Source organism: Anolis carolinensis, chromosome 1 (genome assembly GCF_035594765.1).
Source record: "Anolis carolinensis isolate JA03-04 chromosome 1, rAnoCar3.1.pri, whole genome shotgun sequence".
Classification (NCBI taxonomy): domain Eukaryota; kingdom Metazoa; phylum Chordata; class Lepidosauria; order Squamata; family Dactyloidae; genus Anolis; species Anolis carolinensis.
The window spans coordinates 301,452,140-301,524,228 of NC_085841.1; the positions used below are offsets into that span (position 1 = coordinate 301,452,140).

Consider the following 72,089-nt stretch of genomic DNA (forward strand, 5'->3'; position numbering starts at 1 on the left):
GCTCACAGAGGAGGGAAAATTGGCAGTATGTTGTGTTCCTTTCTGTCTCATGCACTTTCTGGGGACCTTCCTTCCTTCTCTGTGTTGTGTGTGCCATGTGTTACTTTCCCTCCTCCTCCTCTTTCAGTTGACTCCAAGGGCCATCTAGTCCAACCCTCTTTCTGCCATGTAGTAAAAGCACAATCAAAGCACCCCCAACAGGTGGCCATCCTGCCTCTGAATAATAATAATAATAATGATGATGATGATGAAAATATATTCCTAGTTTGTGTTATATCCTGTTCAATGGTGTAGTCCTTACTTTGAAAGTAGTTGTGTCCCAGGAACTTTGAGGGTTTTTTGCCCACACACTATGTTAAATTGGTGGAGACTCTACTCAAGATATTCAATCATGGAGAAATTAGAGCAAAATGTGCTATAGTAGGATATCTCTTCTGCAAAGACAGTTTTTGCAGTTTAATAACTTTTCCCCATATGTTTATGACAGAACCAATTAGGAAATGACATGTATCACCCAGCAACAAAAATCATAGTCCACGAGAGGAGGTGTTTCTTTTCACAAAGATAACGGGGGAGGGACAGTGGGTGGGATCAACTCTCTACAATGTGATAGCAAATCAACAGAGAACTGGATAAAACTGATAGTTTGCTAATGTGTGATGGAAGTAGGAAAATCATCCATTAAATTTCAAAACAAAGAATGCCTGAGCTGTATGGTAATAATCTACTCTTCCAAACATTTAACATGTTCAGTGGGATGAAGTCTAAAGTCTAATGGGAATTGTATTCCAATAACATTTAGAGGGCCACAAGTTGCCCACCCCAATTTCAAAGAGACAAGAAAAGACTGGAAACTTTTTTTAATTGTTATGAGATCTATTTAACAGAAAAAATAATTTCATTTGTATAAAATAAGGATGCTCTGAACAGGGATCAACAACTATCCCATACTGGATGTTTTCTTTTTCCAAAAAATTAAGTTGTCCTCTAACTCACTGCTTCTTGAGTTATCCGATGTGGTGGGCTGGAAATATTTATTTCTAATGTAGCAGTGATCAGTACAATCCTGGTAGCTACAAATATTTATTTCTTACCTGAAATTTCATTGCAGACTACAGTCAGCTTGTGGATCAACAAAAGTCCCACAAGCCATAACTTCTGAATAGCATTGCTTTAAATGGATTCCTCAATCATATCTTCAAGCTAAATATATTCCTTAAATAGGGAAAGCTATTCTAATGGGAAAAATGTTTGTTTCCATTGCATATAACCATCGTTCAGGTTTAGTTAGATCTGGAAGTAGTGATGTTGTTTGAAAATCAGTTGAGCCTCATAGGATGTAGACAGAAGATTGCTTTGAGGAAATCTAATACCTGAAGGACAGGACTGCATAGCAAGTTCTCTTAATGCTCCACTATGGCTTGAATGGTATCCCTTTCTGCAGGGATCCCTTTTTAACAGGGCACTTATATTCTTTCGTTTGCAACAGGAATACAAAAATAATTCAATGGACTCTGAAAATTATGGTCTTATGTGTGAATCACAGTTAAGACTGACATTTGTGCCATAGTGTTTCAACCCCATGTTCACACTGAATTTTTTTGGCTCCAGAAACAATTGCATTAGGCACTGGAGGTTGCCCCAGGAAAGAATACTGAATGTGAATGTATGCATGTGCATAGCAGCCACTTAAGATGATATGTGTCTACATCAATGAACAGTCTACATCAGTCTCACCATGAACCCAGCACCCTCCAGTTACATATAGGTGTATGCTACCTATATGCAGATTACATCCAACTCTATTACTCCTTCCCACCTAAAGCAAAGGAAGTTGTCCTGACTCTAAACCAGTGTCTGTCATCAGTAATGAACTGGATGAGGGCAAACAAATTGAAGCTTAATCCAGGTAAGATAGAGGTACTCCTGATCACTTGGAAGGCAGATCTGAGAATAAGGATCTAGCCTGTGCTGGATGGGGTCACACTCCCACTTAATACACAGGTTCGCAATTTGGGAGTCATCCTGGACTCAGCATTGAACGTGGAAGCACAAGTACCTATAGTAGCCAGGAGGGCCTTTGCACAATTAAAACTTCTGTGCCAACTGTACCTATTCCTTGAGAAGCCAGATCTGGCCATGGTGGCACATGTCTAGTTACATGTAATGTGCTCTACATGGGTCTGCCTTTGAAGAGTGCTCAGAAACAAAGAGCTGCAGCCAGGTTGCTAAGTGGGGCTGGCTACAGAGAACTAACAACCCCCCTGTTGCAGCAGTTCCACTGGCTGCTAGTTTGTTTCTGGGCACAATTCAAAGTGCTGGTTATGACCCTTAAAGCCCTAAACGGCTCAGATCCAGGCTCTTTGGCTGACCGTATCTCCTTGTATGAACCTCGGTTCATGGGAATGAGAGAGGGACCTTCCTTCTCAGTGGCTGTTCCCTGACTCTGGAAATCCATTCCTCCCAGAGAAGCCAGAATGGCACCCTCCCTGCTATCCTTTGAGTGGCAGGCTAAAACCTTTTTATCCAGAAAGACTTTTAAAGAAGGAAGTTTTTAAGATCAAGTCAGGGGGTGCTGTGATTTTCAGTTTTGAATATGTCTGTATGGATTTTAACTGATTTTTTAAAATACCATTGATATTTAATTTTGGTTTAATGTTTGTATATTTGTAGATTTTTAATTGTATTGAAAGGCTTTTAATGTAAGCCACTTTGAGCTTCCTTGTGGTGAGAAAAAGCAGAGTATAAATAAAACAACAACAACAACAACCACGACAACAACCATTCTTATCATCCCCAGGCAGCATGACAATGGTTGAGTTTCATGAGGGTTGCAACAAAAGCATCTGAAAGGCACTCAATTGAAAAAGGCCAATTTATATCACCAGCAGCACCCATAGGCCTAATCTGATCCAATGAGGATCTGGTCCCAATTCACCAAAAATCCATATACACCTCTCCCAGCCAGGGAAAAGAATTTCTACTTTCATTGATACCACTTGGAGGTCTTTGGGGCTACTTTTTCCCATTCTCAGCCCAGCCTAAAAGGGGTTTCTAGGACCACAGGTTTATCTGTCAGTTTATAACCTTCAAAAATTAAAACCATGTTCTTGTTTAATCTGAGATTTATTTCTTCAGGTCAGCTGGATACCAGCATGCCACTGAAAGCCTGAAATCTGCCCAAAATGCCTCCGGCATCAAAAATAAATCTACCGAGAATGTTCACAATATCAAGGTAATAAATAAAAAGTGCTCTTTTCTCATACTGCTGAATCTACTCACAGTAGTCATGGTCCTAACAGTGGATGTGAACTTGCTCTCTCACTCCTTCCCTCACCCTCCCTGTCTTATGTACACACATCCCTGAAGTGTATCTTTATTGGTCCAATTAAACGCAGGTATAATAATAATAATAATAATAATAATAATAATAATAATAATAACAACAACAACAACAACAACAACAACAACAACAACAACATTTTTGTATCCCACCTCCATCTCCATGAAGGGACTCGGGGCAGCTTACATGGGGACAAGCCTGATCAGACACAAGGGCAGTTCAAGCCATACACAAAGTATGCAAGTGCAGAAGGCGTGCGGAAGGCGCGATCCTCTGGGGGGCACCCTCGCGTGGATATACTTAGTTTGTGTATAGCTCTTGAACCGCTCGGACAGTCGTTGCCCAAACTCCTTCCTTTCTGCAAGAAAGGAGTTTGGGGCTTTGGGGAGAGAAATGCTGCTTCCCTCCTCGCCAAAGCCCTTGCTGCAAGGAAGGAGTTTGGGGCTTTGTGGAGGGATACGCTGCTTCTTGCCAAAGCCCCAAACTCCTTCCTTTCTGCAAGGGAGGAGGCCGGGGGCTCGATGAGGAGAGAAGCAGCGAGTGATTGGTTTGGGGGGGGGGGGGCAGAAATACTGCTTGCTTACACTTGGAAATTACCTAGGGCCGGCTCTGATCAGACACAGATTAAAAATACAACTCAATAAAATTTAAAACAACTATGTGTGTGACCAGCATGTATTGAGTCCTATATTCTCTCTGTTCACTGGGATAAAAATGTATTGATCCCATAGTGTTTAGTGTTTTTATTCTTCTGTTCACTTTGTTCTTTTCTCATTTATTTCGGACTTTGGTACTGTTTCATTATCCGGGTGGAAGCCACTAGAGGATGCTAGAGAGAGAAGGATAGTTCATTTTACGGGGGGGGGGGGGGGGGGGGTGAAGGAGGAAAACCATTCCCCCCGTTTTTGCTGGTTTTCCCCCCTCCCTCTTCCCATATTGGACTGGATGGCCCATGAGGTCTCTTCCAACTCTACTATTCTATGATTCTATGATTCTATAAAACGAGGGTTGCTGCCACGATGGAGACATGGGTGGGGGAAATAACAAGAAAACAAGAGATTTTTATTCACACTGAAATTACTGCAAAGCTGCACTCAAACCTTTGCATTATTCTCAAAAAGTGCATCATGTATGGAACAACAACAACAAAGGGCTTCCACAAAGTTGCAGGAACTATGAAATTCCTGGGGTTTTTTTTCTACATACATTTCTTGAGGGACCAAGAATTCCAAATTTGACTTCAGTTAGGAAATTGTCAAATGTCTATTCCATTCCTATCCAAACCAGTAAAGCAATTGTTTAATTTGGCCTTGGGAATGGTCTATTCTTATTGTCTCTGATACAACACATCATTTTTCTTAGTTTTATCCATACCATGTGGAAATGAATGAGAATTTTAAATGCATTATTAGCAAGCTGATTCACACAAAAATATAGTAGCAAACAATTTTTCTAGCTAAATTTGCCAGTCATTTTTGGTCAAATAACATGACTGGTTTGCATTCTCGATCCCACCTTGGATGTGTGTGTTTTCCTTATGTAAAGAACTCTTGCCGGAAGAAAAGTATCCTACATTACTGCAACAATTTGCGAGCAGTGCTCCATGGTTCACTGGAGCTTAACAAGCACAGGATTCATGACATCCTAAGGTCTCTCTGCCAAGGAGGAAAGAGCAAGGCATAGGCTGTCTTGCTGCAATGGCATCCAAGTCACAGAATACTTGTGTGAATGAGGAAGTACATATCCAATTTCTTTGGTCGTGCTACCTACCCCTCTTCGGCCCACTGGATGATAGACTTGAGGAGATGAAAATAAGAAACAGAAAATAGAACAGAGAATTTTCCTTTGGGCACACAAAGAATTGTAAGCTCGTGATGACTCTTGGGAGTCCACTGGTAATTAGTCACATTTATCCTAAGGACCAAAATGAACTCAGAGAATCAATTTTTTGGCCAGCTTTGCTTCTCACACACACTAGCATTATTCCTACTGGAAAATTCAAGAAAAATATATTGTACTTCTATCTTCCACTGCACCACCAATAGGGCTTATATCAGCTTCTGGTGAGAGCTGGGAAGGCAATTTCATTTCAAAAAGCAACTTCAGAAGGAAGAAGATTCTTCTTCTCTCAGCAGTATTGCTCCAAGCCAATCCCAATTTCCTGTCCTCTGCCTGTAGTCAGTGTGTTTAAGGTTCAAAAAGATGTCTGCAGAATTACAGCCAAGTCTTTTCTGCATAAATGTCATTTCTCATGAAGAGTGCAGAAACATGAAGAATTTCAAGAGCTTTTCTCCAAACCCAAGCTTACCCCCGAATGCTGCCAGTAAGAAATTGTAGCTGAAAGTTTCAAGAGTAAAGTCCAGTAGTAATTAAATTAAGGAGAGATTAAAGGATGAGATATTTTGAAAATGGAGGTGACCTCACCAGTAGCTGGCATTTCTTTTCAAGTCGGCCCACTGCCATCTTGGGGCACAGTCTTTCCCCTCATGTGAGTAAATTAGGCTGGGTAAGGGCTATAGATCAAGAGAGTAGGGGAGTTTTCAAAACGGAGAAGTAGCACAGTGAATGCTTGGCTTTTGCCCCAAACATACAGCACTGGTACCTTCTGAGCTCAGGCCTGTGGGGAAGGTGGAAAATAGCAACGGAAGTCCAGACTCTCCAGTATGTTATGTTTGGGCACTCAGAATCTAAAGACCTCTTCACACGGAGCATTTTCCCCCATTTTGCCGCTTTTATGCATGGCTTGAACAAGGCCTGCCGTGCGCCATCACACGATGCATGGCAGGCCCCACCAACTTTCCTCCTAAAGTGAAGTGGAAGCACCAAAGAGCCCTCCCTGACAGAGCTACCCACATTTTCCTCCCCTTTTTGGCATGTGATGGCAGAAAGGGCTGCAGGGCAATGCATGTTGCTACCCTTTCTGCCATCTGATGGAAGAGGGAAAGAGTGCCAAAGCACCCTGTTCTGTCCCTACCGTGTGAGGAGAAGTGGAGGGGGGGGTGTGGGGTGCTTCAGGCCACCCCACGCGCTTTCCCTTTAGTAGCACAACGGCACAGCCCGAAAGGGACGTGTGAAGAAGTGGCAAGGCTGCGATCCTGCTCTAATAGATGTATATGTAGCACAAAACTATGCTTCCATGGCTGTGTCAACAAAAGCTGACCTCCCCCCCCCCCCTACAAAAGACCTTCTTACTTTGTGAGGAATATGGCTACCTTTCACTCATTCAAGGCTACGATCCTGCTCTAATAGATGTACATGTAGCACAAAACTATGCTTCCATGGCTGTGTCAACAAATGCTGACCTCCCCCCCACCCTCTACAAAAGACCTTCTTACTTTGTGAGGAATATGGCTACCTTTCACTCATTCAAATAACTTGGACCCATTACTATGATGCCATAATATTGGAAAGTTTCACTGTCCATTTGCCTAATTTATTCTTCCTTCATTCCAATTTTGCAGATTTTAAAGGCAATGCTCGAATGCTTTGTTAAGTGGTGTAAAGTACTTTATTCTGTTTAGCAATTTTCTTAAGGAACAAAAGAAAGAGACAGTCTTCCTTGACAATGCCTCCTTTGTTAGTTCCCATGACTTTTTAATAAATGTTGTTGTTTTTTACATCCAGAGACTCTATAATCAATGCATAAAATCCGTACAGGTGAGAAAGTGCATTTCATTTTCTGCTAACATTTTGCTTTCTCAGAATTAACAACACACAGATCTTGCAGTGTAAGAGATGTTCATTGGCACTTTTCCATGTCATCATGTGTGAAAGGATCCATAAACAAAGAGGCCCCAAACATGCAGCAAGGCAATGTGGACTCCTTTGGATATTAGAAATTGAAGGAAGAAATGAAGACAGAAACTGGTATTTAGTGCAGCAACATGTTTTATCGTTAGGAAGAAAATCCTCCACTCATTGCTCCACTTTAGCCAGCAAACAGCAACATATCTTGGGTTGGGAAAAGTTTTAAAGAACCCAGGGTTCCAGGAAAGATTGTCCTCCTCCGCTTTTCAGATAAATCCCTCCCACACTTTGCTTTCAGATATTGCCAGTTTGAAAATCATCACCCAACTGAAGCTGACCCAGATAATAAACCGTTTTTTTAACAGTGCCTTCCAGAAGACCCTTTTGAATTAGGAAACAGGGTGAGACAAACATCCCTGATTCACTGTTAAACCATAACCATTTCAGCCTAATTTTCTTATGGTTATTCCCCCTACCTACACACTTGGGGTGAAGGATTTGTGTTCCAGTATATTGTATTAACCTCTATTATTTTAAAGACCATAAACTTTAAAATGTAAACTGTTTGTTGTGCTTCATCCTTGTCTTCCACTGGATGAAATAAACATGAAAAAATTGTAGAGTGGGTAGCCTTGCTGTAAGGCGGAATGGGCGGGATGCAAAGGAATTGTTGCACCCCAAGGCAGCGTGAGCACTCGGAAACCAGACAAGAGCCAATATAACACACAATATCTTTATTAAAGCAATTATATATCCAAAGGAAATTAGGTATAGAGTAAGGAATAGTTCTTTTTAGAAAATCAATGGTAGTTCCAAATTGATAAAAGAAAAGGTACACTATTATAATCCACAATGAGAACTCAATAGTTCTCTCTAAGGAAGATAGATTGTCCAAAGATTAAGTCAGTATAACAGAGTTGCAATAAGCAAAGTTCAGGTCCACTAGAAATACTTTGTAGTAATCCAAGGTAGTAAGGTAACAAGGCTGAGACGAATCTTGAATCAGGAACAAGGAAACAACTGGATTGAAGTCCAGTCTACTCAAGAGTCGCAGCACAGCAACGGCCCGACTGGAACTGAAAACTCGGCATGGAAAGAAACAGGAGCTGGAGACCGGAATCCTCTCTCAAGGAAAAGCAAAGTTGACACTACAAGAAAACTACTGGGCGAAACACTTTTAACAGATTTCAGACGGTCCACAATTAGGGAGTACGAACTCTCAGAACTTTCTCATGGGAACACTAACCATTATCCCATCTGTTCGCTAATCTCTGGCTCTGGCAGACCCCCTGTTTTGCACTTTGCTCTCTGGTCACAAAATTTCTACGATTAAAACTCACATTCTCAGGTGTCTCAACAACATCTGGCTCTGTCAGCGAAGAAGGAGTAGAAGAATCCTCCCCAATTAGTGAGTCTCTAAAGTCAATTTCTCCGGGCACCTGCAGCTGCAGAGGCCCCTCCATAGAGGGGGAAATGTTAGTACAGTCCTCAAAATCATCTGTGTCAAAGTTCATGTTCTGAATCACTGCAGACCCTGGTGCCATGGCTGGCTGGGATCTAACAGGAATAGCTTATGGCTACTCTTCAATTATTAAACATAGACACTGTATACTTCAAAAACTAACAGGACTGAGACACAATACCACCACCACCCCATTGTCCTTGGTACTGGTATCCACGGTTTCATTTATCAATTTCTAACAAAATATCTCCCCTGCCCCCAGGCATTTTCTAGTCCTGCAGCATGAGTCCATGGTATTCTCGGTCCAGAGGTCCTTCGTTTCAATAGGATTTGCTGCTATCTGTCATTTAATGTATCCACATGAAGTCCAGGAACATATCCCTCACAGATACAGGCATTGTACTGTATTAAATAGTTTGGGAGGGAGGTCAAAAGCTACTAGTCCTCAGCTGCAAAAGCAAGGGAGGCCCCCCAGCTCTGGAACTCTCTCCCCATGGAGATTAGATTAGCTCCCACCCTAGCCACATTTCGCAAAAAAAATTGAAGACATGGATGTTCCAATGTGCCTTCGAATAATAAGTCAGTTTTTATCACCACCCAGTCTTAATTGTTTACTGCCCTAATCTCCAGCACTTTGTTCTTATTCCTAATTTTATTACCTTGCATTTTTGCACATCCCTGCCTTCCCTTGCAATTTTTAATAGTTTCACCTTTTCCACCTTTTGTTCTGACACCCGCTGATGTATTTCATAAATGTTTATTTTATTGTTTTAATTATATATATTGTTATTGTGTTCAGTTTTTATCTGTTGATTCTTGGGTCCCCATATGAACTGCTCTGAGTCCCCTCAGGGAGAAGGAGATGGGTTATAAATAAAGTATTATTATTATTATTATTATTATTATTATTATTATTATTATTATCTCTTCACTTATATGTCTCTTTTACAGAACATTTTCTATCCTTTCAGGCAGAGCTTGAAGAGGTTGCACTTTAAGACTACAGCTCCCAGCATTCCCAGATAGTATGGCTGATCACAGGCTAATGGACTCTTGAATTTATAATCCACAAGTAGCACCATTAGCTTAAACTAAGGAGTTTCCAGGCTTAAATTTATTTTAGCAATATAAATATACATGCATGTATACATGTAGATAAGATAAGGAGGATTATGCTCATTACAAGTGATACCATAACTCAGCCAGTGAAGTATTAGTGAATATGACAGCATTACAATATTACATAGAAATGCAGCTGGAGGACTTCACTGAATGTAAACAGGAATTCTGATCTAGCTACCTGAGAACATAATTGAAGATAAACAGTCTTTGGGAAATCTGTGTGTTTGTGTATGTGCACAAGAATATGTACAACTGCTAGCATTCCCAGCCTGTATGGCCATTAACTATGGGCCACTTAATGGCCACTGCCTATTTGGCATGGCTGGCAGGTTCAGAAAGTTGTAGTCCAAACTCTAACATTTCCAAGTTCCAAATTAGAACCATGAGTAACAGAGGATGCTACCTTATACTGAATTAGACCATTATTCCATCTAGCCCAGTATTTTTAACTGTCAGGATTGGCTCCTCAATATTTCAGGAAGATTAATTTCCTAGTCCTATCCAGGAAAGAATAATTTCAGAGCCCTGTCATTTTATGAGTTGGTGATCTTCCATCCATCAACCAATACTTGATCTTGCTTAGTTCTTTCAATCAGAGAAGATCAGGTGAATTTGTGGTAGTATGGTTGTATGAGGCACAGAAAGTCCTTTGGCTCTTGAATCATTTCTGTCCCTGCTCTGAATAAATGTTTGCTTCTTTCTAGAGGGATTTTTCCCAAGATTGCTAAAAGATTTTTTTCAAAGCTGACTCCATTTCTCATCAGCTATCCCTGTGACTGATAATAGACTTCAGTTGATTTTGTTATTCACTTAATCAATTATTCTCCAAGTTCCCAGTTTCTAGCAACATGTCACTGTGTTTATCACATGTTTCCACTCGTTAGGAGACACAGCCTGGCTCTGCCCATCTCCCATTTCTATCTTAGTATGAGAGCAAGGAGAAATCAAATTCTTTGAAATTAACCAAGGTGAAAATAGAATAAATTATAGTATAACTGCTGTATCCACAAGGGATACATGGACATGTGAAACTGTAGTAAATGACAAACCCTATTGAAATGAATGATATCTGGCCCAAGAATAGCAAAGAGTCACACTGAAGGACCTAGGAAATGCCTAAAGAGGACATATTTGTCAGATGAGGATAAATGAATCCACAGATACTAGTCCTGGGGATATGAGGTCATACTGTACACTATTAGGAGCAATTAGGACTGAAGCTAGATGGAATACCAATTTTTGCATTTCTATTGTCCAATGTGGCAATACATTTTGGGGGTAAAGAGCACGGCACTGTTCTCATTACAAGAGCCATCTAGAAAGTTTTCACGTAGTTAAAATTAATTGCAAGGGGAATTTTCTATGCAGCTTTTCTGTGTTTCTGCATTAAGTATGCCAATGCAGTCTATAAAAGTTTTCTAACCTTAATGTTTACCAAAAAAAAAAGTACCTGCTAAAGGATGAATTAGTTTGAATAAATAATTATGGGTCAAGCAACTTATGTCTTTACTGCAGGACAGAAACTACTACTCCTTTGCATTAGTAATCAGTGGTGCACTGAAGAGTTGGCAGGCTGGATCCAAACAATGCTGACTTAATTACAGAGAAACACATTACCTGGAACCAAAAAATATTAACTACTGTGGGCCCATAGTTAAAATTGCCTTCTTGATCCAGATAACAGTGCTGAACTACTCCAATCCAGTGTATCTAGATCCATTTCAATCAGATTTTGGACTTGGATTTGGCAGGTCCAAAAAAAAAAACTCTAGCGTAATGGGTTTTGTTGAGAGTGAGACAGTGTGTTTCTTTTGACCCTCTTGAACACTATTGAATATCCTTGGAAATGCAACCCTTCTGAATAGACTGCCTGGGTTAAATATGAAGGCATGTCATTCAAAATCTCACAGAGGAATACGAGGATACATCTGGCCAAGCAATGTAAGAGTGTAGTCAAAATGGCAAAAATTATTAATGTGTGAAAACACAAAATCTAAGAGAGGCTGGAGCTGTTTGCTTTTGCCTAAACTGACCAGGAAGAATCCACCCCTTTCCCCCCTCCTGAGATAATTGGGTGCAAACTATTTTGAACTTCAAAGCTGCAGCAATTGAATTAAGCTGAGGATATAGGAAGGAAAGTGGGAGGACATTATAAAAGCCACCAAAAAAAGGAGTAATAGAGGATTAATCAAGACTGTTCCTGCGAAATCAAGACAGTTAGAGGATATATGAGAGCCATAGCCTGTAAATTGATTCCACTCCTACTTGGGACCTCATCGGACAAAGGTTCCCAACAGTTTCTTTAAAAACAAAGCCAGTTATACAACGCAAGACCACTTCTGGCAATTCCACATGGGGCTCTGTCTTTAAACTGTTTTTAATGTGTGTAGAAACAGGTTTTGGAGTTGGACAACAATCGTCTTTAGAGCTCCTGATTCATGCAGAAATGGCTAAATGCACTTATTTTAATGTGGGAACTGTCAGATTCCTCCATTAGATCATTTTACGAGGTAGTGATGCCAAAGTTAGGGCGGTATTGAAATGTGCCTCAATTCTCCTTTTCTCACCATTAAAGTCCTCTTGTATTAAATATTTATAATATTTTTAAAAGTTATTCTGGAATTGCACAATTTTGATATATTATATATAGCTAAATTTCCTCATTTTTCAGACCTAGATTTCAGACTTCTGCAATTTTGAGGTTTCCCTTTTTTAAAATGAAAATGAAATAAGAAAGCAGTATAGGTAGGGACTACACTCACCCATGTGATGGTTCAGAATGCAAAGGATTACTGTAGAAATTGACAAAAGAACACAGTGGAACAAAATGCTATGGTAAAGAAGATGATTCCCTAGCTCTCTCCTCCTCGTGGGAAGACGTCCTTGGTTAAATGGTTCCCAAAAATGATACTGCAGGATTTCTGTCCTGTCTTTTAGCAGTCATGATTTGGAATTTGAACAATTCTGTTGTTTTGAATGTCTTAAATATCTAAAACTACAAAGAGTAGTTTGGTTTGACATAACCAAAATGCAAGTGACACCCAGCCGTTTCCTCCAGCCTTTCCTGCAACCTGTATTCCTCATGCCCACCAGGGCTTATTCAAAGAAAATTTGCATTTTGACTTTCCTGTAGAGGTTTAGAATCAAAGTTTGATAGATTGCCCCCCTTGCCAATACCCACACTCCACCCACAACATTGAAATTAATTATAGACCAGATCTTTTCCATGTGTAATTGAAGGCTTTCATGGCTGGAATCACTGGGTTGCTGTGAGTTTTCCAGGCTGTATGGCCATGTTCCAGAAGCATTCTCTCCTGATGTTTTGTCCCTAACTATGGCAGACAGAAAATTCACTGCAATCCAGATCTTTTCCCTTTTTGAGCGTGAGCAATATGAAGGGCTTCCCTGGATCAGATTGCATAGTGTGGGCCCCATACACAACTGTTTGCAGACAAGTCTGATCTACTGCAACTATGCTAATGTGGATTTTTACTTCACTGGCATTAAGTGCAATGGTTTGGGGGTTAGACTAGGACTTCAACAGACCAGTGTTTGAATCCCCACTCAGCCATGCAAATCACCCGATAATCTATGGATTAAAGAAGGCAAAGGTGAACCCCTCTGCATAAATCTTGCCAAGAAAACACTACGATTGTGTGGTCATAGGTCAGAGTAGCTAACAACAAGAAAACATTACACTGGCTTTAGACAGTGTTTTTAGGCCACGGCCAATTCCCTACTTGCCTGCATGTATGTCTGCTTGATTGGACAAAATAAGAAGTGTGAGAAATTCACCCTGAGAAAGGTTCAAGAGTGTGTTTTTGCACCATCAGTGCTAAGTGTTCCCTGGGCCTGCTGCACTGACCAGCAGGTGACTGGCACGCATTTTACAAAGTTGCCGCTGGAGGTTTGTAGGGCGTTCAGGAGCTTTAATAGAAACAAAACTTGCAAGTAACTTCTTTCTTCTCCAGTCTCCTGCATGGTTGCCTTCTCTTGACAACAGACATGATTTATAAGGCTCTACTCATTTTTCTGCAAGCCAAGAAAAGAGGCCACCAAACTCATTTTTCGGCTGACCTTTCACAGCCATTCCCACTTAAAATGGGTTTCCATCTTTCTGGCTGGAGGCGGGGGCACCTTGCAGAGCATCCCCATTGGGATGGGCACACTCTGCAGCAATTGTGGCCCCTGCCCTTTTAAAGGCCACTGAAGAATAAATTAATGGAACAGTGCTGTCTCCCTTCTCTTCATTTAGGCTTCCATTTGAGCAGCCAGTACTAAGCTCCAATGTTTTCTGCCTGCAAGTGCCTTTGCTCTCAGGCCCCAGCTCAATTCTGACTTTGTTGTTATGAGATTTGTCCAAATAGAAAGTGTTTCCTGTGACAGAAAGTGAGACCCAATGATAATCGCCTCTGGTACTTTATGGGACACAGGGAAACCTTCATTAAACTGCGCCCAAACAGTGAAGTCCTGGTTAGTTCCAATTTGTCTCCTAGCATTTGTCACTTTCTAACTACCCTTGCTTTGGATTGCAGTTTAAAGACAAACCTTCTTTTTTCCCCTCTTTTTTTAACCTTGGGAAATTGCAAGTCTTTTGTAAGTTTTCCAGCTCTATCACAGAGCGGAATTGACTGGATAGTGGCATTATTAGGGCTGGTGTCACCCAGTACAGTAACTCATAATGTCATCTCCATGGACCTCCTCCTGTAACAAACCAGACCACAATATTTTGCTAAAATACCAGGATTGACAAAATCAGCAGCTTTTTAAAAGCTGGTGCATGCTTGTGCAGATGAAACCACAGGACCTGAAGCTTCATTATAATTGGATAACAAGAGCTCTAACCAGAATGCATTCTTTAGAATCATAGAATCATAGAATCATAGAATAATAGAGTTGGAAGAGATCTCATGGGTGATCCAGTCCAACCCCCTGCCAAGTAGCAGGAAATTGCATTCAAAGCACCCCCCAACAGATGGCCATCCAGCTTCTGCTTAAAAGCCTCCAAAGAAGGAGCCTCCACCACAGTCCAGGAGAGAGAGTTCCACTGCTGAACAGCTCTCACAGTGAGGAAGTTCTTCCTAATGTTCAGATGGAATCTCCTTTCCTGTAGTTTAAAGCCATTGTTCCGCGTCCTAGTCTCCAGGGCAGCAGAAAACAAGCTTGCTCCATCATCCCTATGACTTCCCCTCACAAATTTATACATGGCTATCATGTCTCCTCTCAGCCTGCTCTTCTGCAAGCTAAACATGCCCAGCTCTTTAAGCTGCTCCTCATGGGGCTTGTTCTCCAGACTCTTGATCATTTAGACAGTTCAAAAAGATAATTAGCACAGAACTGTATCCTTGTTTGTGAACTGGGAGAGACCTCTAACAGTAGTCATCTGAAACTCTATGTTCCATGCCAAGAGTTTCATTCATGGGCAGTTTATGGTTGCAAAGATATAGTGATTTCAAACCAGGTCCACGCTTTTGAAACACCTGTAGATATTGTGGTACACTACATGTAATCTTACAAAAATGTTTTTGTGCCTTATCTAACTACAGGGATATTTTTATATAAAAATAATACACTTCTGCTGAAACACTGCATAAATTGTTTTAGACAGTCATGTTGGTGTCAGCCCTCTGATGGTGTCATCTGATGTAGTTTACCTCCGCCTCCACCCCTGGTGATACCACAGTGGCTGGACCTTATAAGGCCCTTCTACACATACAGTAAAACTCAAAAGTAACCAGGATAAAAGGGGGGTGCCTAAACAACTTTTAGGGAAAGTGTGAGCAGAATTGGGTTAACAGCTGAATAGCATGTGTCTAAAAGGTGAGCTTAAAACCTGATTCTGCCCAAGAAATGTGCACCTTCCTATGACTGTATATCCCTGCAGTCATAGAAAACATCCCTGTGTGAAGTGCTCCAGCACATGTATTTTAAAAGCCCAAAGCTGATTGGGCTGTCAAAAAATGGAGCCACTGACACACCGGTGGCTAAAGGGAAGCACAATTGGAAAGCAATTAGAATTCTCTGCAGCTGTAAACAGAACTGGAATTAACAGTTGGGTGAAGAGATAAGAAATCTGCTTGTGTGCACATTGGGATCTCTGCATGTGCGCATATGTCCAGCGCTTCTTGGAGAGAATACGGTTTTTATTCCGTCTGATGTCCCCCCTCCCCCCATCTTAATCAGCTTCAAAGGAAGGTGTGATTATGACAAAGGACCATTTCCCAAGACTGACAGGTCTGTGTGTGGACTTGCTGGTCTCGGGATTTTTTACCCATTTTTAAACCCACATTTTCTTGGTCTGGAAGCACCAATAGAATGATGTCTCCACAATCCATCAATGCTGTGATTTTAGCAGAAATCTATGGGTTCATGAACTACATCCCAATTATGAATTTTAAATTCACATTCTATGCGTGGTTATGTTAATTTTTGTTCCATGCATTTTAAGATGTGTATTTTATAGAAATATGTGTTAATATATGTGTTTTATTGAAAGTATTTTATTATGGTGATGTATTTTAACTGTGTTGTGCCCCATCTCAAGTCGTGAGGAGGGATGAGTAACAAAATATATCATCATCATCATCATCCCAGTTGGATGGAGCACTGGCAAATTTGCCACAATGAAGCCAGTCCCTGCAACTAAAGCAGAGCTTAGGAATCGACACTTCCTAGGGTCTTTCAGCATGGCTGATTGCCAAATGTACCTTAAAAAGTAATTTATCCAAGTTCTGGCTTTAAACTTAGTTGGAAGATGCTCTATTTCATTCTATCCAACATGATGCCTCCAGGAGTGTATCCCTCCAATTCTGATAATAGTGCAGACATATTAAAGCAACTTGATTTGTTATTTTGCACAGAGCAATGACTTTCTGATTTTACAAACATATTTTCTGTTCTTAAACTCTGCTAATGTCACAGCAACAGAAGCAAAACAAAAAGGCCAAAACCAAGCAAGTATTAGTGAGACAGGTATATTACACATAAACAGCAGGTAGTTCAGTAATAAGAACTATATCTTTGCAACCATAAACTAGGAGCCCCCGGTGGCCAAGGGGATAAAAGCCTCGTAACTTGAAGGTTGGGTTGCTAACCTGAAAGCTGCCAGGTTCGAATCCCACCCGGGGAGAGTGCGGATGAGCTCCCTCTATCAGCTCCAGCTCCACGCGGGGACATGAGAGAAGCCTCCCACAAGGATGGTAAAACATCAAAACATCCGGGCGTCCCCTGGGCAACGTCCTTGCAGACGGCCAATTCTCTCACTCCAGAAGCAACTCCGGTTGCTCCTGACACGAAAAAAACAAAACAAAAAACCATAAACTGCCCATGAAGTAATAATAACCATGTTGGTTAGCTTTTCTCCAACTTGTATATGTAGCTAGGTTTCTGAATGCAGAAATTACCTCACTATATGGACTCAGTGTGAAGGTGTGCTTGAACTACACAATTACATCCCTGTCATATCACTTTAACTGCCATGGCTCCAGGCAACAGAAACCTTTGGTTTGTAGTATATTGCTTAAACCTTTTCACTAAATCAAATATTTTAGTTGACTCTCCTTAACTATACTGCTAAAGCTCTACAGTAGAGAATACAAGTGCACAAACTACAAATCCCAAGATTCTATATGATGTCAATATGACAACTAAAATGATGTGAAAAATAATGGTGCAGTACAGGTACAGTCTGAATGAAGTATTTTTTGGTGTACAGTCAGTTGGCTGCTGAAATAGAGGTGTATTAATTCACACCACAGCAATATGATTTATATTACATTGCCTTAACCTGTGACCTGTGAAGATAAATGCTGTCTGTTCATTTATAAAAGTCCAACAGGAGCTTAATAAATCCCGTTTTTGCTATGTGACAAAGAAAATATTTTGTGTGCCACTTCAATGCAAAAACAAAGATTTCAAGGAAAGCTTAACTTAGGTCAAAACTGTGCAGTCTGATCTATAATCAGGATAGTTTTATGCACAGGTAGTGAGAGCCACTATGGTAGTGGTGTGAGAATTGGAGTAAGTCTCTGTAGAGCAATGTTCAAATCCCTGCTAAGTTGTGGAGACACGACCTTAGGATATTTTACAGTCTCTCAGGCTCAGAGGAAGGCAAACTGAACTATTCTTGCCAAGAAAACCCCACAATTAACCTTAGAGTCACCATATTTTTATTGTTGTTTTTATTGTTGTTTTATTGTTTTTATTGTTATTTTAAAGCTAAGTGTATTGTTTTAATCTATTTCTGTAAACCGCTCCAAGCCAAACTGGGAGTAGCGGTATACAAGTCTAATAAATAAATAAATAAATATGTGGGAAACGACTTGAAGGTACACAAAAAAAAAAAATCTGTCATTTCCTTTTTGATGGCATAAATTATCATGGGGTACCAGATAGCAGAAGTTAAAAGATTGTTTTCTGCAAGATTTTGTATAAGTTATAGAAATCTCCTTTTCCCCCTTTAAATAAAAAGCAACCAGTGTGATGTCTCATGGGCCTTGTAGTCCCGTTCCTAGTACTATTGTGGCAGACGAAGAGGAAAACATGGGATTTACACCATTTCAGCCAGAAACGGAGCCCCTGCACCTGCAGGATGTTTGCCCTCAAGAAGTTAGCCAAACAAGCCTTGGGCAGAATTCTCCCCCGTTTTCTCGAAAGGACAATTATAATAAAGATAGAGGCGCTAGGGAGGCGAATCGCCAAAGCGCCAGAATCGCAGCCAAACAATTAGCTGATTAGGTCTGCTTCCCTTGGGAAATTCTAAGGAGTCATGCATCTGGACAGAGATGAGTTTCACTTCTAGTTCTCCAGGGAAAGTGTTCTTCTGGCGGGAAACGAGACCCTATTTAGGTGTTTTGCCGCGAAGGAAACCTTGCGGAGTCAACTCGTCAGCTTGAGGAGTGAGATCGTGTGTGGACTTCGTAATCCCAGCTCCTTGTTCTCGGACCAAGTTTCAAGCCGCCTTGTTTCACGGACCTTGCCACGGACCTTGTTCTTGTTCCTTGTTGCCTCGTATCAAGCCTTGTTTAGCCAAGTATCTAGTTGTTTTCCAGCCTAGTTGTCAAGCCTCCATGGACTAAAAGACCTTGTCATCTCCCCACACTTTGCTTGGCAAAGTGTGTGTTTCGGTTATTGGATTATAACTTTGGACTCTAATATCACATATTGGACATTGTTTTCCTGGACTATATTTGACCTTTCCTGAAAGGTCTACTTCTGAACTATATTCTTCACTTGTTTTTATTGACTTTATAAATTTCCTTAATAAAGATATTAGATAGATTCTGGTCTCTATGCATGGTTATTGGTGTTCTGCAGCCTGGGTCCTGACAACCAGCTAGACTAGAAGTATCAAACGTTTGGGCCTCCAACTCCCAGAAGCCATAGCCAGCTTGTCCAATGGCCAGTAATTCTAAAAGCTGAAGTCCAAAACACCTAGAGGGCCACAAGTTTGATACCACTGAGCTAGTAGAATGGCAGACAACCACCATGGATAACATATCAACATTGGCTTTACCTTTTTGAGATGGGGTACTTCTACTGCTTAAACTTGACATTGGACAACAAAGGTACAGATGAGTTTCTTGTGAGAGTCAGTGTGCCACATGAGCTTCTCACTTTTGTGTCTCTTTTCCACTTTGGCAAATGGCCTCAGGGACTGAGGTGCTACATTATCACAAGTGCAACAGTAATGATTTTTATTGATACATGCCGAGGTCTTTTAAGCATACAAAATTAGGGCTGTCACTCGGGTAAAGAAATCAGTTGTTAAGCAGTTCTGTGAATTCTAACTGATTGATCAATCAATTAAATTTGCATAAATTTGCCTATGAATAAATAATTCAAAAGAAAGTAGTCCTGAGGGAGCATGTACACTGCACAATTAATACAATTTGACACCACTTCAATATCCATAGTTCAATGTTATGAAATACATGGATTTTAGTTTGATGAGGAACTAGCAGTCTTTGACAGAGAAGGCTAAAGATTTTGTAAAACTACAGTTCCCATGATTTCGTAACATTAAGCCATGGCAGTTAAAGTGGTGTCAAACTACATTGATTCTACAATGAAGATGCACTCTTAGGATAGCTCTAAAAATTGTACAGGATTGGGAAAAAACAGGTTTTTAAAAATCAAAACAACTGTGTATTTTTGTGGGATGTATGTATGTTTGTTGAATTAATGTTTTAATAAAACAATGAATTCTATTTATTATATTAATATTGTAAAACATCTATATATTAGAAAGCTTGATCAACTATGTTTTAAGGCTTTCTAACATTAACAATCGAAAGTTATTAGGCTTTGATATGATTTACATCTTTCAATAAAATACCACACTTTTATTGCTTATTATTCCTATTAAAACTTAATATATGTAGATTATACATGATAAAATGTACTCCCAGAGCTAGATGAAAATAAGAATAAGTTAATATTAATAATTTTCCCTAGTTATTACTTATAATTAAATCTGAATAAATACTAATATAAAAACACAAAACACTTTTCAGGGAACACAAGAAAAGTTAAGAATTAGCACTGGCATTAAACACTTTCAATAAAAGGACTAGTTTCGAGGTTTTTCAGTTTCTATTCTGTTTCGAAACTTTGAATGAATTACAAAATAACGTGATTAAAAAGAAACTACTGACATTGGATACTGGTTTTACAATGAACAACTGCCAGTAACTATTAAAGTTGAATTAAAGAGCTGTTGTTGTTCCAGACTGAAAATAATAATCATCATCATCATCATCTTTTTTTAAAAAAAACAACCAATTTGATAACATTTTAATTGCTCAATGTGATGGAATCTGAAATTTGTAGTCTGGTGAAGCACCAGCACTCTTTGGCACAGAAGGCTAAAACCTTGTAAAATTACAACTGCTAGGATTCCACAACACTGAGCCATGGCAGTTAAAGTGGCGTGAAGCTGCATTAATTCTAGAGTGTATATACATCCTTAGACTACAGTTTTTACACTCTTACCTGAGCATAAGTAGCTCCAATGGTCTTACTAGGATTTATTTCTGGGTGAACATTGCTAGGATTAGGCTATTGGCTGTAAACATGCTTACAGTAGGCATGATTTCTGGAGAGGTCTTTCTTCTTGTCTTGTGAAGGAAAAAATGTAGTGTCTAAGGAAGACACCTACACACACAAGGATGCATCAATCTTGTATAACCATGTACATTTTCATTTTAAAAAATACTAATCAAGGGCTGATTTTTAATTAGCCATCTGAGACCCTATGTGATATATTCTTCCGTGTTATCTTGATTTGCAAATGAGAAAACACAGTAGCCTTGATGAGCAAATTCACAAACCAAATCTTGATAACACCAACTGAAGACTTCCCAAAATGCACTTCCATATAGTCCCGTTGTCATGGAGAAATGTATGCCTCTGTCTCATAACTCAGAAGTCATTGCTATGAACACCATGAGTAAATGTGGGAAGAAACAAGGACAGTGGGTCCCTAATAGTCACTGGAATTGGTTCTGGGACACACACCCCTCCCCTCCCCGGCTGCATTGATACCAAAATCCATAGATGTCCCGTGGTATAAATTGGGGTACTAAATAGTGTCCTTTATATAAAATGACAAAATCAAGTTTTGCTTTTTGCAAAATTAATCTGGGGTGGGGGAGGGATAGCTAGTCAGAATGGTGTAGTGGTTTGAACTTGGAATGATGACCCTGGAGACTAGAGTGCAAATCCCACTTGTCTATGGAAATCCATTGGGTGACCTTGGGAGAACCAGACATTCTCAGCCCCATAATCACCCATGGTAGGATTTCCATCAGTTGGATACTACTTGAAGGCATGCAACTACAATATTTTTAAGTTGTGTGTGCTTGCACCTAGGGATACTGAATCCATGGATATGGAGGGCTAACTGTACATTTTCTGTTTACTAGAAAGCAAATCTCCTTGTGTTTCTCTGTGAATTACACAAAAATTGATCTATAAAATAAAATATGCAGAGCCTCTGCTGAATCTCTTTCAAATTATTTTGTGTATTCTGTGGAAACAGTACTGTTGAGTTGCAGAAGCTAAGAGAAGATTGTAGAGAAGAGTATGGAGGCCACATTAGTAGTGTCCAAATCCTAGGGTGGTAGGTAATCATGAAAAACCTAGGCAGTGGGGAACAAATTATTCCGAAATTATGACCCATATCTTTATGGATGAACAGGTGTAGACTGACATCCCCTCAGGAGCATCATTTGGATGCCCCACGTAAAGAAGTGGGAGCTCACACTTCTAAAGGGCTGTCTGGATGGTCCCTGTGACAGCTAAGCAAGTTAGAATCTGGTTTAAATTTCCAGTATCGATATGTCCCTAACATTTTGGCAGAAATGCTGAAAACACTTAGGCCCCTTCCACACAGCTGTATAAAAGCCTACATTACCTGCTTTGAACTGGGTTATATGGCAGTGTGGACTCATCTAAACCAGTTCAAAGCAGATATTGTGGATTATCTGCCTTGATATTCTGTGTTATATGGTTGTATGGAAGGAAGAACTAAGGCTATTGTTGGATGCAGGGGTGGATTTGCACTTTTAAGACTAACAATGGTCTAAAGGTAGTTAACGAATGAACATATGAATCTGTTTGCACTGAGTCAGATCATAGGGTCCCTGTGTTCCAACAAAGCCTTGTCTGGCTGGCAAGAGCTTTCTTAACATTTCAAACAGAAGTCTGCCAAATTTCCTACCTCAGATCTTTTAAACTGGATATGCTTGAGATTGGACCTGGGTCATTATACATATAGACATATGCTCTCCCACTGAGCTACAAATCCTCCCGATACACATGGGAGTTTGAGGCAAAAAAGGTAAAAAAATAACCTTTATGCAGAAAGAGAGAGAGCGAGAGAGAGAGAGATTGCTAAACAGGGTGAAAGAGTACTGGGCTGTTATATTGAATTAACTATTTCTAGTAAAAAATCATAAAAACTCTGGAGCTGCCATAGCTTATCCATGTTGTCACTTACAGTCCAGTAAGATTATCAGTTTGCACAATTTTTCCTTCTTTCTGCTATCTTTCTTGGATCTTCAACAGTGCAGCAGTTATATCTCTACCGTTCTACCCCATCACAAGACTTAACCATGTTCACATATGTCCTGAGAGGAAGTAAATGGTCTGATGATTAAGCCTGACCTGGTGAATTTCACCCTCCAGGAACAATTGATCTGATTGAATTCTTTATTTGCAGAAAACACAGAGATAAAGCATTAAGGTTTTGTTGTTGCTGTTCAGCAAATCATTTTCTTTCTTTTTTCTTTTTTTGGCACAAAGAAATGTCATAGGTGTTATTAAACAAACCATGGATCAGCGACCAGCCTGATAACATGACTCAGACATATCAAAACAAGATTAAAAACAAGGAGATTATTCCACATTCAGCTAACAGTAAAACCTGCTCATAATCAGGAGGAATTAGGTGGGAGATGACAACACTATTCATAAATTAGACATATATATTTATATATATTTATAATTACCTCTTACATTGTAAAAGTAAACAGTGCAAAAGTAGAACCCCTCACGTGTCCTTCAGCATGGACAACCTGAGGGTTACTTCTTTTCCTTTTTATACATTGTTATGTTGTGTAATTTGTAAACATTGCTACCTGTCCACAGTTTATTGTTTAGCTCTTGCTCTAAAAGAGACCCATTATCCATACCATGATCTGAGAGGGGGCACCTTCTTGATCTTAACTCATTTTTGGACCCCCATTCAAGAATTAGTGCAAATTTCAAAAAGTTAAGAGGGGAGGGGGAAAGTAAGGCAACAGTTACAAATGGCTCGTCTCAGCATAAGAATACGAGCTCCCTAATGTCTGTGTTACCAGAAAGGTGAGAAGTCCTTATCTTCCACAAGGCTAATAGAGAGGTTCTTTAATTCCTTCTCAGAGGACACCAGTTTGTAACCCAGCTGTACCAACACCTGCTGGCATGCATTCTGCGTAAATGCCACAATCTCATAGGAGAGACGGAACCGCCACTTCTCTGCAGTTGCTGCTGAGTTTCGGACAGTCCCATATTTGTGCTTGGCTGCAGATCTGTCCCCTCTTGTGTTGTTCTGTATCCATCGTTCCACATTGCTATCCATTGGGATACCCAGGAATTCATACATTTCTTCAGTCTTTTTTAAGGGATTTCTGGCCAAGTCTTCATATCTCACGAGCATGTACTTGCCCTTCAGCCAAGGTGGTCGGCTTAGTCCAGTGGAAACAGAGTTCAAAAAGTCCTCACAGACTGTGGTGAGTTGTGTCACATCCAGGTTATAGGGTTTCCTGCCTGTGCCATCCCAGATCCGCCAAAGTCTGTAGGTGTCTCTGAATGTCTCACTCCTGGAAGCCAGGATGCCCCTAGGGTCCCTTACCAGTTGTATAATTTTCAGATTGAGCCTGGGGTCATCTACCAAAGCTCGAAGATCATTGACCTCTGGCACCCTCACAGTTTTGATAGCAACATGCCCATGGTCTTTGCAAGACTCAGTAGCCAGTGTAAGGTTCAAAGTACCACACTTTTTCACACAGTCCCCTTCTTCCAAAGGAATATCAATGGGTGTCAAGGTTTCACAAACTGGTGGGGAACATAGAGCTTTGCTAGCCCCCCTCCGGAACAGCCTGTCTGTTGTATGGTTCACTGGCTGTGGTTTGATGTAGTTTTCCAAGAAGTAGAGATCACAGTCATATAGACTCCTCAGCAAATCTCTGCCAGCACCCAGCATGATCCGTCGGTCCGTGGAACCCTTGGTCTGTGTCAGCTTTGGGATCAAGGTGTACTGGACATGGTAGAGGGGCTCAAATAAATAGAAAACATCAAAGTGTTGATTAAAAAGCTGCCCGACAAAAGAGGAGCCACTTCTGGTGGTGGCCAAGATCAAAACATGTGTCTTCTTGGAAAGGTTGTAAGCAAAAGTGGGGCTTTCATCACACAATCTATCTGCTGATTCAGCCTCCTGATTCAGACTGCAGTTCATTGGGTTAGGTACAGGGCAACTGTGGAAGGACTTGGTTGTGAAGGTACGGATGGCTGTATACTGGATAGCAATGGAGGCCAAAGCAAGTAGGAGGACAGCCTTCCAAGAACATTGCATGGCTGGTCACCTTCATGAAGATTCTTCTTTACAGGTGGCTTTAGTATCTGCAATACAAGAGAATCAGCCTTGGTGAATATAAGACTCCCAGAATGCATATTCTCCAAAATAAAAAGGTCATAGTGTGTAATTTCAGACAGAGTGGAAAGTACTTCCCGGAGTATTGACTCCCTCAGCCATATCTTTAGCACAACAAATGAATAATTGTATATAACCATGGAATCTACATTTGGAAATGAAAAACAGCATTATTTTGCAACTTCAAGAATATTTAGAATGCATTATCCAAGACAGACCAAAGCTATATATATCAATTCATTTTTTCAAATAATGTTAACAGTCAAAGCCAGAAATCCAATGTGCTGCAGCAGTTGGAATATCATCTAGATCAGCTGTTCTCAACCTGTGGGTCCCCGGGTGTTTTGGCCTACAACTCCCAAAAATCCTAGCCAGTTTACCAGCTGTTAAGATTTCTCGAAGGCCGAAACATCTCGGGACCCACAGGTTGAAAACCACTGATCTAGATGCTACACTCTGTGTTCAAATTCTTATCCACAAAGCACAGAGTAAAACCATTTGGGTACTCTCAAGCCTAACCTATTACAGAGGGCTGAGAATAAGATATACTACCACTTCACTCAGAGACCATAGGCTTCTTTATGAGTTAGCTAAAATGTAAGCACACTGCCATATGACTTCATCACACATAATAAATTCAGCATTTCTACACATTTAAGAAATGGGAACCCACTGTGCCCTTCTCACGACACATGCGTCAACTGTGGGAAGGAGATATTTTGCAATTTCTAAAGTGTTGGCTTTTCCAATGATTCCTGAATAGGTTGGCAAGTTACCTATTTTTAAATTCTCTGCATAGAGACAGGCAAAATGGTCAATTTCCCAGTGTGATGCTAATCACTGTTACCTGCTTTTGTTGCCCGCTTGTATATACAATGATGACGCTGTGTGTGGGAGGAGCCAAAATGCCCATTTCCCCAGATCACCAATGCAAGGGCTTGGGGAAAGGGTTAATTTAAAACCACTTCCTATTATTGCCAATACAAAAGTTCTGGGAAAGATGACGGTTAATTTAAAACCACTTCCTTATGAAAGGTGTGTCTGTTTCAGTCAAAGGGGTTTGAAGGAAGGGCTGCCTTAAAAAATGTGCCGGTATCCTTGAAATGGGAGGAGTCATCACCTACACATGTGATGGGAATTAAAATGATGGTTGTTAGAAGCTGGAGGAGGCAATATTAGTGTGATGAGAGTGAGTAAATTCTTCATCTTCTTTAAAGACATAACCCCATGAAACTCCACCCTTTCACGCACTTTTCCTGATTTTCTCCAGCTCAATTTGATGAAGTCCTAGGGCAAAGAAGGTGCTGGAGAGTGTGAGAGAAATTATGTTGGGTACAGAAATACACCCCCTTGGTCACTGAAAATCTATTTGATCTCATTTGGCACTTGAGATTCTACTGACAACTTCACAGGGAATTTCTTTCTTATCATGACTATGAAAACCAATGGATGGAATTTAATGATGCAGAGCAACTTTCAATCCAGCAGTGTTCTCTGCTAATGAAAACAGAACATAATTTTGGCTCATTTCCCTCTTATTATCTATGGTAGAACCATGAACTTTTTGAATACTGTTTTAAATATGATAACTTAACAGTGTCATGCCGATTGTTCAATATTTGTATGCCTCTTGGTATACTGAATGCTTCTGAATTTTGTTCCCTCCCTAAGGTGCAATTACTTTATGGATTCTCTTCACTTGTGAGAGGTAAATTGTTTCCTTCTGCATTCTAGGCTTGGCTTGGGAGCTTAGGGGAGGGCCTTGAAATGGTGTCCTTAATATAGGCTCCTTCTTCTACCATAAAGAGATTCTTCCTAAAATGGCAGACTGCCCTATCCTCATACCTTCAGGTTCAAATCCTATCTCAGATGATTCTATGATAAAGAAGTCATTAGGTGTATACTGTTGATCCGAAGTGCAGAATTCCTATTTTTGGTAGAAATAAACATTTAGAGGACATAAAAAAGGCACTGGACATCTGGATGTTAAGACACCCAGCAAATATACAGGCAGGTATATGGTAATGGTAGGCCAACTAGTGGCCTCCAAATGCTTTGGATTAGAGCACCCACAATCCAAGAAATATAAATCCTTAAGGTTATCCATTACAGATTAACTCCTGCATAAGGGACAGCAAGAACTCTCAAGCAATGAGCTTTTAATGCCACTGAGTGGCAAATGACCCCAGCCTGACATATAATCCAGATGATCCCATATCCATGGGGTCATCACACGGATATGCAAAACAATAGTAAATGCTATTGAAATGAAGGACTTCTGGGCCAAGAATAATAAAGAGGGCCCAGGAAAGAATTAGGCATAACATGTTCTGTCAAACATGGATTAATAACATGGAGATTCAGTGTCACCAATATGCTGAAGACATGCTTGTTTCTCCTCTACATCTTATTCCAAGGAAGTTACTTCATTACTGAACCAGTATCTGTTGTTAATAATGTAGCGAATGAGGATAAACAAAATGAAGCTTAATCCAAAAAAGAGAGAGATACTCCTCGTCAGCAGAAAGGCAGTGAATATAGATACAGCCTGGAATACACTCCTCTGAAATCTCATGCTCACAATTTTGGTGTACTCCTGGACTCAACCACAAGCATTGATGCCCAGGTTTCAGTGGTGGCCAGCAGTGCATTTGCACAATTAAAACAAGTGTGCCAGCTGTGCCCAGTCATAGAGATGTCAGATCGGGTTATAGTGACATATGTTTTGATTATGTCTCATTTGGACTATCTTTGGAAACTGCTCAGAAACTTCAACAGGTCCAAAATGCCATAGCCAGAATACTGATTATGAGCAGTTACAGGAAATACATAACTCCCTTGTTGAAACAGTTCCACTGGTTATTGACATGCTTCTGATGCAATTCATAAACAAGCTGAAAGGAGATTTCTCTTTATATGAATCTGCCATAGTCTTAAGATCCTTTTGGAAAAGCTTCCTCTCAGACTCACCACCATTACAAGACCATCTGATGAAAACATGGGAAAGAGTGTTCTCAGTGGTTGTTTCCAGATTATAGCATTCCCACTCGTGGTAGTCTAGGCTGGCATTGTATCTCTCTTTTCATGTGAGGCAAAATACGCATTTAATGATTACAGTACAACCCACATATTTGCAGGGGACACCTGAAACTACACATAGCAACAAACTCTATCCTTTCACTATACTTTCAGTAGACGCATATCATAGAACAGTGCTAGAGAACCACAAACACTTTGGGAGGGAATATTTTTTGGAGCATGGCAAAGTGAAACCATGGATAATGTGTCCATGGATAATGGGATCACTTTAGGAAATAATTTTCATGGCATATTTGTGTGTCATATTTTTAATTATACCGTTATTATGTTTTAAATTATTTTATCCTTTGAAAGGAGCCCCTGGTAGCACAAAGGGTCAAACCCTTGTGCCAGTAGGACTGCACAAACATCAAACATCCAGGAGCCCCCGGGCAACATCCTTGCAGACAGCCAATTCTTTCACACCAGAAGAGACTTGCAGTTTCTCGAGTCGCTCCTGACACAAAAAAGAACACTTTGAAAAATCTGATGAGATTTTAATATAACTTCATTGATTGTGCTTTAACATTTCTATTATCAAGCTTTTTGTATTATTTTATATGCATCCTTAAGTCCAATGCCAGATTAAAGTTAGGGTATAAATATGCAAAATAAATAATAAAATTTAAAATAAAAATTCAAACTAGTTTCTTTAGTAGATTAATATGCCTAGTGGCTGATCTAGCGCCATAAACTTTGACTATGCTCGAGATTCTGGTTGGTATCTTACTCTTGGGTCCTGACACTAAATCACTGTTTTAGAATGAAAGCAGGATTTTTCAATCAAACATCTAAAGATGAACCTCTACACTACTTTAAAAATTAAGGAAAGGGGGCTCTAGGAGAAGTAAGGCAAACAAGATCAAAGTACTGCCTTTTGTTCTGGATTGGAGCTACAGAGGATAAGCAAGATGTGGATAAGGGGAAGTCTGTCAACTTTTAAATTTTATATGCATGCCACAAGCCTTGCAAGCACTTTTATAAAACTTTCAAGGATGAAAAGATTCAACAAGAAATCTGTTTTGGAAGCACACTTCTGAAGGATCTATAGCTCCACTGAGAGAAATAGGTAATAAATAATGTTGTTGTTGCTACAAGTGTAACTAGTCAAAAAATGGGTACTTATGTTGTCATTATGGGCTAGAGAACTCTAGAATCATCAGTGCCCAATATAAATTCAGGTTAAGAATAGTTAAATTTTACAATTTTGTACTGACCACTGAATATCTCTGTTGCCTTAACTTAGAGATCAAATTTCAGAATACAGGACTTACAGTTGACTTTGCTATACTTGCTCTTTTGGTCCCATTCTTCAAAATGCTGTCTATGAGTGATACAGTAAGTGCAGTTTAGTTTTCTGTTGCCTGAGGCTGCTTTTGTACATGATGTTGAAACAGTTCCTATTTTGAAGTCAGGGTTCAAACTGTTTAATAAGAGGCAGGATCAAACTGGGAGTTCTACCATTATATTTACTCAGCTACCCTTGCCATCTAAAATATGAGGGGGAACGCCCTAGAGTCAAGATTTCTCTACTTCTCTAACCACCAGAAAACCACACAGTATGTAATGTACATGCTGGTATTAAGAAGACATCTCTAGATCATAAAAACTTGCATGTCTGAGTAATTCAGGGTTGTACACATCCACCTTGCATCTCTATTCTTTTTCCTTTATCAAAAGAATAATCTCTTGATACTAACAAACTCTTTATCATCACAATCATAGAGAGCTAGGAAAGATTTGCTTGGCCCCTACTTGCATTTCCTTGATGGCTCTGCAAAGCAAGCTTGCTTCCTTAAGTTATAGTTTTCTATATTAAGTGTCTATCCAGATCGCCACTTTCCTGCTTGCTTGCCAATAGAGTGGACAAACTGTTGTTAACTAAAAATATGATTGATCCTCTTTCCTTCATCTAATGTTTATCAGATAAGCCAATTAAGAATCCCTCAGGAAGTTTCTGCTTTATGGTCAGGCAGGTCAGACTAAAGCAAGAACATTATCATATTGCTTCATGCATGAAAAGCTGAATCATTTATGTTGCTTCTGCCTTCATCACCCTGTACTGGAACCACATTAATCTGTGGATATGATGGCAAAAAGAGGCCCTGTTTCACACAGATTATCCCAATCTTTCCAAACCAAAATCACATGATGTTTACTATTACAACTCATTTCCCTTCAAGGGAAGCAAACCAGATCATCCTTGCGACAGTGCTACTTTGAATAGAACAGAGTGAGCAGGGTTCTTTCTTGAACTATTCCATGTCTTATATATTTTTATTTATTTTCTGCTACTGACATTCAGTGATAAAAAATATGTGTATCTCTGCCTCTTCTCTATCATTTAGCAAAATACCTAGAAACCATCATTGTAGAAAGTATCTGAAAAGTATTGTTTCCAATTCATTTATGTTACAAATACTTTATACTTGGGTACCTCTATCCAGATACCAAAAAAGCATTATAAGAAAAGGGGAGTATATTTCACAACCTTGTATCCCATAAGTATCAATGACATGGCTATAAAAAGATATAAATATGCCAGGACCTCTACTTTGGTGGAGTTTTCACAGAGATGCTAGACCTCTGTGAAAGGGGAAAAACAGTGAATAAAAAAAACCACTATTTTTTACCTGACTGAACACCTCACTAGGAATCCCTTGGTCCTTCAGCATGTCTTATGGTCCAGCTCTGCTGGATATTGACCACATACTGGAGAACTGCCAAATGCCTGGCAGATGTTGACCCTAGAGTTGCACTGGAGGACTGGAGATTCCTAGAAAGAATATATTAATCAAATCCACAAATAATCCAATCTGTTGAAATTAAACCTGCAAATGTGGAGAGCTGACTGTAACTATAATCTACTTCTCTGACAAATTAGCTTTTGATATATACAAAGAAATTGATTGAGAATGATGAAATTGGCTTTTATTTCTTCCCAAGCCAATTTTATGAGCTGCTGTCATTTTATGCTACCATATGCCTAGTCTTCAGTTGTCAACTTGGCCTTGGAGATATTTTTCCCACTGTTGTAAACCTTTCAATAATGAGCCCATAGTTATGGTTTGTTTTTATGTTAAGACTTCAGGGGAGGAAATATCAGTAGAGTTTACATTTGGAGAAACCTCTAGACTTGTTGATTCAGGGCTTGTGTACTGAATATATTTTGTTTCCTATTTAGATTCCTCCTCCATTATCTCCAGAGAACTGGCACCATGCCAAAGCAGGTATGCACAACAGCTTGTATTCATCAATACATGCATATGGTTCTTTATCTTTTTCTGAATTTAGCTTACAACATGTGCACTGCTAATGGACATCTTATTGGATGTACTCAAATATCTCCCACCAAATTATTACATTGTTGCATTTTCCTGTGATCCTTAGTGAGATTTCTTGCTTCTCAACAGTGCCACAGCACAACACAGCCTTTCCCCTTAGTGTGGTATGGCTTTGCTTAACATTGAAACTATTTCATTTTTAACTGTATTTCATCCTACTGCTCTTTAAAAGATGCTAAGCCATTTACATGGTTCATCTTTACAACCTGAGGTAGGTTAGGCTGAGAGATAGCAACAGACCCCAAATTCTCCCTACTCAATTTGCATAGTGATCCTTCTGAACCAAACCACACATATGGCAAAACACATCACCTGAACTTGCATGACTGTTCTTTCAAGTGTAAATTGCAGCTTCAGTGATAGGGGAGGGGAGTCAGGTCTATAATACACATAGCTATAAAACCACTATCCCAACATGGATAGAAACTTCCAATGGCTCATACTTACAAATCATGCAACTTCATGTACATTATGTGTTTGACATCATACGTAATTTAGCTGCAACTGAAACAAGAGACTTTCTCCATTAGGAATAAGGTAGTTTCTTCCTTTGGGGCTTAAACCTCTATTATCCCTAACCAGCATAGCCAATGAAAAGCAATGATGTGAGCTGTAGTCCAGCATCTTCTGGAGGGCTATAGGTTGCTGATACCTGTGCTGTATTGACACAGCTTTTTGGAGGTAAGGATGGTTGTAGCGATAGTACATTCTGCCACATTCTGCTGACCATTCATTGACTTAGGAGTGAAAACACGACCTTTCTCCTTGCATCTGAGCCTGCACCACAACATGCACACATTTCATCTGCAAAAATGCTTTGTGTTTTGCATTTTTAAATTTAAAAATTGTATGTACATGACAAAACGCATGTTTGCAAATTGATGTAATGCAGGTATTATGCATTACATCAATTCAGAAACTAGGCTCAGCAAGAGTACCACTGAGAATTGCACGATTGGTGGCAAACAGATTTCCCACTGCATAATACATGAGGTAGCCCTAAGAGGAAATAGTGAGCAAGTAGTGTGGAGTGGGACATCTGTGTCCCACTTCCAAAGAAAAGAGGATGTTTTTGATGCTACAGTGAGAAATGGCTGTTTACACATCAGGAGCAGCTAAAGCTCACTGGGCCAGGCTGTTGAGGTTTAGAGGCTGGACATAAAATGCTGACAGCAAATGCAGGCAAATCCCAGATTAATTTATCCAAATATTTTTAAACTGCCTCTGCTGCAAGTTGGCCCCCTAAGAATGGTCTCCTCAACCAGTTGTTTTCCACTTTCTCTTTTACAGCCTCTCTTTCTCTCTCTGATATAGAAAGCTTGTTCCACCCCCCTCTAAAAGCTCCCTGCACAGCCTTTGATCCATAATAGTACCTCTGAATAGTGCTGAAACACCCAAACATTTTATTTCACTAGTGTAATTCGCACAGATCGGATGCAAATCTTATGTGACCTTTACAGGCTCTCCCTTCACCCCCATTAAATCCCAACCCCACTTATTCCCGATGGCAGAACAAGAACTGCAACTGACAGACAACAAGGCAAAGGAGGTTTTTTTTTTCTGAAGCTGACATCTCTACACACAGTGCAGCTTCAGGAAGCTGCAATGGGTGAGGGTATGTTAGTATGCAGGGCCTGTTCAACCTCAAAGCTCCTGTGGCTTTAGCATATTAAAATTCCTGACGGGGCTGAAAAAGCACAAAGTTCCTGGTGATTTCTCCCAAGAGAGGACTCTGTTGTTGGCAGACTGTGGCATGCCCGGGGAAAGGTGGGGAGGAGAGAAAATAAGTTGCAGGTCTCATCTGTGCCAGTTATATAAGGACAGGGCAGGGCTGGTTTTTGTGGTCCCAGCAGCTGGTTTGAGGCATTAGTGTTTTTGTTTATTGGGATTTTGTCCCAGTGCTAACGTCTGCTAAGGAAGAAAAAAAACATTTTCTTCCTAGAATAATGAATAAGTAAAACCATGAAAGGCAAGAAGCAGATGTGGCCATAAAGTAAAATGACAGGTTTAACCCAGAACAGCCAAATAAACTCATTCGCTGAGTTTAGCAAAGGTGGGTACCATAGCTTAAGGGCCACTGTAGAAGTTACACCACTAATTCATGCCCATGACAGGTTGTTTTGTAGGCTATCCAAACAGAAAATTAGATTCTGAATTGATATATAGTTATCAATAAACATTTTATGATTTTGAAAAAATTCAAATAAACTTCTCCACCCACAAGAAACTACAATTCAAATGTCTTTGCATAGAATGGGAAGAAGACAATGGAAGGTATATAGGCACTATAAAATCTGCAACAGGTTGGTAAAAAGTCAGTCTCTACCTAGTTTAATATATATATATATATTAACACAAAGCAGATTTTTAGATATTTCCAGTTCTATCAATTTCTGCTTATTTAAAAATAGCCTTTTCAAAAACTATCCTAATGTCATGAAAATATGTTAAAATGGAACCATTACATTCTATTAAAGCCCACTTATATAAACTAAAGATGGAAAAAACACAAATGTGGTTAGTTGGGAGAAAAGTATATGTCTCGGTGTAGCACAGAGGTCTGCACAGATGTTTAGGCCATGCTGTGAGGATGGTGGATTAAAGCCACTGAATGCATTTATATGACACCGGGTTTCTGTGGGAGACCTAGTTTGTCCACCAGAAACAGCAGGCCAATGAATACTGTTCACCCAAAGCAGCAGTTGGCATCACTAGTTTGAAATCGTGTCATTGAGCAATTCCCACTCAATATGTTCCCTTTCAACAAACCAGAGAAAGCAAGATTATGGCCCAGTTATAGAGTGGAAATCCATGGCTTGTTTAGCAAGTCTCATTTTAAGTACAGTCAGTCCCCAAGTTACAAACATCAGACTTACAAATAACTCATAGTTAAGAACAGGGGTAAGGCAATACGAAGTGAGAGAAATCTATCCCTCAGATGGGAGATTCACTCCTGGAAGAGTTATCATGGGGAAAAGGTGTCTCCACTGAAGCTTTCTTGGCAATCCTTGTTTCCACAAAAAGCCATTTTTCCCAAATTAAATTATCACAGGGACAGAAAGTGAGTTGAAATCTTCCGAACAGGGGCACAAACCGCAAAGCAAACACCGCAGGGGTGTTAACACTTCCTTATGTTGTCCAAAGTGTGTGTGTGTGTGTGTCATATATATACATACACACTAGGCTTGAGCGATCCATGAAAAAATTGATTCTAAACTCGTTTCAAAAGTAGGGGGCGCCAGCGTTTCGTTTCTGACGTCATTTCCAAATTTTGCCCCCCAAAAAATTCGAAATTAACGAAAATTCGTTATTTTCTAAATTAATTCGTTAATGGCGGACGCGCATGCGCAGTGGCAAAAAAAAACAGCACGAGGGGAGATTTTACAGGACTCTCCCGCCCTCATTTTTTGAGTGATCTTCTTCAAACTTGGTACAGTGGTAGAACACATTTAACACTGAAAGCTCACCAAAATTTGGAACGTTTCCCTTATCCTCCGATTTTTGGCGAATTTTCATAGCTTTTATAATAAACCATTTTTTAATAATTGCAGAAATCTGTTCCTGGTTTGAAAGTCTTATTTCCTGTTTCATTGGGTTGTCTTTACTGTGAAAGTCATTGTTCTCCTTCAGAAACTTGGTTTTTGTGGCTGAAACTTTGTTAAATTGGTGGACCAAACCATAATATGTTCCATCCATGTCGCTTGCACAAAGTTCAGGCAGTGTCATAGATTTTGCCATGTTTCTATGACAGAACCAATTAGGAAATGACATTTATCACCCAGGAACAGAAATCATAGTACACCATCAAATCCTTCCTGACAGATGGCCATCAGCCTCTGAATAAGGAAATTAGTTCCTGGTTTGAAAGTGCTATTTCCTGTTCCATTGGCTTTTCTGGGCTGAGAGTGTGTGACTTGCCCAAGTGGGTGGCAGAGTGGGGAATCATGCCACAATTGGAGTCCAAAATTCAAACCTCTTCCTCCCTCCTTCTCTCTAAACTTCTCATACCTTCCAAGAATTCACATACTGTATGAAAGTTTGGTCAAGATGGTCAGAGGAGGGCAACTAAAATGATCTAGGGTCTGGAGAACAAGCCCTATAAGGAGTGGCTTGAAGAACTGGGCATGTTTAGCCTGCAGAAAAGAAGGCTGAGAGGAGACATGATGTATAATATGTGAGGGGAAGTCATAGAGAGGAGGGAGCAAGCTTGTTTTCTGCTGCCCTGCAGACTAGGACACTGAACAATGGCTTTAAACTACAGGAAAGGAGATTTCACCTGAACATTAGGAAGAACTTCCTCACTGTGAGCTGTTCAGCTGTGGAACTCTCTCCCCGGGCTGTGGTGGAGGTTTCTTCTTTGGAGGCTTTTAAGCAGAGGCTGGATGGCCATCTGTTGGGAGGGATTGGATGGTGTCTTCCTGCCTGGCAGAAGGGGTTGGGCTGGATGGCCCACGAGGTCTCTTCCAACTCTACCGTTCAATGACGCTATGATTCTAAGTGAGGACAAAAGGGGGTGGGGAATGTTAAGAGGAGAGAGGGCCTGGAACACCTGGGAATTGTAGTTTGCAAGTGGGCATAGTACTATTGGAGAAACGTTGGCTTCAGCCCAATGCTTTTATAAATGGTCAATATTCAGAGGCTTCCTTCTCCTGCATTTTGAAAGCTATTATGATGAAATTTGCCAGAATGGAAGCAAAAATTAAGTACTCTTAGCCTATCTAGTTTCATAATGTTTGACCCATCCACTGATTTTTGGGGATTTCTGAAGCAACATTTTTTTAAAATGTTAGCAGATCGATAGCCACGCCTCCCTGTCCTTCTTCCTTCCACTTTGATTGGCTTGCTAAGGCTTCTGGGAAATGGAGTTTTTTCTCTCGTTATGGCGAATTGCTTCATTAATGGTCAATATTCAGAGGCTTCGTTCTCCTGCATTATGAAAGCTATTATGATGAAATTTGCCAGAATGGAAGCAAAAATTAAGTACTCTTTGCCTATCAAGTTTCATAATGTTTGACCCATCCACTGATTTTTGGGGATTTCTGAAGCAACATTTTTTTAAAATGTTAGCAGATCGATAGCCACGCCTCCCTGTCCTTCTTCCTTCCACTTTGATTGGCTTGCTAAGGCTTCTGGGAAATGGAGTTTTTTCTCTCGTTATGGCGAATTGCTTCATTAATGGTCAATATTCAGAGGCTTCGTTCTCCTGCATTATGAAAGCTATTATGATGAAATTTGCCAGAATGGAAGCAAAAATTAAGTAATCTTTGCCTATCAAGTTTCATAATGTTTGACCCATCCACTGATTTTTGGGGATTTTTGAAGCAACATTTTTTTTTAAAATGCTAGCAGATCGATGTCCATGCCTCTCCCTCCCTCCCTCTTCCGCTCTGATTGACTGAGAGGCATGCCAACATGGCTTCTCCTCTCAGAGGGGCTACAGCTTCATCCGAAGACATCAGAAACAAACGAAAAAAGGTACTTTTATTATTCAAATTCGTAATATTTGTAAGGGCAGTGAGCAGATGGTTCAATATTAATTCAAAATTGCTTACGAAACGAATTTTTAATGAATTTAACGTAATAACGAAAAATTTGCTCTAGCCTAATACACACACACATACACATATATACATATATGTATGTGTGTGTGTGTGTGTGTGTATGTGTGTGTGTGTATATATGTGTGTGTATGTATATGTATATGACTGGAGTTACTCTTTAAAAATGTACCTGTTCCGACTTGCATAAAAATTCGATTTAAGAACAAATCTACAGGTTTATTCGTAAATTGGGGACTGTCTGTACATGCCTTGTTCATGGTAAATCAGAGTGCTTTTGAAATGCTGGGCAAATGCCCCACCATTAATTATATCCAGCAGGGTTTTGGAGAGCCAGCATTATGTATTGGTTTGAACCTTGGACAGGGTTTGAATCCCCACAAGGCCGATACCTACATTGTCTGAGCCACAAAGAAAGACAATGGCAGAAGCCTGTCAAACAAAGCTTGCCAAGAAAACTCCATGATAGGTTTGCCTTATGGCTGCTATAAATCTGAAATGACTTGAAGGCACGCAACAACATGTCTTTACCATTGTTCAGTTTCTATTTAGCCTGGCAAACTATGTGAACATTTTTATGCTACCCATAAAAAGTTACTTTCAGCTCTACTTCTAGAATGTCCTGTGCACTCATTTTCAAATACATACTGTTGCTTAGTGACCTTGCACATGGGTAGAGGAAGCCAAATTTTTCATTTCAGAGTAAAATATTCCCAAGAGGAAAGACTAGTTAGAAACACATTAGCTACTACAACTTCTACAGCTGCTTGCTTCACAACTTTCGTCTATTTTAGTGTTAGAACATCAGAACAGTGTAAATACTTCACAACTACTTTTATAACCACATCAATAACCTTTTCCCTTTTGCCCAAAAAACACACATTTCATTACTATGTCTTCAATCTCAATTGTAAATATACCAGGTTAAAAGGTTTGCACATTTCAGAATCTGAAAAAGTTACTTTATTGTTGTACAACTCTTAGAATGCCACATTCAGAATGGCCATGGTGATTATGGAGATATGGGAGCTTTACTATTAGAAAGGTTTTCCAGATTTTCTTCTAGGGATGCTATTGTTGACAGACAACAAACAGCCTTACTAAGTTTGAGGCAAAGGTCTTTCCTGTCTCCAGCTAATCTAAAATCTTTGCACTTAGTGATACTGAACACCAACATGGGTCCAAATCCATATGATTCATCACTTAGCACTTCATTTTCCTTTGCATTTATTATTTGTTCTTGTGTGCCTTCAGATCATTTCTGGCTTTTGATAGCCCTAAAGCAAATCTGTCATGTGGTTTTCTTGGCAAAATTTCTTCAGGAGGTGTTTGCATCTGTCTTTACCTGAGGCTTAAAGAGTGTAATTTACCCAAGGCCACTCAGTAGATTCCCACAGCTGAGGGGAGATTAAACCCTGGTTTCCAATACTCAAACCACTCCACAATGCTGGTTCTCATTTATTATTTACAATATTTATTAATACCACCTTCCATTTTGTTATACAGTTCAAGGAGGGGTAACAGCAATGCATTACATTCAACAAAACATCTCAAATCACATAATAAAAACTAAAGATGCAGGTGTCTCACATAAAATGTAGAAATAGAGCAATAAAATCCAGTTCAAATGCCTGCATGTGCGTGTGCCTTCAGGTTGCCTGTTGACTTATGATAACTCCATAAATTCAACAGGATTTTCTAAGGCAAAGAGTGCTCAAATGTGCCTTTGCCAGTTCTTTTTCCTGAAATATAGCACACAGCACCTGGTGTTCTTTCAAACGCTAACCAGGGCTGGCCCTTACCTTCCAGAACTGGAAGGTCTCAATTTTCTGAAGAGGGCCAAACCAAATCTCCCTTGATTAAGGGGTTCAGAGATTCAGTGCTGCAAAGAACTGAGACGAGGGTGCAATAGTTGGGCTCAATAAATAATCAGACCCATATTAAGAGAAAGTAGTCCACTGGATCCCTGGCTTCAAACCATATCTAAAATCTTTTGCCTGATCTGTACAATTATGTTTCTCATAATTTATCAATTATGATAAAATAAAAAGGAGGACAGCTATCATTTATCTTTTGTTTAATATAGAATTATTTTTTATTTAAACAAATTAATACAAAACCTACATATAAATGTACTATCTAACAAAAATAAAGTTAAAAATACAATACATTATTTCTAGAATAAATGACAACATATTACTCCTGCATTCAAAGTGTCAGATAACATTAACTACATACCATCTACATTATCTAAGCTAAGCTAAGGGTTTTACACTGTCTGTCCAATGGTTATAGTCTCTCAATATTCTACAATAGTGGTTTTCAACCTGGAGTCCCCAGATGTTTTTAGCCTTCAACTCCCAGAAATCCTAACAGCTGCTAAACTGGCTGTAGGCCAAAAACTTCTGGGGATCCCAGGATGAAAACCACTGTTCTACTCCAATTAAATCAAAAAGAACCACTGATACATCCTTTTCCCACATAATAACACTCTTTTAGTCCAAAAAAAAAAAAAAAACAGTGATGGAGGCCTGGAGGAACACAATGCACTGGCCCCAGTCTCTCTTAAAGTTTATTAGAGATCTCTCCTTGATTAGTAAGTGTATCAATTTCTGCAAATTCACGTATTTTCATAAGCAAATCCTCTTGTGTCAGAATCATTTAGTTTTTCCATCTTTGAGCATAAATAATTCTTGCTGCCATTGTCAGGTATAGCAATAACCTTCCACATTTTTATGTCGAGTTGATCATCTAACATCCCAAGCAGATAGAGTTTAGGTTTCATTTCAAATTCAACAATTTCTTCAAAAATCATATGTGTTTGTGCTCTTTTACATGACCATCACATATGGTAAAAGGTGCCTACCTTTACCTCATATTTCCAATAATCACTAGAACTATAAACATCTTAGCAATTCTTTTTGGTGCCAAAAATGATACATGATTTTATAGACATTTTCTTTTAAATCATTACTTAGTGTAAATTTCAAACTCTTTGTCCAGACCATTTCCCATTGTTCCATTGGTATTGGTTTACCAAAATTTTGTGTCCACTTAACTATACATTCTTTCACATTTTCCTCCTCCATTTCATATTGTAACAACAATTTATACAGCCTAGCCATTAAGTGGTCATCTACAGAGTCTAGAACAATTTCAAGTTCAGCTTTATCAATTACACATCCAAATACATTTTTGTTCATATTGAATCGTTCTAAAAATTGTCTGTAGGCAAACCATTGTATTGGGAAGCCTTCAGACAGTAATTCCTCTCTTGCCTTTATTCTAAATTGTTCATTGTTCAACATCAACAAGTTTTTATAAGTCAACCATTTCTCTTTCAGGTCCATTTCCCTTCTAAACAAAGCTTCATGAGGAAAGCACAATAAGGACTTCTTGGCATAAAATATTTTCTTATACTTATTCTACACTTGTCATTGTGTTTTACTTATGTAGTGGTTATTAAAATGAGAGTCTTTATTTTGTCATACCATAGATAGGCATGAATCCCAAATTTCAGATCTTCTTCTAGTTGTAATGAACATTTGTTTCTCAGAAACAACCAATTCTTCAACCAAGTCATACAGCATGCATGATAGTAGGTTTTGAGACTGGGAAGACCTAGGGCCTTTCCACACAGCCATATAACCAAGAATATCAAGGCAGAAATTCCCACAATATCTGATTTGAACTGGGTTATTTGAATCCACACTGCCATATATTCCAGTTCGACACAGAAAATGTGGGATTTTATTCAACTGTGTGGAAGGGGGCCTAATCCTCTTCTTTTCCTATTGTCTTGTAATACTTTAAATCTGACCCTTGGTCTTTTTCTTGGCCAAGTAAATGTTGATACATCTTTTGTAATTGTTTAAATGGAGTATCGTTTAATATAATTGACAAGCCATTTTATAATGGCTTGTTGTCCCCCCACCCCCCTCTGTGGCCCAAGGAAGCTGGCAGGTCCACTTTGGGGAAACTCCTGGAAGCAACAGCATTCATTTAAAACACAAATGCCTTTTCTAGTCAAACAGAGACAGCTGCCAGTTGATGGCTAATTCTGAGGTGCATGATTGTCATTAGAATCAGAATGTTTTGGTGTACAGCTAGGTCTCCAAGTCTACAAAATTTCCAACATAGCTTTTCATATACTTTCATAGTATATGAAAAGTTTCTGAACAAGTAAGTCGTCAGGTATGCATGAGATACTGGTATAAGGGAACATTTTGACTTCCATCCTGGTTCTCCTTCTTTTTCATATTGAAGGAGAAACACAGCAGTATAAAAATCAAGATTTTATTCAAGCTTTTATGTTAAAAGTAGTTGAGCCACAAAGTGCTCTCTTCTGCCCTCTGGTGCTGTTCTTCCATATTGACCCTTGTTTTAAAAGGTTTGTAACTTCTCATCTTACACTGTTATAAGAGTGAATGTAATGAGAATGCAAAAGAAATTCACTAGAAATCAACTTTTTGAGTTCGCAATGCCTCCATTATTTCATTATATATAATATCATTTGCACAAACTGTTTAGAGTGCAAATGTTTGGTCAGACTGAAAAATAGCTGAAACTATACCATCTACATCAGCATGAGCCTGAAGGAGAAAACGAGTTTTGGATGAAGCAGATTCATCTGACTGTAGGAAGAACTTGAGCAATAAGGATTCTGCATTTAGATTCTGCAATTTGCACTGTCATCAAAGTCCTATCCCGAGCCAGAAGATTCTCATATACTAGGTAATAGCATGCTCAACCATTATGGAAAGTCTTGTCCTATATCAGTAAAAACAGTCCTATCTGCACAAGAAATTAATGCACTGCCATGTATGCAATTACAATTTTAGTAGTCTGCACCTCTGTTGAATATCAAATTCTGCCTCTCTCTCTCTCTCTCTCTCTCTCTCTCTCTCTCTATATATATATATATATATATATATATATATATATATATACATACTAGCTGTGCCCGGCCACGCGTTGCTGTGGTGTCATCCTAAGTGGGATTCCTAGAGGAATCCTTTTTTGGGAGGTGTTGGCTGACCCTGATTGTTTCCTGTCTGGAATTCCCCTGCTTTCAGAGTGTTGTTCTTTATTTACTGTCCTGGTTTTAGAGATTATATTGTTCTGTATTATTATACCACAGTAATTATTACATATTATATTATATTTATTTATTTATATTTTTTTCATGTCAGGAGCAACTTGAGAAACTACAAGTCGCTTCTGGTGTGAGAGAATTGGCCGTCCGCAAGGACGTTGCCCAGATGCTTTGATGTTTTTATCATCCTTGTGGGAGGCTTCTCTCATGTCCCCGCATGGAGCTGGAGCTGATAGAGGGAGCTCATCCGCACTCTCCCCAGGTGGGATTCGAACCTGGCTGCTTTCAGATCAGCAACCCAACTTTCAAGTCACAAGGCTTTAATCCACTATGCCACCGGGGGCTCCTATAATATTATAATGTATATTTATAATCTTTTATTATCTGCTTAGAACTGGATTATATGAGGCCCCTTCTACACAGTTGGATAAAATGCACACTGAAGTAGATTACATGGCAGTGTGGAGTCAAGATAATCCAGTTCAAAGCAGATAATATAAGATTATAAATGGGTTATATAGCTGTGTGGAAGGGCCTTGAGTCTACACTGCCATATAATCCAGTGCCAATTAGATAATCTGTAGAAGAGGCCTAAGTGAGGCATAACTCTGCCTGTAGCCTGGACTGAGTGGGTTGCTAGGAGACCAAGTGGGCGGAGCTTAGCCTTCTAACTGGCAGCAATTGGATAAATCTCCCTCTAATTAGGACTTTATTTTTCTTTTATTTTTGTTGTATAAACGTAGAGGCATGGATGAGGGGTTGTGCTGCCAAGTTTAGTGTTTCTGGGATGTGTAGTTTTGTTGTTTTGTTCTAAGCCGAAATTTCATTATCCTTTTATATATAGAGATATATAGATATTCTAAGATGGGTGACCAAGAACCATTAGAAAACTTTAGAAGGTTATTGATGAGTAAGGAGATTTTTTTAGTTCTTAATAATGCAGCCTGAAGACTGATTACTAACTGCAGTTAAGTATGCAAAATACCTCATGGTGAGTCATCAAAATAAGCCAGGAAAACATAAAACTGTATTTCTATCTCCCTGTAGCCCCTTCGAGTTTTTTAAATGGGTCAAAGAGGCAGTTTGCTACCCTGTTGTACGGCAATGTTAGAAGCAGAAATTGTTATCTTGGAACCAAACAAGCATTATCCCACCGGGTTGGGGGTTCATAAAAGATGGAAAGCAGCTATAAGCAAGTGAGAATAGGATAAGAAACATGCTCAAAGGAAAATCTATTGCCAGCCCCAATATTCCCATTTGTCCCACATATTGCCTGCAATATCTTGGAAGTATATGGAGGTAGAGAGGGGGGATATTAGCATTAACATGGACAATTTCAATTGGGAAAACAGCACAGAAGGGAGCATAGCCTTTTCTGAGTACTGTGATTCTGACATTAACTCTACATATGTACCCACTCTCACACATAAATAATCTAGCTGTTCTTAACACTTATTTGAAGCCAAGAAAGATTCCATTCATAGATCTTACACCCCACACTAGTTTGGCCCATGCCCAGTATCATTCTATCCTTGAACCTCTACACATTTTATTGTCAAGTTGTACTTTTTTATTTTTATTGCAGCTGTTGCTTGCTTCAGAAGCAGCACTTATGAAAGGTGAAATGCTAAACTGCTGGGAAAGTGGTAGATCTCATAATATTTGGCACTGCATAGCACAGGAATATGAGCTAAAGGAGTCTGTCATGCAGCTCTTGGTCTTTGTCCAAGCTAGACATAAACCCTGAAGAACACTTGGTGCAAAACACTTCAGTTCCCAAGGAAATGCCAGCAGGTCTACATTCAGCCAGAACGTGGTATCAAATGCTATCAAAAACAAAGTCTTGGCTAGCTTTGGTCAAAAGTACTTCTTCACAGAAATCAATATCGCTTAATTATGTCATCCTCACAATCACGGGGGGGGGGGGGGGTATAGAAAAAAAGGCTTCAGATTAGTAAAAGTTTCTTTTGAAGAATCCAAAGTACCCTGTTTTATCCACAGGTTGGTTAAGCTCTCTTTCTTCTCAATGCCACCAAGACTATCATACAGTTACATCAGCAAGAAGACTGCCTGCCCCCCATAATAGCAACAGAGTTGGGCAACATGACTGGGCTGGGGGTTAGTTGGGGGACTTTGGGGGCAAAACCCACCCACTGCCAAGTCTGTCAACACTGCAACTGGTGTTGCCTTTTAAAGGAGTAAGTAAAGGTATCACTGTATATCTAACAACCTAAGAGTTTAATTCATTCCATGACTGAGTGAGCTCTTAACTCAAAATGCTCTTATCTCAAAGCAAATTTCCAATTGAAATGCTGTTAATCCGTTCCAGCCCCCCAAACTCCCCCCCCCCATTTTGGGTAAGAAAATGTACTTTATAAATAACAAATAATGTATAAATGCACATTCACATGTAACTATAAAAAAGAAAGATCAAATTTAAAATGGTAGAAGCACAAAGTACAAAATGAAGAGGCAGAGGCATCAGTATCTTCATACTGTACTCATTCCAGCCTCCCTCCCTCTCTTGCTCCCTCTCTTCTCTCTTCATGAAGCCAAACATACCAGGAATAAAACCATACAAAAACAACTAACCCAAAGTTCCTCAAAGCGGACAATAGCAAAAAGGACAGCAATCTCCCAAAGTGGACAAGAACTGCTCCCTTAAAGTCCTATAGCCCTGTACTCTCGTGCTAGCGTTCCCCCTTGTTCAACTCAACTCTTAACTCAAAATGCTGCTCTTATGTCAAAGCAAAACTTGGGTCAAGCGACAGCTCTTAATTGAAAATTGCTCTTAAGTTGAGACACTCTTAAGTAGAGGTTCCACTGTAGTTGGTAACTTTATCTCCTTTTTTGTTTTTGTTTCTCAAAATATAGTAATCCTATTTCAGTGCATGTTATTTTGGTGACAATAACAGGGCAATTCAACAGGGAGCATACAAGTACTGTAAGTTATGTTTTTCTAACTTCTGAACTTGAGATTCATGCTACACAGAATCTCCAAAAAGGGGGTCTCAGCATTGGCAAAGACAGACCTTAATTTGGGTTGCTGTGCATTTTCTGGGCTATATGGCCATGTTGCTTCTGGAACATGGCCATACACCCTGGAAAATGCACAGCAGCCCAGTGATTCTAGCCATGAAAGCTCCTGGCATGGAGCAGCACACACATAGTCTGTGCTAACTGTAACTATTTTAAACAAACATCATCTTAGCATTCCATTACACATTTAAAATTTCCCCTAACAGTGCTAACAGAACTCCAAATAATGCATGAAAAGGTCTCAGTTGAACTCCAAAGTAGGAATGCTTCCTCAAAGTCATGGACAGGAATACATATTGTAATTAATCTAATCAGAAGGATTTACCTTTCTCCAAAACTATGGATCCAAAACTCCAAAACTCATGGCATCCATACATATCATGCTTTCATCATTTTATACATCAAGGATGGTCCAGCCCAAGGCTGTTGTAATTCATATACTTTCCCCTAGCATTTTCTATACGATGGTTGGATAAAAATGTTGAAGACAGGAACTCCAATGTCCCCTCCCGCAGGGAAGTCTCACCAAAATGTTCCAGGCAGCCAAACTGAACAGAAGTCACTTTTGTTTTTTATTTATCATTCTATTTGGATTAAACTCCCTGTTTTTTAATGGGGGAGGATTTTGTGGGGTAGAAATGAGCCAAATTGCTTTTGATGGGTTCTGTCAGCAGTTTTGCAATTTAAAAAAACCCCTGATATCTTTGTTGGTGTCATGAGAGTGGACAAAAAAGGACTCTGCCTACCCTCTCTATATCAGTAGCATTTCTGTCAATCAAGATCTGAAGGGCCACAGATTTTCCATCCTGATTTATATAGAGATATGAACATTCTGGATGGGGTAAAAAAAACCTAGATTAAATGGTTTTCTCCCATCTCTCTAACTTCATACTCCTCTCTGGCTCAGGGAAAAGAAAGTAAAAACAGCCATGTATAGATCACTATTAAAAAAATCATACAGTATACTATGATGTCACATTCTTCTTGAAAGGGTATGCTACAACAAAACTCAAGCATGTACAGTGCATACAGAATGTTTTGTGGTGCTGACAAAACAAGTCAAGTGTTGCCATTTTTTATTTTAGAGCAGGAGTGTGAATCTTGCACACTGCTGGTTGTCATTGGATTGCAACTCCCTGGGTCAGTGTGTGGCACTTGCAATTCAACAGCAACCAGGGTACTATGTGAGTCCCCACCTCTTCCTTAAGCAATGGGCTCTGTCCATTCCAAACTGAGAAGAATGGGGAGAAAAAGCCCATGAACCCGTCTCCTCAGTTGGCATGGGTGACTCATCTTTGGACAGACAAGGAATCCTGCCCTATGAATCACACACCAGTCTTACCTCTCATTTTTAAAGTGTTCACTTAACACTGTGGAGCTATAGGAGTTCATACATGAAAGCAAAGCCTGCTTTGTGTGTGTGTGTGTGTGTGTGTCAGGCGCAACCGGAGTTGCTTCTGGAGTGAGAGAATTGGCCGTCTGCAAGGACGTTGCCCAGGGGACACCCGGATGTTTTGATGTTTTTACCATCCCTGTGGGAGGCTTCTCTCATGTCCCTGCATGGAGCTGGAGCTGATAGAGGGAGCTCATCCACGCTCTCCCCGGGTGGGATTCGAACCTGGCAGCCTTCAGGTCAGCAACCCAACCTTCAAGTCACAAGGCTTTTATCCCCTAGGCCATCGGAGGCTCTGCAAAGCCTGCTAAAAGCAGTCCAACACTAAAAGGTCTGAATGTTTGCTTTATTTTGCATGGCCATCTCTTCCTGCCCCCTCCCTTCCTGCCCTGCACATTCCTAGTGATGCTGGCCATTTTGTCTTTTACTCTGTATTTTAAATAGATTCTGCATTTCTCGTTAATTGTTTTTTGGCTTCAGCTTGTTTTCTGGGTTGATTTGTTTTGCATTTTTTCCATGCCAATGCTGACTGTGTCCCTATTGGGGAAGGCATTTCAACCTACCACATATGGAGGGCAGAAAAACAGAAGTGGGTATAATTAATTAGCAGATGGCTTTTAACTTAGCGCTTCATGCTGATACTACTAATGAAATAATTTATTCCAGTTTTGTTTTTCTGTGCCAGCACAGAACTCATCACTTGGGAATTACTCTCTCTGTCCCACACAGGAGATTCCCAGAAGATAGTGTGGCACCTGATGCCAGCTGGCATTGCTCACTTCACTGTTTTCCCCAATCCATCCCACCTTTACATATACAGCTTTATGCATTAATACTTTCTTTGAGTTCTTGCTTTGCTAGCAACAACAATCATGGAAAAGTGGCAATTTCACAGCAACAGGTGAGGTATGTAAATGGCACTGTTAGGATGCACAGCTAGAAAGGGCATATCTTTCTTCTCTCATGCAGAGAGCCTTGCCAGTCTGTCACCCCCAAGAGGCAGGATTTCACACAACGCTACCTGCTGATATCATTGAGGATAAAGTATGAGTCCTTCACCTAACGCAATGAAATCCTGCATATCTTTCTTGCCAATACGATTCTGGCACTAGCCCAACTCCAAGCAGCATCTGTACTATATTTTCACTATCCCTAAAACCGATTATAATGAGCAAGCCTGTTGCCATGGAAACAATACAGTGACTCAGGACTTTGAGTCTGACACTAAACATGACTGTCAATAGCAAGAGCTCTGGGAGATTTAGGATGCCAAAGGAAAGAGAACAGAAAGGGACCCCCCCCCCTCTCCAGGCAAGCTTGCATACACACCACACATAGTGTTTTGTGCACAGAGGGGAACATGAGGACACACAAGTCTCAAGCTAACTCCAGAGTCACAATTCCAAATTCTTCATCCCAAAATATGAGCTACTGCAGCACTGTGGAGTCACAACTGCAGTACGTTTACCAGAAGGCACACACCAAGCTAATAGAGAAATCACACTCTCTGCAAAGTCACTTTCATATAGTCAAGACACCTGAATGTATTGATTATCATATCTAAAACTCTAAAAATCTATAACTGGAATATCTATTATACAATCCTGTTCATTATCCAAACATCCACGCCTTCCGTTTGCAACAGTAAACTTACAATTGCCAGAATACTTGGAGGGCAGCACATGCCTTTCAGAAAAATAAAATAATGTATTCCCAAGAACCTGCAGATTGTGAATTTAAACCACAGCATTTATCAAAGAGGAGAAAAATCTTGGTTTGGATAAACTACAACATACTTCTATTCCGCACAAAAACATACTGTATCTTAAAACCATATTTCAAAAAAAAAATGGAGGAAAATTTACTTAACCTACAGCACTTTCTATCTGTGGAGACCATTGTACTTTACTAAGAATTATTATTTTAGGTTTATGAACTACCTAATCCTGTTGGCTCGTCAGAAAAGACAACCACATTTCTTTTACCTTCTTCTCCATAATTCAGCAAGGCAAGTCACTACATCGCTATTGGTCAATGAGAAGTAGAAGCTGATTTCAAAAACCCTCTTCTATCACCTCACAATTTAAGGAAGATACTGCCATGTTGAAAAATGTGAGAGGAAAGGAAACTGAATGGTTCAGAATTTGGAAACCAAGTTCTATGAGGAACTGTTAAAAGAGCTGGGTATATTTATCACAAGGTCTAGATATCAGATCCACTCTAATCTTGGAAGCTATGTAGGGTCAGACGTGATTGGATGAAGATTAAACCAATGAAAACAAGATGCTGTAGTCTATATTTCAAAAAACTTGACAAAACCACCTTGCCTAAGAAAACCCTAGGAAATTCATGGGGTTGCTGTAAGTCTGCAGGCAACTTGATGTCATATCTGTGTTTGTGTTTGTATGTATCTACATGTGTATACATATACATATATGTACATTGTCTGGAGAATAGAAAAATAAAGAGAGATCAGGATTAAATGCAGTAGATGGAAAAGAAAACAGGAAAGGAACCAACTAATGGAAATTTCTGAAAAATAATTTTCAGATTAACAGCAGGGTAAATGTCCTAAAAGTGACAGTAGGACTGGCTGTGTTAAGGAACTGTGATATTTTTCTTTATTAGAAATGTTTAATAAGATAACATTAAGTAAGAGGTTATGCTAGGTCAGTGATGGGGAACCTGCCATATTTGCCATTCAACCCAGCTCCAGCAAGTGTCGCAAATTATAAGGGATCATAGAAGTTTTATTCCAAATATTGTGGAAACCAAACATTTCCTAATCTTAGACTAGATGTTTCCAAACATATACCCAACTACACGATAAGGTGAGACTTTAGCCCTGTATTTCTCAGGGTCATTATCATTCAGAACCAGATACGTACACATTTACTTATATGAATCCATAATTTCAAGTTTTCTCCCTACTCCATGAGAATGTGAGGATTTCACTGGCATTGTTAATGATATCTATTAGTTCAAGACTTTCTTCTGTGCAAAAAAATAAACACAGCCTGCATTTTTGCACAGAAATATAAAGTTGGTATGAAATGCTTGTTATTGTCTATGCAAAACTCATCATTTGTGTGCAAACAACAATATATCTGGAAACACTGTTTGCTATGCAAAAGATGAGTTTTCAGTGCAAAAAACATGTTTTCTGCTCCAAATGCATGTGTTTTACAACAAACAAATGTTCAAGAAATGTGAAAGAACTGCAAAACATCTTGCCACTGTTCTGTGTTTTCCTGGCAGGTTGCCTTGATATTTGAGACAAGCTCTTTTAACTGAATGTAATAAAACATACAAGTATTCTTTCCATCTCTGCCAAAAACATATAAGACACAGTAAAACAGCAAAGGAAGTACCAGCTCCACTGATAATGTGGATATTGATGTGTGTACCGCTATCCTCTGTGTATTGTATTGCCACAGTTATCAGAATCAATAATCATGTTGGTTTGTCTCACAGCTTGGAAAAGTTACTTTTAAATTGCAATACCTAGAATCTCCCAGCTAGCACTGGCCATTCTCAATGTTGTCATCTGAAAAGTAGATCTTCCTTTCCCTCCAATACTTGGATTGGAGAAATCCCCATCTGCTCCTACAAATGTAAGAACTGGAGCGTGCAAACTGGCAAATCTGAATTAATTTAAAGCTGCCTGGCTTTGTGTTGGATTGTAGCATCTTAAGAAAATTTACCCCCTCCCCAAGTGATGTCTACTGTCTCTATATTCATGTGGTATTGAATTCATTCCTGGTTTTAGTCCAGATTTTGAAATAATCATCCAAGGTGCTGAACCATATTCTTTAAATGCATTCAGCACCCTGGATAGTTCCTTTTAAGCTAATGAAACATTAGAATGGATTCACATGGGAACCATCACAAGCCAAGGACGGTCTCTACTTCACCTGAAGCCAGCAGGATGGATTAAAGAATGCCAGGCAGTCAGCACTGCACGGTTTTCTTTTTCAATACCACTATGCAAACTCTCCAGCATCTGCCACCTGAGACAATTATCTCACTCATAATGGACTATGTCATGATGTAGAATATTAACCCATTTGTATGGGAAATACTGTTTAGAAATTATAGAATTGGTAGCAACTTTTCAAAGTAATGCTATCCTTTCTTTGTAAAGGCATATAGGAACAAAGAACAAGATGGGGCCTATTCTGGCTGTGTCATCTTGCTAGATCTGTGTAAATAGAGGAAATAGTTTCTATTCTTGATTTCAGTGAAGGTTCATTTTTGACAAATCTGTAACCCGTTGGACTCTGAACGAAAGTACAGCAAAGAGGCAGTGAAACCACTAGCTAGCTGGTTTATCTGAACACTCATCTACTCATCATGTGTAACTTGTACATGTGATCCTTGCTATATTAATTGTCAACTATAGAGTGCAACTACACAAATGGCAAACCATTGAATGAGGTATATGCACCAGTTGCTACTGCTATCTTAGATGAAAGCATGTGCTGACATCTGTGCCAGATGTGATTCTGATACCAGAGGAGAATGTTCCACACCACAGTTTTCTCAAAAAATAATTCACTTCATCCCTCCTTCCTTTGGATATGACAAGCAACAATGCTAAATGCCATATAAATGCACCCACCCCCACCCTATTTTTAAAAAAACATTCTTAGCTAGAACTGTTTTTCCCTGCATTTATAAAACTCACTGATGACAAATAGTTCCCTGAAAAATAGACAGAGGCTCTTTCTCTCATCACTAAGCAGCAACAATCATTTTCCATACTCTAAGGACTGGTAAATCAGTATTTCTGATGGTATGTCTGTGAATATATGCCTTCAAGTCATCTGTCATAGGGTTTTTTATCCAAGGAATACTCAAAGGTGGTTTTGCCAGTTCCTTTCTATGTAGCCTATAGCATCTGGTATTTGCTGACAGTCTCCCATTCAAGTACTAACCAGAGCTGACCCAGTTTAGCTTACAAGGTCAGAGGGGATCTTTACGGTAATAGAATCATAGAGTTGGAAGAGACCTTGTGGGCCATCCAGTCCAACCCCCTGCCAAGAAGCAGGAAAATCGCATTCAAAGCCCCCCCCCCCCCCCGACAGATGGCCATCCAGCCTCTGCTTAAAACCTCCAAAGAAGGAGCCTTCACCACACTCAGGGGCAGAGAGTTCCACTGCTGAACAGCTCTCACAGTTAGGAAGTTCTTCCTAATGTTCGGGTGGAATCTCCTTTCCTGTAGTTTGAAGCCATTGTTCTGCTCCTAGTCTCCAGAGAAGCAGAAAAGAAGCTTGCTCCCTCCTCCCTATGACTTCCCCTCATATATTTATATTTGGCCATCATGTCTCCTCTCAGCCTTCTCTTCTGAAGACTAAACATGCCCAGCTCTTTAAGCTGCTACTCATAGGGCTTGCTCAAGACTTGTTTCAATTGCAGTATTTCCAGGCATGCTTGACATCCAGAGACTTTCGCACTGGAAAACATGGGCACAGAGACATCCTCGAAGAGATCAGAAGAGTCATCTGTCTAACCAGTCAACCAAGCTCTTTCTCTCTTTCCCTTTCTTCCCCTGCCCAGCTGTTTTTGCCCAAAGGCAGGCAGGTAGACATGCCTATCAACAGACATGAAGTTGTTAGTTTGTACAAACAAATCCTACTAGAAGTGAGCAACTGTGGCTTTGCTGCTTGTATTAACTGCCTGGCTGAATGATAACTTTGTCTCTTGAAATGAAATGCTGCTGCCTTGCAGGCGAGGAAAAATAGAAAACTTAAGGAACTTAAGGACACAGTTTTATTTTTTGCCCAGCCAAGGGACCACAGAACAAGAGAGCACAGCAGAGTTACTCAGAACTACTGTTGTAAGGCATTGTTATCCAACACTATTGGGGAGGGCAGGGATGTTGAATCTAATGGAAGGAAATCATTGTTGGGGGAAAAAAACCAAAATAGCCCATAGGAACTATGATGTGGCGAACATTTGACAGAGTAACTTCAGTCGGTTCAAAAGCATTAATAATCTTGTCGATGACTGGTTTGTTCAACATTTCCTCTCCTTCTAAATTCTTCCTTGGCTTATGTGTTTAGTAATTGTTTTTATATGTTAGACTAATGCTGAGAAAGAGGAGAGAACATGTGTCGAGAAAGATAGGAAGTGGAGTTGATTTGAATCTTGCCAGAGAAATTGTCCCCACCCCTCTTGTGCCCAGTACAAGTAAATCTGCTAAAAAGTTCAAATCCCAACAAGTCAGCTTAAATCCTCAATTCCCAAAGTAAGCACCATATAGATTGATTCTGCTATGTTTGACTAATACAATTTAGACTGACTTTTGATGGCTCCTGCCAATATTAAAAGTCTTTCTTTACTATCATAAAGTACATTCTTCATATACATTACTATTTCCAATCTATCTTTGAAATAGCTGCTTTTTTATTTGGTCTGTAAACTGCTTTGGTACCAAGGTATGCCCCCTGCCATTTTCTTATTTAGCTTATGATTCTGGGGACCTTCCTATTCAGAATATGCATGCTATTAAATTAAATTCATCCTCTCATCTCCTCCCACTTTAACTTAAATAGGATTGGGAGTTGTTTATTTTAGTTAGTTCAAGTAATTCAACCCAGCAGAAGGGGGCAGGGGAAGAAAATTATTCAGAGGAAGAGAAATAGTTCCTTAGGAAGTTAAGTAGAAGAGGAACTGTTTAGTGGAGATGCCAAATATGGGAAAGGAAGGAGAAATGGCATGAACATATTTGATGATACATTTGTTGGAGAAGGAGGGGGTGAGGAATGGCTGGGGTTACAGAGAGGAAGGAAATGTCTTAATTTGGAGCTGTAAATGAGACTGTGTGTTCATTTAAAGTACACATCCATCTTGGTTTTCCATTTGAAAAGCAAAATGTAGGAAGCAATGAGAACTTGTGCACATTTTTTGAATGTGCAATGGATCAGATGGCAATGCAAGGTTCAGATGTGTGAACAGCAGTGCTACTTTGCTGGATTTTTTTTTCAGAAGGCTGTCTCAGAGTCCTATCTTTTTATTCACATCACAATAAAATGCTTTTAAGTTTTAGTCGCTGACTTTTCTCCAAAACATGAGAACGAATTACATGTTTGCCAAAATGAAGAATTCAGGGACAGATTAGCAAAGAAGGGATTAGTGGGTGGCCGGAGTCTTAAACCTCTCAGACTTGATACTTCTTCCCTGAAACGGCTTCCAGACCATTTTTATCTACTACAGTTGAGATCCAACAAAAGTAGGGAATTCAGCACCTTGCTGTGGAAAATGTTTGAATGAGCAACTCTGCAAGGGAGTAAAGCAATAAATGCCCCTTCTTCTGGTTGTTCTGTACAAAAGCCAACAGTCCCTGCTATTCCATACTAGGAGAAAATAGGGCAGGGAACTGAACTTACCCCTTATTTAACTTTCAGATGATATCTGACAAGGTCTCTGGGGTGATTATTAGCCAGGACCTTTGATTTGCGGGAGTCTAATATGGCCCATAAATACTGTAAGTAAAATAAGTAAAATTAGCATATTTGTTAGCCTATTTTCCTTTTCCCACATTCCATGGTCATTTTAGATCCTGGATTTATGATTCAAAATTTAGAAGAAAGGGGTAAGCAGAACTATGGAGCTCTGGAGACTGAAGAGAGTCTGAAGCAGGACATATCGTACAACACTACATCAATCTTCATCCTTTGGAATTGGGCAGGCTATAAATCTAAATGAAAGATTCTTTCATTTAGAAAACTGTTCTTTGAAACATTAAGAATCATTTCATGCATACCTAACTTTAGCCTTAAAGAATGCAAACAATTTGCTATCATGACCATCAGCTTTTATCTTAATCCTCTCTTCCTCACTCTCAACCCGCCTTGCACAATTCTGTCTGATTTCTATCTCAATTTCCATATCTGCCATCTTTACATCTACAGAGGTATTTCTAGCAGGTCTTTCCAACACCAAAAGCCCTTGCCCAATTATTTTCAATAGCTATCAACAGCCAGCTGTGAAGAAAAATCTTCTTTATGGTTCAAAAATAGCTGGTTGCTTCCAGATCATCAAACAGCTTTAATACAACTATCCTACTTTGCTGCATAGGCCAACTCACTACTAACATATGGTTTTATATATAATTGGACTACTGCAATGAACTGAATGTGGGGCTAACACTGAAAACAGGCCAGGCATTCCAGTTAATTCAGAATATAGCTGCTGGGATACTGGCAAACAGGAGTTCAACAAGCCTATTCTATGCAATCTTCACTGTCCCCCCATTCTAATTCATTGACAAGCTCAATACTAGGTAACAGCTTTGACCTAGTCTGGCACCAAGATATCTGAAGAGCAGCTTCTCTCGACCTGTAATTTCCACAAGCCTGACACCTTCCTAGAAGACACTTCACTATAGGCACTTACTAAGGAAGGTGTGGTGGGTGGCTACAAGAGAGAGGTCCTCTTTAGTGGTAGCACTATAGCTTTAGCATGCCCTCCCCAGCAAGGTTTCCTTGGCAATGTCCTGCATATCATTTCAGTACCAAGTGAAGACATATTTTCCCAAACCTTTCAATCTGTTTTAGCTTAAAGCTGTTTTTACTCTCAATTTCAATGCAGGCATGTTTTTATTGCTGTCTTTCTTGTTATTGGATTTTGAGGGGGTTTTTTAAAAATATATTATGACTAAGGAAGTATGTTCACAGTGAGAGGGAAGAACAAAACAATACACCACTTGCCTATATTGCACTTTAGCCTTTGCAGAATGATTCTACAAATCCCAATTCAAAGAAAGTGGTGAGACATCCAATCCATCTGCAATGGTTTGTGGACAGAGTTGCTACACAGAAAAATGTTGTAGCAGAAGGAGCATAGATTGGATGATGTGCCTATCAGGGTAAGTACATAGAAATGTGTATGAGACCTAGAACTGCTTAACCTCAATGGGAAAACTGTAAAATTAGGGCAAATTTTTCCCTTTTTTTAACTTAAGCCTCCCTAAAGTTCATCTGTTCAATTAGTCTCCTTTTGCAGGTTGAGACCAGGCATTTAGGCACTGAGATAAGGATATATGATTCAAATTTTGCCCATTAATCTCACCACTCACATTCAAACTAGCGTTTATACGCAATGGTCATGCTAACAGGGGGAAAACTGGCATCCTCTCAACTAATATTGCTATTTCATGAGATAGCAGTACCCAGGAAATAGTTCTGCTAAACAAACATGCCAGAGACCCTACACTCTCAGAAACAACAACTTTATTTTGGTTATCATTCCACAAACTTATTGTCTGGAAAGGAATTTACATTTCACTTATTTCTAGACCTCTTCTGGATACAAAGACCCCCCCCCCCATTTTAGAGACACCTTTGATGGGTGCCCCCAAAATTATTGCCCTAAAAAGGCCAGACAAAGGCAGAAAAGGAGGATAGGTGGTGCATTTTTGCCTCCACTCAGTATTTGAAGAAGAATTTTCCTTCCCTTTCTTTCTTTCTTAGCTGGGGCTTCTTTCAGAAAAGCTATCTATCACTTCAACAGTAAATAGAGGAGTAACTGGCACCACTTTTGGAAGTGCACATCTGGGAAGTCTGACTCCACCAGGGAAAAATTTGGGATGGGGGGGGGGCTCAAAAAAGGAACGATCTGATTGAAGCAGAGAGTTTGGGGACTCTGGCTGTTACAGTAACTGGCTCGGAGAACAAGGGGTAGAGAAACAAGCAGTAGCCCTGCAAAAGCCCCACAGGAGTGGAATCCCCTAGACCCTCCTCCATCCCAGCCCAGGACCTTTGCTCCCAACCATTTCGCAGGCGACAGAAGGAATCCCCAAGGGGCTCCCTGAGGACCCATACCACTGCCCCAATGTGCTCAGGCTCTGCTGTACCTAGCACAAGGAAGACCAAAAAAATTCTGCAAAGGGATGCTGTGAGTTTTCCTGGCTGTATGGCCATGTTTCCTGGCCATGTTCAAGAAGCTTTCTCTCCTGACGTCTCGCCCACATCTATGGCAGGAATCCTCAGAGGTTGTGAGGTCTGTTGGAAACTAGGCAAGTGGGGCTTGTGGAATGTTCAGGGTGGGAGAAAGAACTCTTGTCTGCCTGAGGCAAGTGTGAATGTTTCAATTAGCCAACTTGATTAGCACTGAATAGCGAGCCAGTTTCAAAGCCAGGCTGTTTTCTGCCTGGGGGAATCCTTTGTTGGAAGGTGTTTCTCCCACCCTGGACTTTCCACAGATATATAAACCTCACTTGCCTAGTTTCCAACAGACCTCGCAACCTCTGAGGATGCCTGCCATTGATATGGGTGAAACGTCAGGAGATAATACTTCTGGAACATGGCCACACAGCCCAGAAAACTGGCAGCAACCCAGTGATTCCGGCCATGAAAGCCTTTGACAAGACAATTTCTGCAAAACTTCCCCTTGCGATCAGAGCCTCCCCTTGGCACTAGCTTAACAAAGCCAGTGTGTGCCTGCAGCCTTCTTCATTCGCCACCCTCCACCTCCCCATACCTGTGGATCCATCCTCTAAACCAGGCATAGGCGAACTTCGGCCCTCCAGGTGTTTTGGACTTCAACTCCCACAATTCCTAACAGCCGGTAGGCTGTTAGGAATTGTGGGAGTTGAAGTCCAAAACACCTGGAGGGCCGAAGTTTGCCCATGCCTGCCCTAAACCTTTCGGCATTATAAACCCATTGGATCCAGCAGCCTTATCTGCTGACAGCCGCTTTGAGCATGTGGCTAGGTTCTCCAAACGCAGGGGTCCCCGTCCTCAACAATCCTGCGAGGGATTCAGGGAGAGCATTTCAGGGACCCGAGCGCTCCCTCCAAGCCAGGGACACCAAAGGCTCGCGTCCAATAGGGTGGCGGGGACCCTGTGAGGATCCTCCGGCAGGACTGCTGACATGAAGGTTGCCGGTTCGAATCCAACCCGGGAAGAGGGCGGATGAGCTCCCTCTGTCAGCTCCAGCTCCCCATGCGGGGACATGAGAGAAGCCTCCCACAAGGATGGTAAAAACATCAAAACATCCGGGACGTTAATGTCCTTGCAGACGGCCAATTCTTTCACACCAGAAGCGACCTCCCGTCCATCTAAGCCCCCGCGAAGTTGCCTCAAGGACGCCCCTCGGAACTCCTCCTCGCCTTTGGGGCCGCGGGAGGGTGTGCCCCGAAGGAGGAGGAAAGTACATTCCCCGGGAACTCACCCCGGGGAACAGACAGGCGCATGCAGTGGGGGGAATCAAGTCGTACTGACTCATGAGGGAGAGGGAATGAGGGGGAGAGAGACATTGAAAGCCGGAGAGGCCCTCCCCCCAACCTTACCCCCAGGCCAAAGGGTCTCCCCACCGCCACGTCCCGCCTTCAAGCTACCTGAGGAGACCCGGCGCCGCTCCAGGCGTGGCTGCGGAGGACCCCCGGCTCATCTCTGGGGCTCCCCCGGCTGCCTCTGCTGCATCTCCCTTCTGCCCGCACCTCAGGCTCCTTCGGTCCCGGCGACGGAGGCACCAAAGAGGAGGAGGAGGAGAAGGACCGTCATCTCCCTCCTTCCCTCCGTCACTCTCCTCGGGGCTGAGCCAAGGAGGCGACCCGCGCGCAGCTTGGGCTTCTCCTCCTCCTCCTCCTCCTCCCCGCGCGCTCCCGAGTGATGTGTGTGTGTGTTGTTGCGCGCGCCCTCCCGCCTGCCCGACTGCTTCCTTTCCGTTCCTCTCCCGCCTCCCCCTTCCTGCCTTCCTTCCCTTCAGAGGCGGCTTGAGCGGCGGGCAAAGAAGGGCAGCCTGGGAACGAACGCGCCCTTCTGGGTCGCTCTGTCCGAGCTTAAAGCGAACGAGCGAGCGGGGAAAAGGAGGGGAGTTCTGTAGGTTAACGCGCCGCCACTCTCTCTTTTCTGCTTCTGCTTTCCTGAACCGGGGCGCCGAAGGGAAAGGGCGGTCTGGTGGTGGACTGTGGCGCTTTTTAGGACCAAAGCGGCGGCAGGAAAGGAGAGGAGAGGAGAGGAAAGGAGGCCAAGCTGCTCCCGCCGCACGCCCTCCAGCCAGCCGGCCACTTCGGGGCTTCCAGCTGGGCGAGCTTCTCCCGAGCTTCTGCCCTCTTAAAGGGACCGCCGCCTCTTTCTAGATCAGGCATGGGCAAATTTCGGCCCTCCCTCCAGGTGTTTTGGACTTCAACTCCTACCATTCCCACCAGCCTCAGGCCCTTTCCTTTCCCCCCTCAGACGCTTAAGCTTGGGCAGATGCTTGGGCAGTGGGGGAGAGAGGGATGTTTGGGTCCCAAGTTTTTGCCTTGGTATAATAAATAGAGAGCACTTTAGGCCAGGGCTTCTTAAACCTTTTCCACTCCACTTTTCCTGCCCAATAAATGTTTCTGTGACCCTGGCTATAGGTATATAAAATAGGTATAACATTAATGCCCTAGTAGTTCAGTGGGTTAAACCGCAGAGCTGCTGAACTTGCTAACCGAAAGGTCAGTGGTTCAAATCCAGGGAGCGGGGTGAGCTCTCGCTGTTAGCTCCAGCTTCTGCCAACCTAGCAGTTTGAAAACATGCAAATGTGAGTACATCAATAGGTACAGCTCCAGCAGCAAAGTAACGGCACTCCATGCAGTCATGCTGGCCACATGACCTTGGAGGTGACTACGGACAACGGTGGCTCTTCGGCTTAGAAATGGAGACGAGTGCCAACCCTCAGAGTCGGACAGGACTAGACTTAATGTCAGGGGAAAACCTTTACCAACTTAAACATTAAACGTTTACTGATAATAAATCAGCATTTGCAAGTGCTGTCGAAGACTTCCATGGCCAGAATCACTGGGTTGCTGTGAGTTTTCCGGGCTCCTGACGTTTTGCTCACATCTATGGCAGTCATCCACAGAGGTCACTTCTGGTGTGGGAGAATTGGCCATCCTACTGCCTCATCACACTAGAGTTTGGATCTACTTTAAATCCGGTTTCTGCCTCTTGAAGAATTCTGTGGTTTATAGTTTGGTGAGGCCCAGGACCTGTCTGGCTGAGCTGTTTAAAGGCCCCTCCATAAAGTGGATTTAGTGGATGAGGCCTTTAAAGAAATCCTCAGAGGTTGTGAGGTTTATCGGAAACTAGGCAAGGGAGGAGCGCACCAACCCAGAGTTGCCCAAATATGAATCAAGGAACAAGAAAGGCACTGCAGACTAAATTCAACCAGAGAAGTCAGCCATACTTGATAAACAAACCTGAGAACAATGAAATGCTGGTCCACTCTAGCAACCACCATGTTAGACTACACAGGAATGCCATTGAAATCCACAAGCATGTGGACAATTTCAACAGAAATGAGGAAACCGTGGAAATGAACAAAATCTGGCTACCAGTATTTAAAAAACTCTAAAATCAGGACAGTAGATAAAGAACAACACTCAGAAGACAGAGGAATTCCAGATATGCAACAATCAGTGCCAGCTAATACCTCCTGACAAAGGATTCTCCCAGTCAGGAAGCAGCTCGGCCTTGAAACTGCAAGGCCATCAAATACTAATCAAGGTGATTAATTGCAACATTCACATTTGCCTACAGCAGACAAGAGTTCTTTCTCCCATCCTGGACCTTTCACAGATATATATACCTCCCTTGCCTAGTTTCCAATATACTTCAAAACCTCTGAGGATGCCTGCCATAGCTGTGGGTGAAAGGTCAGAAGAAAATGCTTCTGGAACATGGCCATACAGCCCGGAAAACTCACAGCGACCAAGTGATTTCTGCCATGAAAGCTTTCGACAACAGGCTGGTTTTCCTTTTTGTGGAAAACTTTCTGCAGAGTCTGCCGTAAGCACTGCAGGTTGTTGCTACCAGATTGATGGCACCCAGAAACCTTTCACAGATGACAAATTTTTCGTGACCCAACATTAAGCCAAGGGGAACCCCCCATGTCATAGTACAGGACCATTCCAAAATGTCATTGTACAGATTCTTTGTTCCTTTCTTGCACTGCAGTTATTCTTCAAAACTTGGTCCCATAGTAACTTTCTTCCTGAAGGCTAAAAAGGGAGGAGCTGTTCGAATATCACTGGGGAGGGAGTTCCATGGCCAAGGGGCCACCACCGAGAAGGCCCTATCTCTCGTCCCCACCAACCGTGCCTGTGAAGGAAATGGGACCGAGAGCAGGACCTCCACAAAAGATCTTAATCTCCATGATGGATGTCTTTTAGTGTCCTGCCGGGTCAGTTCTGCATGTAAACTGAGGAGACTAAACCATCCTCACTCTAGCTCAGGGCACCCCCTAATACTGACTCTATAAAGGCCACCATTGGGCCTGAAACACTGCCCCACTTATGGAATGAAAATCATAGTACTTAAGAGCTAGAGAACAATACATACTGCATTTCATAAACTTTATGACACAGAGAAGCACCATAAATGTGCCCCAAATCCTCTTTATCTTTCCTCTCAGTGCAACCGTATACATGTCTACTCAGGAGACCCATTGAATTCAAAAGCACTTAATCCCAAGTAAATGTGTGTAGAATTTTAGCCTCATCCATACTATCTATTACAGCGGCTCCAAGTATAGCAGACAAGATCAGTAGAGATCGCCCTTCCCAGCCCGTTACTCTATGGATCTATAAAACTACAGATCCCATTGCTCCTTCCAAGATAACTGGTCATGTCTCCTGTTGTGATAGTTGTCTCCTGTTGTGATTATAGTCCAACTCATTTGAAGGGTGCCAATTTGGAAAAAAACTGCTAGATGAATACTGTCTTTACTTGAATCTAATGCTCCAACCTTCCCAAAATTATGGTGTGTATTATTTGCAAAATATGGTAATCTTAGTGCTGAGCCAAAGCACCTGGAGCTCCTATTTGAGGGATATCATCTCTAATTTAATTGCCATAGCTCAATGCTATGCAATGCTGGGATTTTAGTTTGGTGAGGAATCAGCATTTTTTGGCAGCCGCCTTGATCCATGAATCCATTGCATTGAAACAGAGTAGTTAAAGTAGATTTATTTTCCATTGCTGAAAGCTTTGATGTTCTAACACCTTGTTTTTAAGGAAGGAATTATAAGGATGAAGCCACTGTATTGTGCACCTAACAAAAAGTGCACTTTTTGCCACTGCATTACATTCGCCAGCAAATACTGTTTTGGGTTTCAGGGTTTTGAGGTGCATATTAGATTCAATGCTGCATTAGACTCAAGTAAATATGGTACTTTGGTATAAAATGCCTGTTAGCTTAAAGAATGCTAGATTGTTTTGTCTAATAGTGTATTGTACTCAAGAATGAGAATTTCACAAATGAAGGCATAATGCTATAAGTGGTGTTTCTGACATGGGAGGGGTAGCTCAGTTCCCACCTCACCCCCCCATCCCGGTTTTCAGAGTGTCAGGTGTAAATATATGCCCCATATCTTGTCTTCACACTGAAATTCTGGACTATCTTTTGTTGCTGTCTTCATGCATACTCTGATATGAGTCAAGATTGCTTCCTTCAGCAACAGGATGGGCTTGCAATAAACAGCTTGACATATCCTGCCTATGGGAAGGGAAACAAGAAACATGGATCGATCTGAACCAATCGAGAAGGGAGGTAGAAGGGAAAATCTGAAAAGAGAATTTGCTGTTGTCAAGTAACATTCCTAACAGATTGACAGAACTCTTTCCTTCACTTCTTCAATACAAGGTTCCTTCCTCTTGTTCTAGTATCCTGCCTCCTAACTATCCAAGGCAACTGATGGTCTTCAAAGGGGAGATAAAATAATCCAGGTCAGATAAATTGTAAATGCCTGCTATCTTGTATATAGGTGAATTTCCACCATGTTTGCAAAGATGTTATTCTAATTTTCCTTTTCTATATATCCTGTACAACAGTGCCCCCTTTTCCCTTGATGAAGCAGATATATTGTCTCCAGGGCACATCTAGATTTTCAGTGGCCCTGAAATATGTTTGATTGGCTCAGAAACTAGGCATCTGGACCATCTTTGATAGCATTTACTTTAAGATGAAGGGGTTAACCTTCTCCTACATTGCTGCCCCAATCCACTGGGGGGAGTGGAGGGCTGCAAATGCTTTAAAGAAAAGAAACATACAGTAGGAGTCCTAAGTACAAATCTTTCCCATCATGTGTCATTAGGCCCTCTGTCTTTTTTAAAAAATGAAAAAAATCATAACAGGAATTGTAACTGAAATGTACAGTTCTAAACATAAGTTGAGTTGGAATAGCAGTGGCAGGAGATCACACCAGAAGAAAGTGCAAGCTTATCTTGTCCTTCAAGCTTTAAACCAGCTAACAGATGCAATAGCAAGGATTACTCAGAAGGAAAACCTAATTATTATCCCTAAGAGCTTTGGCTCCAAGGAAGGCTTACAAGGGGGTGCTACCTTCAAGCTGAGTGGAGCAAAGGACCTTGTGTGCAAAAACCCGTGTATGTCCCATAGCAAGTGCCAGCATGGTATAGCGATGTGAATATTGGACTGTGACTCTGGGAGACCAGGGTCCAAATCCCTGCACAACTACGGAAAGACACTGGGTAACCTTGGGCAAGTCATATTCTCTCCACATCAGAGGATAGCAGTGAAAGTTGACCTGAGGGCACACCGCAATATGTTCTGTAATCTTGCTTTTATTCCTTTGGAAGCTGGGCCAGTTCTGTTCTCCTGTTTTATACACCTGGTTCCTTAGAGCAGAAAATGTATTTACAGAAGGCTTACTGAGCCCATTTTGTTTGTATGCTCTGCTTATAACTCAATAACTTTTCCCACAGTCTTATTTCTGGATTCAGTCTGCCTTATTCCACCATTCCTGCCAAAAAGGTACTTGCAAGCCATACTGAACTCCAAGCAACTTCTGAGTACACACGTTTAATGATCAGTATATGACATATGAAAGTGTTTCTATTTGGGAAGTCTAATCATGGGAGGCAAAAGTTTTCAACACTTCTGTTCAGCAGTTGTCTTTTTTCTTCTTCTTGGAATCATAGTGCTGTCACCCATAGTCAAGTAGTGAAGAGGTTCCTACAGATAGCCCAGTAAGTTTCCAGTAAGTGAAACATTATCTCTTCTGCTGACACAAAAGAAACATGTTACCTCCTTGTTTGAGAAAATTGTAGCGGCCCTACTTTGTTCTAGGCCAGTTGCAATATGATAACAATGGGGGGCAGCTGGCTATAAATATTCTAGAGTGCTCATGGAGCCCTATTGAATCAGTATTCAAATCTATTAAGATTGCAGGCAAAACACTTTGGTCAATGCTGCTGTAGCATTATGTGTAATGCATTTGGGGCATGCTTAGGCTCTTTTTGCTAATAATTTCATTATGTAATGAAAATAAAACTAGGATACGTAGGAGGCTCCAGGATAGTACATAATCTGGGTAGTGCTGAAAATTGACACAATTTCTAAAAGGAAACAGAAGGGGCTGCTGGAGACTGCCAATCATGAACTTGTATTACAAGCTGTTAGGGACTGAATTGATATATGGTACAGAAGAACATCATTCCTTCAGTCCAATGATTTCCCTAATGCCAATTTGCAGAGTTTGGTTTGCCTGGAAAAGCTTGACTAAAACTCCCATTTTGTCATCATTTTGCACTGACTGGGTATGCTAGAAATAATGCTGCCTGCCATAAGCATGCTGGACCTGTGATGTGGTATGCTTAGAATCTCCCCTGCAGCTCCTGAAGGAAATGTCCCCCCATGTGTGATTTATACTGAAACAACGACGACAACAATGCTGATGGAAGTCACCTCCCACAAGGTGCTAGGTTCAATAAAAAGTCAAGTCTCCAAACAATTTATAATATATTATCCCATGAATTTCAAGGTGAACCAAATTAATTATCTAAAAATAGGATGAATGTTTCTCTCCAAGCAACTCCAAACCCTTCTCCTTTCGTCCCCCATACCTCTTAGAATTTGGGGCTGACATCTCTTGCTTTTACTTGGATTACCCACTTCTCAACAGTTAACAGTGAAAGCCAGTTTATGTTTCTGGACTCACTAATGGCAACATTCATTTTTATGGATCCCATCTTGCTTAGTGTGTGTTTAATGTGAAGTCCAAAGGGTTAGAAGGAATTACAGCAATTATTATTTAACACAGCAGTTAGAACTACTTAAGCTTCTGGAAAAATGTGTTATCTAGTTAGAGATTCTGGTGATCATGCAGGCACACATATTATCCCAGAATGACCGGGTGTACAAAACTACTGCAAACTTTCAATCCATTATTCTGGTTTTTTCCATTTGGATATTCCTCCACAAACTGGAATATTTGAGTCCAACCTCTGGTCTCAGATGTTCCAGAGTGCCAAGAAGAGATTTCCTCCCTCTTTCTTCATGAAAGAATTTCACATAACAGAACTGGTCAATATAAGTCATATTTATATGATTTCAAAGGGAGAAACAATAACATCCCCTGCCCCATCCCTTTCCCATGCATTTCTTCAACAGTTTTGTGCTTCTGAAATAGGCAATGACTGCAAATTCCTGTTTACAACTGTGTTGGGCTGTGTTTCTGTACTGTCTTTACTGAAGTTCTTGAGTTTTAAAAGTACCCTTCTGTAAACACAGCAGCTACTGGCAGTGCTGGTGGTTATTATGCACTCTTAACCTTCAAATGTCCTGGTTTGGAGGACATCCAAATGTCCTGGTTTGGATTAATCGTCTGTTGTCCCGCTATTTTAAAATATCCCAGCTTTTCTCTCCCCTCATCCCACTTTCTCCTTTTGTCTTCAGCTTAGTGCAATTGCTGCCCATTAAGTTCATAGTGCCTATCAACTAATTTGCACTCAGTTCAGTAGGGAGGAAAGCAGAAGAGGGGCCACAGTCTTACCCTTCTCAGTAGACTCGGGCAAAAGCAAGCTGCTGCAACCTTTTCTGATTCATGTGTTCTTCATCAGTAAGGTTTGCTATCTTGGTCACATGTTACTTTTGCCCACAGATGTCCTGAAAGCTTGGGGGTTATGTGCTTCATGACACCACTGGCCAGAGGATTTCTTCACTGACCTAGCTTGTTTTCACCACGGGTGCGTCTAGACTATGGAATTAATTCAGTTTGACCCCCACTTTAACTGCCATGGCTCAATACTATGATATCCTTTGTGAGTTATCAGCATTCTTTGGTAGAGAAAGCTAACGACCTTGTAAAACTATAACTCCCAGGATTCCACAACATTGAGCCATAGTAGTGAAAGTACCATCAAACTGCATTAATTTTACAGTGTAGATTCACCCTAAGATTAGTGCTTAATGATATGAAGCTTGGGCCTGATCTAGGGTGGGAACCATACTTTCAAAGTGTGTGTGTGTGTGTGTTTGCATTGTAATCTGAGTAAGACCTAAAGAATGATTGTGTGATTTGACAGATTATCTGATCCTGTGGTTTTCAACATTTTAAGAGCCATGAACCCATTTGAGAGTCTTAATGAAAGGTCCCTCCAGAAAATATCCAAAATCAATACTTTATTGAATTAGATATTGATCAATACTTTATTGAATTAGATATTGATTTCATCTCTATTTCTAAGCCGAAGAGCCGGCGTTGTCCATAGACACCTCCAAGGTCATGTGGCTGGCATGACTGCATGGAGCGCCGTTACTTTTCCACCGGAGGGGTACCTATTGATCTACTCACATTTGTATGTTTTCAAACTGATAGGTTGGCAGAAGCTGGGGCTAACAGCGGATGCTCATTCCGCTCCCCGGATTCAAACCTGCGACCTTTTGGTCCGGAAGTTCAGCAGCTCAGCACTTTAACTCGCTGCGCCACTGGGGGGGGCATAGTAATTTATATCCATAGCTAATTTTTATTAAATCCACTAGTAATTAGGCAGTTCTTTGCTGATACATTTTATGAAGGCAAAAGCAGTGGCATTCCTAAAACTACAACATGCTACATCCCTGATTCTCTAAGCTAGCAGACAGGAGAGGTCAGCCTGAGGCAGGCAGTAATATTTTGTTTCTCTTGAAGCCCAGAATTACATCTCAGAAATTCATTTCAAAGATGACAGTGTTGAAAGAACAAGATTGCTTGCTTCAGGACACAGATATTTGGGGTGCCATCTGAGAGGAAGTGCTCCATCCCATGGCACTACTGGTGACACAAGAGAAAATTTGACAGCCTAAAGGTACCTGTCCAAACTATTTGAGTCCTTTGTTCTTCCGTTATATTTTGTCCAAAGGAGAGACTTGACTTCACCATGACAATGTTGTTGTCATATCATGAAGGTACATGGCACAACCATGGATGAAAAGAAGAAGAGGAAACAATCATGAATAAAAAGAAGAGGAGGAGTCATAGTAACCAATGGAACACAATGTCGGTAAAAAAGATATCTTTGAATTTCATTTTGGCAGCACTTTGAAAAGTAACGTTTTCACACTTTGTTGTTATTGCTGTCTAATAAACAAAACTTATCAAGATTTACAAACATCTTCATAAATGGGATGGAAAAAATTGAGATTTTCAAAATATGAATGGGAGTCATAGTCCTGTTTAAAAGGCTATCAAAACTGCTGAGTTCTCAGCAGAAGGAAGTTCTTATCCCAGTTTTATCCTATCAGACAGCAGTGATCCAAAATTATTTTCTCTCATGCCCCTTCTTGTTTTTCTCTTAGTGGTTGGGCAGCAATGTTGATGGTCAACACCCCACTCCATTCCAGTGCTTTCAGGTGTGCTAAGAACATCAGGTTTCCTTGTTTGATTGGCAGCCTTCTCCTTTTTTATCTCTGGGAAGAGGAACTAGAGATAAAAAAGGATGGCTGTATATTCCCATGTGGATAGATGACCCTTGCGGTCTCTTCCAACTATATGATTTTATGACACAGACAGGGTATTATCAATGGCTTAACTCCAGGTTAGGGACTCAGATCTAAAGACACTTCTTCCCCAATCATGAGCGGAATTTACAATTGTTTCTAATAGCTGTTGTTTGAGTGATTGAGTAAAATAGTCAGGGATCAGGAGTTCTGTCTCAATGTAAAGTGACTACTGCATTGGATTGGCTGATAGCTTAATTAATTTGGTTTCTATGCTACCATTCATGGACACACACATTGCAGAAAGGGGACCTATTTCTGGACTTCAGTCTCTCATCACTTTAACATTGGAAGGAGCCTCTCCATGCCTGCCTGCCACAGTCTTTCTCTCCTTCCCCTTTAGCTTCTCCAAAGCTTAGCTCACAATCTTCAGTGGAGACTGCATTTATCTTGGCCTATAACATTAGAATTCGAATACAGTACTGTGTGTCTAGAAGAACTTAAGTATGTACTTTCTTTTGCATAGCTGTTTTTACTCTACTAGCCTTACAATTAAGCTTTAGGTTTGTTAAAAAAAAAACTCCTGGGATTAGAATCCCGGAGCTGTCGAACCATTTGCCCAGCCATATGACGGGTCTTGCTCATGTGCTTAAATATTTGCCCAGGTTCCAAGCTTGAAAGCTGCGATAACAGATCAGGTGCAGATTGGCCATACCAATTAGCTTGATAAAAAGTATTTCACTCCTCTGAAAGCAAGATCAATGGCCATCGCTCCCAGTTCCTGCTGCTCAAAAAGGACAGGAAAAATAGAGGAGTTGGCAGTAACCCCTTAAGTGTAAATAACACACAATCACTTCTCAGCCAAGTTTACTTCAAAAGAAAGAAATGGCATTTTGCTAAAGGAACTAAAGTAGCAGAAGACCAAGTGCAGAGAAAAATCTACAGGTCCACAGTAGATATTCAAGGGTTTTAGTACTTTTTTGTTATTTTTAATTTAAAAAATTAACAATAAAAAAACCCCACAAAACGAAAAACAACAATACTTATAAATACATAACCATGGGCTACTTAGACAATGATAGCCCAACAAACATACATTTCTATCTACAACTTTAAAATTACCCACGTACATAAATTAGTTTTAAAAGTGGATTTCTAGCTTCCCTTTCTCTATAAATGTAAAACTTTTTCTTCCACTTTATATCCAGAAAATTGTTTACTTCTGTTTGTTTTAACATTTACAAGTTAATATTCCAACATTTTATGTCTCCAAACTTATACACAAAGTCTTTCCCTTTCCCTCCAATATGTATTGACAAAATTGTTTCCATTCTTCTGAAAATGTGTCCAATATCTTATCTTTCAACAACATTGTTAATTTGTCCATTTCTATTACGTCCCACATCTTGACTGCCCAATCTTCTACAACTGGTATCTCTGACGTTTTCCATTCTGCAATATTCTCTCGTGTTCCCTTTTTTATTTGATCTTTCAATAGTCCTAAATTCTGGATTGGAGTTGATTCTTGTTTTAAGAATTTATTGAATTACCCTGTGAATTCACATCCAGAATATTTTAGCCTTTTTGCAGGTCCACCACATATGGTAAAAAGACCCTTTATAAACTTTACATTTCCAATATTTATTATTTGCCCCTTTATACATTTTTGATATTTTGAAGAGTTAAATACCACCTAAACATTAATTTATAGAAAGTGTCTTTATGATTATTAGTCACTGTAACCCTTCTGCCTCGTTTCCCCCATTTTTCCAGTTCTATACTATAGACAAAATTCTGCTCCCATTTAACAAAACAGTCTTTAATTACTTCATCTTCCCTTGTTTTTGAGTTTAGATTGGCCATTTCCTGGTTTCAATCAATCTTGATATATTAGCCATCTTTTATTATCATTTTTCTCAATTCTATAAAATGCCTCTTGTACTGACACCTCTAACAGGGTTTTGGAATATAATGTTTACTTGAAAGTCTCACTAAAGCTTTCCTAACATAATGATTTGCAAAGCGGGTTTGCCTTTTAATAGTATCAAAATTCCAAATAAAACTACGGTGAAGTATTACCATGTGCTGCTTATATCTCTCTCAACCACAGTATTACTCATCTGTAAAATATCAACATAAGCTAGTTGCCTTGACCAGTATAAATGTATATCTGTGCAGAGGACTGAGAAGTTTAACAGCTGACTGGTTCCTTCCCTGAGTCCTTTAGCTCCACGTACCATTGCCTCCCAGCCTTTATCTTGTACTTGTCTTTCAATTATGGACTTCTGGGTTCTAGCAAAATATAAATCCATATACTTTTCTGAAGTCTAAAGTTTGGCTACATGGATGTATGCAGAGAAATACTGGATACTTCCTTTCACAATATATGAAAAAGTACTTATACTCACATAACCCCTGGTTATGCAAGCTAAAATCACCCGATCATAGAGTGTCAGAAATCCAAACCTAATGAAGACTCAGAGGGAACTGAAAGTTAGGAACGTGACAGAACTGAGGGGAGAGTGCCAAGGAGAGGAAATAACAGTACAAGATTAGCACGGGTCAGAGCTATGAAGCACTAAAGAGAAAAGGGAGTTTGTACTGAATGTGGAGGTGGACAAAACACAAAATGAGAGACTTTTGCTCACTTGGAATTGAGAATGAGTATTGCATGGTTAAGATGATAAGACACTGTGAGGTCTGCATGAACATCAAATATACTGTGACAAACAGTGGTATGTGATGTGAATAGTGAGTGAATTGATTAGCATCTTCTGTGTGAATTGATTGCTCACTAATGGGCAAAAATGATCAGCTCGTATTTCTTGCACTCACTGAAGATACTTGCTCAGTTGATTTTGAAGATTTGATCATTCCTAGTGGCCAACACACTCCACATGCTTAGCTAAGAAATAAAGAGAAATAGTGTGGAAATTGAGTATAGCCAGAAAAGGAGACAGATGTCTTGAAGCAACCAATTTGGCTGGTTGCTTCAGGGACAGGAGAACCATTCTACTGATCAGGGGAGGCCAAAATATCTGGGGACCCACAGGGTGAGAACCATTGCTCTCTCTCTATATATATATATAAAATTTACATATTCATAAAAACAATTAAATAAAGCTTAGCATATGTATATATATGAGGACCAGTGCAATACTGCCTAACATCTATACAATAGTTGCATTTGACTATGCCCTTTTTCTCCGCCCACCCCTCCCATTGTGATGACTTCTCTTCCTTTGGGTTAGAGAGATTTCTGTTCTTCGCTCCCATTACATTGTTTCTCTATTATTCCTTCTAGCCTAATAGTTATTATTTATAAATTCCTTACAAAGATTCTAACTGATCTAATTATGAAGCATTCTATGAAAACATTTTCCTTTTTCTCTCCCCCCCCCCCCCCCACACACACACACAACCTTTAGGAATGGCTCACAGTCCATGATTAAGTTTTTTTTTGTGTGTGTTTTTTTCCTTTGTTCATCAATGCAAATTTGTCCAATTCTGCTATTTAAAAAAACTTTAACAATCTATTCTTCTATTGTCAGGAGGTCTGCTTTCTTCCAGCATTGTTCATATAATGAAATACTTTGCAGTTTAATGATTTTGTTTGTTTATTTGACATTCCCAATAAAAATCAGGCTCTAATTGTAACTTTGATTTTAAAACTTCTTGTAGTGTTTTTGTATAAACCAATGTTTCATTAAATTTCACAGCCCTTTCCAGATTTCTTCCCTCTACCAATGCTAAAACCTGGAATAAGCCTGGGTGGCAATTTGGGGGTAGGGGTTAGCTTGCAGAGCAGACAGAGAACTAGACAGCATAATCACTAATTTTCCTCTCACTAGGTTTGCCAGTATAATGCGAGGTTTTGCTTCTCTCCTTCTTAATATCCTCCAACATTCCAAAAATGGAAACCTGGACACTTGTGGTGAAGCAGCATCTGAGTGTGTCAATTTGGCAAATGCTATTAATAGGGGGAAATGCACAACCTAGAAGATGCTGCAACCATTTGCTTTTGCCTAAGTCCACCTTGCTGAGTTAACTGAATATAAATTACTTTTGTACTTTGAACTTAGGTTGCAGCAATTTAAGAAAGCTGAGAACAAAAGGGAAGATGGGAACAGAAGAGAAAAACAGACATTTTAAAAAACATCTGAACAGTAGGTTGATAGAGAAATAATTGGGACCTTCCTTGCTAAATTTAGACAGCTGGAGGGTCTTCTTCTTGTCTGCATGACCTTTTCCATGCAAGTTTGTAAAATTCACGCAGTAACCTTTAACTACAAACAGGGATTTCTCACACTGCCTGTTGCTTAATTTCCAGCCCTCTCACAGGAGTCACCAAACAGAAGCAGGATCAAGTTTATGGTGCTGAGGGGAGAAAAAGGGGTTCTTTATTGCTGTACAATCCTGCCAGAAATCTAGGACCTCTTAACGCCAAGCAGTAAGGCTGCACAGCCGGTGTTCGTTGGGAGGAGATCTGGGAACAGACAAGTATGGCACTCTTACAATTAATGCCAGAGAAGGCAGCTGGCTTCTAAGCTAAGGGTGTCTCTGTCATTTTTGAAACTGGAAACTAACAGCGGAAACAAACAAGCAGGCAAGAGAAATCTAGAAGCAGCAGTCCCTGTTTACCATGAGGCAAAGGAGAGTGTTCTGGGGACATGCTGTCTCTTCTTGTCTAATATGGTCCCTAGAGGTAACATGGATTTTAGAAAACAGCTACACAGTTATCCGCATGTCCTTCTCTGTGTGGGTCACACTGGATTATTTTTTTCTAAACCATCTCATTGAGTCTTATGCTATTTTGATATGTCTCCTTCTGCAAATGTTATGCTCAGCTGCATCCCACCCAAAGGTACTCATCTACACTCTTACCACTGTTTACTACTTGATAGTAAAGTTCCTGGTGCTCAAGAGACAGTCAGAGACTTCAATGTCAGTGAGGCAGTTATCCAGCTTGGGTTTTTGTCTGAAGTTTTACAAGGAATTGCCCACAAAGTTGGTTCAGC

General features: G+C 40.4%; 1 protein-coding gene across 1 annotated transcript; it reads right to left on the bottom strand.

Annotated features, from left to right (window-relative positions):
* Positions 1 to 22,872: 22,872 nt before the first annotated feature.
* Positions 22,873 to 57,858, bottom strand: chst1 (carbohydrate sulfotransferase 1). Its single transcript, XM_003214630.3, has 2 exons — positions 57,719 to 57,858; positions 22,873 to 24,836 (listed from the first exon to the last, which is right to left on the bottom strand). The coding sequence occupies exon 2, from the start codon at positions 24,787 to 24,789 to the stop codon at positions 23,530 to 23,532; it is 1,260 nt and encodes a 419-aa protein (XP_003214678.1). The 5' UTR covers positions 24,790 to 24,836; positions 57,719 to 57,858; the 3' UTR covers positions 22,873 to 23,529.
* Positions 57,859 to 72,089: the final 14,231 nt, after the last annotated feature.

Bases quoted from the DNA above. Each gene is read 5' to 3' on its own strand.
- chst1 (XM_003214630.3), bottom strand. From the start codon at position 24,789: ATGCAATGTTCTTGGAAGGCTGTCCTCCTACTTGCTTTGGCCTCCATT.